The sequence below is a fragment of the Gadus morhua genome, chromosome 20 (assembly GCF_902167405.1).
Source record: "Gadus morhua chromosome 20, gadMor3.0, whole genome shotgun sequence".
Lineage (NCBI taxonomy): Eukaryota > Metazoa > Chordata > Actinopteri > Gadiformes > Gadidae > Gadus > Gadus morhua.
Window position 1 is genome coordinate 116,928 of NC_044067.1, and position 68,655 is coordinate 185,582.

At 46.1% G+C, this 68,655-nt stretch overlaps 6 protein-coding genes across 19 annotated transcripts in view; 3 read left to right on the forward strand and 3 right to left on the reverse strand.

Annotated features, from left to right (window-relative positions):
• Positions 1-2,687, forward strand: part of abcb11a (ATP-binding cassette, sub-family B (MDR/TAP), member 11a) — a 17,299-nt gene extending 14,612 nt beyond the window's left edge. For all 3 annotated transcript variants that reach the window (XM_030343674.1, XM_030343675.1, XM_030343677.1), the window contains exons 23-28: positions 128-369; positions 453-609; positions 704-901; positions 1,069-1,275; positions 1,415-1,561; positions 2,323-2,687. In XM_030343674.1, coding sequence (XP_030199534.1) covers positions 128-369; positions 453-609; positions 704-901; positions 1,069-1,275; positions 1,415-1,561; positions 2,323-2,523 — 1,152 coding nt within the window. In that variant the 3' untranslated portion in view covers positions 2,524-2,687. The remainder of the gene's footprint in view (positions 1-127; positions 370-452; positions 610-703; positions 902-1,068; positions 1,276-1,414; positions 1,562-2,322) is intronic.
• Positions 2,688-4,229: 1,542 nt separating this feature from the next.
• Positions 4,230-11,332, forward strand: spc25 (SPC25 component of NDC80 kinetochore complex). Of its 5 annotated transcripts, none has more exons than XM_030343636.1 (7): positions 4,230-4,335; positions 4,445-4,607; positions 5,395-5,457; positions 8,280-8,426; positions 8,512-8,616; positions 10,308-10,406; positions 10,897-11,063. In XM_030343636.1, exons 2-7 carry the CDS (start codon positions 4,448-4,450, stop codon positions 11,031-11,033), a joined length of 711 nt encoding a protein of 236 aa, XP_030199496.1. In that variant the 5' UTR covers positions 4,230-4,335; positions 4,445-4,447; the 3' UTR covers positions 11,034-11,063. The 5 variants fall into 5 exon arrangements, with proteins under 5 accessions (XP_030199496.1, XP_030199499.1, XP_030199497.1 ...); XM_030343639.1 differs by lacking the exon at positions 10,897-11,063 and adding an exon at positions 10,682-10,814; XM_030343638.1 differs by having other exon boundaries at positions 4,249-4,335; positions 4,470-4,607.
• Positions 11,333-11,341: 9 nt separating this feature from the next.
• On the reverse strand, positions 11,342-17,791 carry nostrin (nitric oxide synthase trafficking). 4 transcript variants are annotated; one of them, XM_030343632.1, is made up of 14 exons: positions 17,359-17,771; positions 17,165-17,250; positions 16,789-16,872; positions 16,146-16,208; positions 15,632-15,713; positions 15,451-15,513; positions 14,898-14,996; positions 13,994-14,119; positions 13,362-13,460; positions 13,138-13,263; positions 12,771-12,879; positions 12,522-12,610; positions 11,921-12,043; positions 11,342-11,839 (listed from the first exon to the last, which is right to left on the reverse strand). In XM_030343632.1, exons 1-14 carry the CDS (start codon positions 17,383-17,385, stop codon positions 11,696-11,698), a joined length of 1,320 nt encoding a protein of 439 aa, XP_030199492.1. In that variant the 5' UTR covers positions 17,386-17,771; the 3' UTR covers positions 11,342-11,695. The 4 variants fall into 4 exon arrangements, with proteins under 4 accessions (XP_030199492.1, XP_030199493.1, XP_030199494.1 ...); XM_030343633.1 differs by lacking the exon at positions 12,771-12,879 and having other exon boundaries at positions 12,522-12,698; positions 17,359-17,791; XM_030343634.1 differs by having other exon boundaries at positions 11,345-11,839; positions 17,154-17,361.
• Positions 17,792-22,312: 4,521 nt separating this feature from the next.
• cers6 (ceramide synthase 6) lies at positions 22,313-36,150 on the reverse strand. Of its 2 annotated transcripts, XM_030344005.1 has the most exons (11): positions 35,541-36,144; positions 34,661-34,766; positions 33,789-33,919; positions 31,298-31,355; positions 29,888-29,938; positions 29,390-29,482; positions 26,272-26,400; positions 25,132-25,238; positions 24,299-24,455; positions 23,182-23,205; positions 22,313-22,546 (listed from the first exon to the last, which is right to left on the reverse strand). In XM_030344005.1, exons 1-11 carry the CDS (start codon positions 35,708-35,710, stop codon positions 22,391-22,393), a joined length of 1,182 nt encoding a protein of 393 aa, XP_030199865.1. In that variant the 5' UTR covers positions 35,711-36,144; the 3' UTR covers positions 22,313-22,390. The 2 variants fall into 2 exon arrangements, with proteins under 2 accessions (XP_030199865.1, XP_030199867.1); XM_030344007.1 differs by lacking the exon at positions 23,182-23,205 and having other exon boundaries at positions 35,541-36,150.
• A 1,035-nt stretch (positions 36,151-37,185) lies between these two features.
• Positions 37,186-56,330, forward strand: stk39 (serine threonine kinase 39). Of its 4 annotated transcripts, none has more exons than XM_030344136.1 (18): positions 37,186-38,141; positions 40,024-40,136; positions 40,858-40,899; positions 40,989-41,097; positions 43,269-43,407; positions 43,723-43,778; positions 44,145-44,254; positions 47,851-47,952; positions 48,286-48,419; positions 48,517-48,565; positions 48,709-48,777; positions 52,877-52,990; positions 53,231-53,287; positions 53,930-53,991; positions 54,691-54,743; positions 55,151-55,219; positions 55,390-55,454; positions 56,044-56,330. In XM_030344136.1, the coding sequence occupies exons 2-18, from the start codon at positions 40,122-40,124 to the stop codon at positions 56,116-56,118; spliced, it is 1,320 nt and encodes a 439-aa protein (XP_030199996.1). In that variant the 5' UTR covers positions 37,186-38,141; positions 40,024-40,121; the 3' UTR covers positions 56,119-56,330. The 4 variants fall into 4 exon arrangements, with proteins under 4 accessions (XP_030199996.1, XP_030199994.1, XP_030199997.1 ...); XM_030344134.1 differs by having other exon boundaries at positions 37,186-38,096; XM_030344137.1 differs by lacking the exon at positions 40,858-40,899.
• A 6,226-nt stretch (positions 56,331-62,556) lies between these two features.
• The window catches only part of b3galt1b (UDP-Gal:betaGlcNAc beta 1,3-galactosyltransferase, polypeptide 1b), an 8,706-nt gene continuing 2,607 nt past the window's right edge, over positions 62,557-68,655 (reverse strand). The window contains exon 2 of the mRNA XM_030344193.1: positions 62,557-65,211. Coding sequence (XP_030200053.1) covers positions 63,986-64,972 — 987 coding nt within the window. The 5' untranslated portion in view covers positions 64,973-65,211 and the 3' untranslated portion in view covers positions 62,557-63,985. The remainder of the gene's footprint in view (positions 65,212-68,655) is intronic.

Here is a 68,655-nt window from a genome sequence, read left to right on the forward strand (position 1 = left end):
CTGTCGATACATATCATGATGTATGAATGTATATATCATGATATATGAGTGTATACATCACAATGTATGGGTGTGTACATGTAGGATATAGTTAATCAAGCAGCATATGAATAAAACGACAATGAAGGTTTCTGGAGAGGCGCTGTCCAACATCCGGACCATCGCAGGCTTGTCTCAGGAAAGCGCCTTTGTGGCGTCGTACGAGCAGCAGCTGGAGGCGCCGTACCACTCCGCCCTGAGGAAGGCCAATGTCTACGGCGTCTGCTTCGGCTTCGCCCAGTGTGTCATCTTCATGGCGTACGCTGCGTCCTTCAGATACGGGGGCTATCTGGTCACCGCTGAAGGCCTGCACTACATCGTGGTGTTCAGGTCTGTGTTGAAAGCATACATCGGTTTGTCGTTAAGCTGAACCAAACCAACGTCTAGCGCTCAGCCCTCTCCTCTCTGTGCAGGGTGATTTCAGCCGTGGTGATCAGCGGCACGGCTCTGGGAAAGGCTTCCTCCTTCACTCCAGATTACGCCAAAGCTAAGATCGCCGCTGGCCAGTTTTTCAAACTACTTGACCGGGTTCCCACCATAAGCACTGGCCCCTCCCATGGAGAGAAGTGGGTAGGTGACCCTAAACAATTAAACGCAAGTGACTTAAGCCTGTCAACATTGAAACGTCATTCGCTATTGGCTTACACCCGTCTCCCATATCTAGGACAACTTTAAAGGGGAGGTGGAGTTCCGAGACTGTAAATTCACCTATCCCACTCGGCCAGATGTCCAGGTCCTGAACGGACTGGTGGTGTCCGTTAAACCCGGTCAGACTCTGGCCTTTGTGGGCAGCAGTGGCTGTGGGAAAAGCACAAGCGTTCAGCTGCTGGAGAGGTTCTACGACCCAGACGAAGGCCAAGTGGTTTGTTGACTCGTACTTCAAGAACTATTTTTTATTGTGATTTTGATTGTGTTTAGCCTCAACCTCGCCTTGGATGAATGACAAAAAAGATGCTGAATTTGGTAAATGAGTAAACTCATAAACAAAAACTGATAATATTATAGCATGAATACTGATTTAATTTCCAGTTGATAGACGGCCGGCCCTCCTGGAGTGTCAATGTGGCGTTTCTCAGAGCCCAGATGGGCGTGGTGTCCCAGGAGCCCGTGTTGTTTGACTGCAGCATAGCAGAGAACATCCAGTATGGAGATAACCTGCGCAATGCTAGCATGGAAGAGATTGTCAACGCTTCAAAGAAAGCTTTTCTCCATGACTTTGTGATGACTCTTCCAGATGTAAGTTATCGATTTACAAACAACACACATATACATCCATCCCTATGACTTCCCGTCCTGTCAAGAGAATATACTCTCAGCCCAAACCGAGGTCTGCTGTTTCTAATGACATCTCAAATGGTCTCCCCTGAATGGGCAGAAATATGAGACTCAGGTGGGTGCGCAGGGATCCCAGCTTTCCAGAGGACAGAAGCAACGTATCGCCATCGCCAGAGCCATCCTCAGGAACCCAAAGATCCTCCTACTGGATGAGGCCACATCTGCTCTGGACACAGAGAGCGAGAAGGTACCCAGGCTCGCTTCACCTACCAGGTTAAGACGTTAAAGCTGCTGGAGGTTCACTTCTAGAGTTGTAAAAGAGAGAGCAGTAGAGACAGTATTTTAAGCTAAGCAAATAAAAGGCCCCTCCCTCCCTCTCTCTCCCCACCCTCCATTCATATCTCCGCTATTCATTCACATGTGATTGACGGGCAAGATGGATTACCTGAACAAATCAGAGAAGAGATGCCCTGATTGGTCAGAAATGACCCTGGGTGCGGTCTGAAATCGAAATGGTCTCATCCAGAGGCGGCGCAGCCCAGAGGCACCGGCCGTCCTCCCGTCTCCCTCACTGGTAGCGCATGGGTGGCTAGGCCATTGCTAACCAATTATAACCAAACTCTAGCTGTTCAATCTCACCTGCTCCTTTAATAATACTAGTGTGTGTGTGTACCTCTCTCTCTCTCTCTCTCTCTCTCTCTCTCTCTCTCTCTCTCTCTCTCTCTCTCTCTCTCTCTCTCTCTCTCTCTCTCTCTCTCTCTCTCTCTCTCTCTCTCTCTCTCTCTCTCTCTCTCTCTCTCTCTCTCTCTCTCTCTCTCTCTCTCTTTTAGATATAATAGCTCATACATCTTACCTACAGCCCCTTTCAAGCATTACTACAAGTAGCATGTGATGTCGTGGTATCCCTGTTGCTGCATTAAAGCATCATTACATCATGAAGTCTAGCTACCACATCAGGTTAGAGGTAGTGTGTGATACGATTAATAATAACAAGCTGGGATCTCTCAGACTGTGCAGGATGCTTTGGACCAGGCTAGGAGAGGCCGGACATGCCTGGTCATCGCCCACAGACTGTCCACCATCCAGTCTGCTGATATCATCGCCGTCATGGCCCAGGGCGTGATCATAGAGAAGGGCACCCATGATGAGCTCATGGCCAGGAAGGGGGCTTATTACAGTCTGGTCACCACCGGAGCTCCAATCAGCTAGTGGCTGTGGCTAACCCAGACCCACGTAGAGCGGTTATAGCCTCGTCACATTCTAACTTGAAATGTCATTGTTTACTATATGTGTCACAGATCTCACTTTTAATTTGTATTTACTGCTAATGAAGACATTTATATATAAAGTATAGAAACAAAATTATCAAAGAAGACTCTGTTTCAATACATCATTCTATTGTGTTTGAGTGCGTTAATGAACTGGTGTCCGCTGAGCCTGATTGGGTCTGGAGACAAACTGAGTGTAAACATGATTGATACAAGGCCTGCAGGTAGCCTAGCAACCCACACAAACCAGCATTTGGTCATTTGCATACATTGCACACACACACACACACACACACACATTGATAACACACACACATAAGATTGTGTTATGTGAAGTAACACAATCTACTGATGGTGTTGGAGAACCTGCTATATACACTCTATGTTCGACTGATGGTGTTGGAGAACCTGCTATATACATTCTATGTTCTACTGATGGTGTTGGAGAACCTGCTATATACACTCTATGTTCTACTGATGGTGTTGGAGAACCTGCTATATACACTCTATGTTCTACTGATGGTGTTGGAGAACCTGCTACTCTATGTTCTACTGATGGTGTTGGAGAACCTGCTATATACACTCTATGTTCTACTGATGGAGTTGGAGAACCTGCTATATACACCCTATGTTCTACTGATGGAGTTGGAGAACCTGCTATATACACTCTATGTTCTACTGATGGTGTTGGAGAACCTTCTATATACACTCTATGTTCTACTAATGGTGTTGGAGAACCTGCTATATACACTCTATGTTCTACTGATGGTGTTGGAGAACCTGCTGTATACACTCTATGTTCTACTGATGGTGTTGGAGAACCTTCTATATACACTCTGTTCTAACCCTTACTCCAGTTGAGGAGCCTTAGAAACCGGTTCTCCGTGGAGCTGGGCTGGTTACCCTGCTTACCCGGTAACCGTTTACCGGGTAACCTGGTGACTTGGTTACCCAGTAACCTGGTTTACCTGGTGACCTGGTTACCTGGTAACCTTAGTTACCTGGTTACCTGGTTACCCTGGTGACCTGGTTACCCTGGTGACCTGGTTACCCTGGTGACCTGGTTACCTGGTTACCCGCCCTTTCAGGCATCTTTGAAGCCTCTTTGATTTGCGAACCGATCCAAACAACAAAACCTGAACAACATCAACTTAAACAATATAGTTGGAGCCAGAAGGAACATCCAGAGTAATACTTTAACTGAAAGAAATCCAAAAATTGTAGGCAGCTTTCCAATAAATACCAGCCGTTTCATTTATGAACCCAACTGTAAATACCCAGCACCATAAAGAGTTCACAGTAAGATAGACATTAAGCATTCCACAGGCCATGATTTTCTTACTTACAAATGTGTCTTCAGATACCAGGAATAGTGTTCCCACATTAAAGCGAGTGATTTAAAATCTATTAATATCATAATTAGTGAATATAGCAACATGATTTCGCTATATTCCCACAAGGTGGCAGGCATTCCTAACAATGAAAAAAGCATTACATTTTTGTTACGTTGTGGGCATTGTATGGTGTTTGTTTCTATTTGTATACAACCAAAAATATAATACAATGCCGTTTATAATCTAAAAATACTTATTTTTCTTGTATTCTATTTATTTATTTAAGTATAAATGTATTTACGAAGCGTCGACATACACGTCATTTCCGGAACACAAATCCCTTAGTTTCCGGATGCGCGCGATTTTTTGAAAGCAACTCGCGGATTAACGGACAACAGAAAGTGTGTTTATACATTAAGGTTAGTAACTTTACACTTTATTAAATCCTACATTTTAATATTTTAAACACTAAGGTTAGTATGTTGTCTTTGTGAAAAGGTTTTAAACACTGACGTCCACTCATCACAGATTATGACCATGGCTTCTATCAAAGATCCCCATGTCGTCGACTCGTTCCGAGTGGCGATGGAGGAGGTCTACAGCCGGCTCCTGGTCCAGACCTCCGGGGAGATAAGCGAGGCTGCTGTGGAGTTGGGCCTGTCCCACAGACGGTCCATGAAGTCTGCTGCGGGTAGGCCTCCACGTCTCTTGGTTTAACTGTAACGTTGCCATCGTCTTTGTTGGAAGGAATTCCATTATCAAATGCCACTACAGATGTTGCACATCATGTAATCTAACCCTTACACGTTATAATGATATTACTTTCAAAAGCTAACAGTGTGTCACATTATAATGATATTACTTTCAAAAGCTAACAGTGTGTCACATTGACGAATGCGTGTAAGAAAGGCATTCTTACGTCAGGCATTTATCTATTAAAGAGTCAAAGCATTTTTCCAATATACAACATAAGGTAATTTGTTTAAAGTTGCAGTCTGTAGGATTTAGTAGCATCTAGCGATGAGTAGGCAGATTGACACCAACTGAATATCTCCCCTCCATTTACACCCTATGGCAGAGAAGGTCCCCTTAGGCTTAGATAGAGGACCCTGTCCCTTAAGGAGAGGCTCTGTCCCTTAAGGAGGGGACCTGTCCCTTAAGGAGGGGACCTGTCCCTTAAGGAGGGGACCTGTCCCTTAAGGAGAGGACCTGTCCCTTAAGGAGGGGACCTGTCCCCTTAAGGAGAGGCTCTGTCCCTTAAGGAGACCCTTTGTAGATATAAGGGCTCTTCTAAGGGTACCAAACACCATTCCTATGGGATTATATCCTCAATAAAATGTAATTATGAACACAATATTACATTTCTGCCGTCCGTTCTGTGAGCTGCACTACATTTGACACACTGCGCTTTGTTTTAAATTGGACCTAGCTTTGATGAATCTGCTGTAGTGAATTAATGAATCGATTGGTGTGTTTAGATACCTGCTCCAAGAAATGTGAGGACGACAAGCTGTTTGAAACCATTCAGACAAACAAACAGGGTGAGAACCTACTTTGTTCTACTGATGGAGTATGAGAACCCGCTATATACACACTCTGTTTTACTGATGGAGTTGGAGATCCTGCTTGATACACTCTGTTCTTCTGGGGCCGTATTCACAAAGCATTTTATCTTACCGCTAGGAGTGCTCCTAACTCGCGCTAAAACATTTTACGTAGGATTTTTTTCTTAAAAGTTATTCACAAAGCCGCTGAGACCTACTCTTACTAAGGATAAATCACAGAGTGAACTAAGAGTGACGCGCCGTTGCTATGGATTACGTCAATTCTCGTGCACGAGTTTAGAAACGGTCAGTTCGGTGATTGGTTGTTCAGACGAGCCCACTGAATCACCGAAAAACAAGGAAATAGCCTAGGCTAGAAATGAATTCCTATTAAGTAGTTATAGTGCAGTTAGCAGAATACACGCATGATGACAATTTTGTGCAGACCACGATAATGACGTTGTAGCCTGCACGTTCAAGAGAGAGAGAAAGCAAACAATAAAAATACGTAAAAAATAAAATAAAATAAATGTTACGAACTACCCAAGTGTTGACTGATTTTTGCCAAGGTGTTTACCTAAAATGTGTTTTCAAAGTGATCCCTAAATGCCTGTCCACTCGGTTCCACACGGCCAAATTCCTTGTAATGTTGATCGCCATCATCATCATCATCGTCTGGCTGTGGAATGTTCCTCCGCTTGCAACGGTTGTGTAGAATGGCACATACAGTGATTACTGTGCTTGCCCTCTCTGGGGTGAGGCGTATTTCGCCGTGGAGGACATGAAACCGACGTTTCATCTGCCCAATTCCTCTCTCCACAACATTTCGTGTATGTTTGTGTGCTCGCAAAGAGCCAATACGATGTGTTTTACGCATAGGACTAAGCGTAATCTGCGTAATCACTTACATGTTACACTTTAACTGTGCTCCCGGTTGTGGATTAAGGTAGGGTGTCTAGAGCCACGTCTTGCATGGATAGACACTGTCACCCAGCAAGTGACACCCAACTGGTACATCTCAAAAAGCTGCCTCAGACCGCTCACCATTAAAATGCGCGAATCATGGGTAGCTGAAGATCCAGGCCACTTTGCAACAACATCCAGTAGTTATGTTAAAATTTGCATCAAAAACAACCTGCGTGTTGATGGAATGCACTTTCTTCCTATTGACGAACACGTCCTCGTCTTTTGATGGCGCAATTATTTTTATTTTTTATAAGTTATATATATTTTTTTATAACTTATAATTTTTATAACATTTTATTTCGGGACTAATCAGATTATTCCTGATAGTCGGGGATGTTATTGCATCGCGCATTAACTCCACAATAAGTTGAATACCCTAACATTTCGTCTCACAGGCATTTTAAGATTCTTTGTGAATAGGTCTTACTGAGTTAGGAGTCCTCTTGAGGACTTTTAAGCTCTCCTAGACTTAGGTGCTACTTTTAGTCCTAAAATACTTTGTGAATTGCTCTTAGTGAAAAAAGTTAGGAGTCCTAAATTTAAGAGTGACACGCCCATTATTTTTAGGAGTTACTCCTAAATTCGCCAGTTAGGACCTACTTTTAGCCCTAAGATCCTTTGTGAATACGGCCCCTGATGGTGTTGGAGAACCTGCTATATACTCTGTTCTACATGGGTTAGAGTTAACTCACTCTTCCCTGTCTTGTACAGATAATCTTGAGGCTGACCCATTAATACACTTCTTTGCTTGTGAGATGACGAAATAACCCGACCATAACCAAACTAACTATAACATAAACTAGGCCACCATAACCATAGCCTGGCTCCGCAGGCCTAAGAACTTCCGCTCAATTAGAATTTCCCTTCAGTACTACGTCGGGTCTGCGGTATGTTAGTGGGTTTAGGGTACCCTAACCCTAAACCCACTAACATACCGCAAACCCGACGTAGTAATGAAGGGGAATTAGAGTTACGTAACTCTAATTCCCCTTCATTACTACATCGGGTTTGCGGTATGTTAGTGGGTTTAGGGGTTAGAGTAACCCTAATTCCCCTTCAGTACTACGTCGGGGTCTGCGGTATGTTAGTGGGTTTTCTCCGTCCAATCAGCGAACAGAGGGAGTGGCTGAGAACAATGACGTTAAAGTCAGCTCTCGTTCATGCACAGTGTTTGGATTGTTTACAGCCAAACAGTTTGATTCCTGGCCAAACGTTAGCGATTGGTTATGGCAGATCCAGAGTGGCACTGGGCAGATCCAATAGTTTTAAACTTCAACAGAGTGACACCCGCCTTCAAGTGAGTTAATGTTTGTCAATCGAGTAGGTCCAGACTCTCTGTGCAAAGGGAATGAAGCACGAGAGCCTGGTAGGACCGGGCTACCATAACCAGACTCTAACCCAAACATAACTTAACCTACCATAAACCAACTCTAACTTAACCCACCATAACCCAACTCTAATTCAACCCACCATAACCCAACTCTAACTTAACCCACCATAGCCTAACCAAACCATAACCCAACTCTAACATAACCCACCATAACCCAACTCTAACTTAACCCACCATAACCTAACCAAACAATAACCCAACTCTAACTTAACCCACCATAACCTAACCAAACCATAACCAAACTAACTTAACTTAACCCACCATAGCCTAACCATAACCGAACCAGGGTTTCCCGCAGCACTTTACAGCTTAGGCTAAGCAACGCACGCCTGCCGCCTAACTACCACGTCAAAAGAATGAAAACTGGTGCAGCGATATATAAATGTAGTGAATTATCATAATTTCGTCCTCCTTAATATATTTAGTAATACTTGAAGGTTGATGTGTTGGTTGTTGGAACCAGACCTGGCTAAGAAGACCCTGCTCATGAAGGAGAAGAGGGACGCCATTTCACGAAGCCTGGTGGAGATGGAGCAGAAACAGGGGCAGAAAGACGCCCTCCGGCTGCAGATGGAGACGCTGAGAGAGGAGCAGGCGGAGAGGAGGGGCTGTGAGTCACTGGCCTCCAGAGGTATCCATTGGTCCAGTGAGGTGTGTTGTCACCCCTCCCATGTGGCTCTTCTTGTGCTCCTCAGTGGTCGTATCTCAGAACAGAGCCAACAAGGACAGGCTGAAGAATCTGTTGAAGGCCAAGCAGGTGTTTCAGGAACGGCTGGGCCTGGAGATCAGAAGAATCCACGGTGCAGAACTCTGTCTGTCTGTCCGTCTACCTCAGGCCTACCCGTTAGGGTTAGGCTAACCCTAACATCAGGCCTACCCGTTAGGGTTAGGCTAACCCTAACGGGTAAGCCTACCTGTTTGGGTTAGGGTAAGGGTTAGGCTAACCCTAACCTCAGGCCTACCCGTTAGGATTAGCCTAACCCTAACGGGTAACCCTAACCCGTTAGGGTTAGGCTAACCCTAACGTTAGGGTTAGGCTAACCCTAACCTCAGGCCTACCCGTTTGGGTTAGGGTAAGGGTTAGGCTAACCCTAACCTCAGGCCTACCCGTTAGGGTTAGCCTAACCCTAACGGGTAGGCCTGGGGTTAGGGTTAGGCTAACCCTAACGGGTATGCCTGGGATAAGGGTTAGGCTAACCCTAACGGGTAGGCCTGAGGTTAGGGTTAGGCCATGGATTAAAGTTCTCCGTCGCTACGACGGATTTCCGTCATTTGGAGTTCACAGAGGCCACTTCACATCTCCGATAACGTCTGGACAAATTTACAAACAGGCGTCATTTGGATAAACTAATCGCATATTGAGGATCTAAATAGGTACTTTCTCGCATAAAAAAATATAAAAACTTAAGAAAGTGATGTATTAACAGCACTGAAGCGAGAATTAAAACAGCTTTTAGCAGCTTTACTGCTACCGCTGCCGCGAAATGCATTCTGGGAAACTTGCATACTGTATACTGCGGTGCAGTCGGTCTGCTGTATACTGCATACTGAATCCCACATTCAGTATGCAGTATACAGTACATACCGCGCAGTATGTAGTCGGCAGTACGGTAGTATGCAGTTTCGAACATGGACATAATACACGCGTGTATTATGTCGTCATACGTCAACGCCGGTAAAATTGTCAAATTATATAGTGAGTATTTAAAAGGTCTACCGTTAAAATTGACTGAAAACACAAGCATTTTAATGTACATCCCGATTATATATTAAATATATATTAAATATATTATATACAAATGTATATATATACACACCATTTTCGCGCCACATCTTACTTCTCTTTGTTGTGTTAGTGTTGAGTGTCAGAGCGAAAGTTAAGCTCCCTTATAATGATTGACGGCTCTGATGTATGGGATATTGATAAAACAAAAAAATAAATGGAGATGGGCATGGCTGACGGAAACAGGGAACGATGGCAAGCCTTTTTTAGAGAGTAAAATATGAGACAAGCTTTGCAAAAAAAAATCTTAGTCTAATTGAAAAGACAACAAAAAAATTGCAATAGATGCAAAAGAACAGCTGTTTAAAATCCTCCTCCTGTAAAACAGTATTGGTCAAGCATTTAAACGTGATGGCTGCATTTGGTGTTGACGTCTTATACATTTGTATTTCTTAAGCAGGTGTCAATTAACCTAACCTGGAACATGTTTCACACACTGCACGTGACTTGGCTGTAGCGCGAATAAAATTTCAGTCAGAAGATTTTTTTTCACTTTAATCCCTGGGTTAGGCTAACCCTAGGGTTAGCCTAACCCTAGTGTTAGCCTAACCCTAACCTCAGGCCTACCCATTACCTCATGCCTACCCATCAAATTTCTTGTTCAGAACAAACTTGTATAATTGAAATAATGTTTATGTACAATAATAATGCATTTATAATTATAGTTATTGCACTTACATTTTTTCTGTTTTTGTTTTTTTCTGAAAGGCCAAAAGCTGCAGTTTGTTTTCCAGAATGTTAACCCTGCAAGTCCTGAAAACGTATATACCTTCACCATGGGGATTAATGCAGACGGCTCCTATCAGAGTAGGTCTTCATCTCATCCTAACGTTATGGGCCTCTGATACATATATGCTCTCAGCTAGCTTGGCTTATTAACCAATGGAAAACACTCAAAAAGCACTTTGTCAGTCTCCAAAGGATTGTTCAAGTTCAAGCTTTGAATACTCAGTCATGTCATTTAGCTACCCGGTGCTAATGGTCTCTTATTCACTCAGTCATGTCTAGCGACCCGGTGCTAATGGTCTCTTATTCACTCAGTCATGTCTAGCGACCCGGTGCTAATGTTCTCTTATTCACTGTCATGTCTAGCGACCCAGTGCTAATGGTCTCTTTTTCACTCAGTCATGTCTAGCGACCCAGTGCTAATGGTCTCTTATTCACTCAGTCATGTCTAGCGACCCAGTGCTAATGGTCTCTTATTCACTCAGTCATGTCTAGCGACCCAGTGCTAATGGTCTCTTATTCACTCAGTCATGTCTAGCGACCCAGTGCTAATGGTCTCTTATTCACTCAGTCATGTCTAGCGACCCAGTGCTGGAGTCCCTGGGGGATCTGGACAAGCGGCTCAAACAGACCAATAACATCTCCGCCTTCTTGGCCAACATCAGGAAGGAGTTTGTTGCCCAGGCATGCTTCTCGACCGGCTCCTAGACCGGCTTCTAGGCTTCGAGATCGGAAAAAGACGAGTTGGTTCTAAGATGCAAGTCTGGAACTAAACACGTTTATGATCCAGTGAGTCTGGCACCCAGACAGAAGACCTTCTTCATCTTGTAAATGGTGATTTTTTAACTAGAAAACATCTGAACCATGGTGTGTGTATTGTATGTGTGCGTATCCTGTTTATTGTACTCTGCACCTTACCTTGGAACCCAATATATATGTTTTTGTTATTTTGTACAATATTTGTTTGTTCTTATAAATTTGGCTCCTTCTTGGAGCAAGACAAATGAGTCAGTGAATCAGTCTGAAGTCATTTTATCACACATTACATCAAATTTCTACCAAAACTAAGTGCACAGTCCGTACGACAGACAAAGTACAAAACACATGGACTGATCCCCACCTATATAATATATCCATATATCTAGATGTATGAGTATTATATCTGGATAGAGATTCTATATTAGCATAGCTGCAAGAGCAGGAGAGGAGGGTGACGTCCTGCCCCCTCTTCGTATTGAATAATGAATGAATGGCGTCCACGGGAGAGGCGCTTGGCTCGCTTCGCCGGCTGACGAGGGAGGGGGGACGGCTCCTCCAGTAGCTGGAGGGGGGCGGCTGCTCAACTCCTCCACTACATCTTACCCAGCGCCTCATGGGGGGCCTTGCTCAGGGTGAGGGGGCCCCTGGTCCGGGGGAGGGGCCCCCTTGTTGTACATGCTGGAGGACAGCCGAGTTCTGGAGGACCTCTTCATGAACACTGGACGGGTCAGTTGAATAACACTGTGCTCACAATCCTTTAGAAAGAAAACAGATTCAATAAATGACAGAGTAGGGGGTACAAGCTCAAACATAGAGGATATTATTTGCATTGAGACCTTGTCCTTCCATTTGGAGATGCTGTGGCTGAAGCGATGGATGGCCCTGCACTCCCCCAGCGCCACCAGCGACAGGGACACTTTATAATGAGTGGCTTCAAGGAGATCCTGCTTCAGGGTTGTCTACATGTCACAGCAAGAAATATATTGAATTATAGATATTTATTCAAGCTAGATCAACTCAGATCCAGCTGTCCTACTATGATTTTGCATAGTAGGACCTTTTTCCGTGAGTTAGGGTTAGGGTTAGGGTTTTTTGTTTTATTTGCTACCGAGATATTCTGCCCAAGAAAAGTCAACAGCACAAGTATATGAAGCTTTCAGAAGGGTTTTTAACTTGTATTTCTACATTTGAAACCTTTACCGAAAGCCATTACCGAAAGCCACAACTGATGACTGCTGTCCCAGAAGTCAGCTAAATTAGTTAATATGACACGCACTTTCCACCAGATCTGAGCTGCTCTTCCATCAGACTTTAGATATGAATCTGAAGTCCAGTTTGTGAGACTACCCTAAAACCAACCCTAACTCGAACCCCAATACCATATTTCTAACCCTAAAACTATGAAAAGACAATGTCAGAAAATACAAAGTGGGTCACCTCCTCGAGCAGCTGCCGGGTTTCCTTCATGTTCTTCTGGTTTGCAGAGGACGGATTATCAGAGTTGCTTTTCATCAGTTTCAGTAGTCCTATCATAAAAAAAACTAAACAATTTAACACAAAAATCGAATCATCTTGCCTTAGTATTCTTGGTACGTGAATTACCCACTCCATCTGCTGTTGACAAAAAGAGGGGATTAATTAATCCATGATTAAGGGTATCATCAACCAGCCATTTAAGAGATTCACCCTCGCAATCTTTCTTTGTCTTTGCAATGCTTTCTTCCAAACGTTGGAGTTTCACTTTGATGGCGTCTCTCCTTCTCTCCTTCCCCATCAGGGATTTGCTGTCTTCCTCCTAGTGCATAGTAATGAAAAGTGTGTGTTCAGTGTTCCTCATGTGGGGCCTAATGCCCGACTAAAGCTTCCTCTGTGTCCCACGTATCAGTGTATGGTAAATAGGGACAGCACCGCCTCTCGCTCTGTCTCTCAGAACTAAGAGAGGTGCTCTTTCTTGGGTAACGGGTACATTCCCATGGGTCCAACCAAAATGGGATTGATTTGATTAACTTTTGATTTGATCAATATAATGAACTGAGAGCCACAGCAGCCTTACAAAATAGTCAGCCATCAAAAAGTCTGCTTTGTTCTCCTGGGCTGTGGCACTGGTTTCCTCCACCAGCGCTTGGATGTCCTTCTGCAAGTCCACTCTCTGCATCGCGTGCTCAACCCCCCTCTGACCCTGGGGGAGGGAATACAGTGTATCCATCTGTATGCAGCCGAAGGTAAGAAGTCCACAACATGATCATGTGGAATGAAAGGGAAGGAGTAGAGTTGCACCTGCATGAGGCTCTGTCCAAAGCCTGAAATGTGGAGGCGGTATCTGTCCAGAGTGGTGCTCAAAATCTCCAGGCGCTGCTTCTCCAGCTCCTGGATTATCTGAGAGGTGGAAGGAGGTTAATACTTTGGGAAGTATATTCTATCATTTCCTGTCGGGGATTAATAAAGTACAACCTTATCGCGCAACGAAGCCAGTGGCCCCTGAGCAGCCCACCTGAACTCTGACCTCACGTCAGACGTGTACCAATACCAAAACTGGCTGCACAAAAAAACACATTTGATTGGCACTACGTTGACCCTACATTGATTTAGAGATGTGCAGGCCGTCTTTGACCCCTGACCCCTGAATCAAACCTCTCTACTCCCCACCCCAAACTTTACCTTGAAGCGAGGATCTATTAACAGAAGGAACGCCAACTGGATGGGTTCCAGTGAGAGCCAGAGCTGCTCAACTGTAGCTCATGTATACAAACATCTCACCTTGTTCCGCACATTCTCATCTCACCTTGTTCCACACGTTCTCATCTCACCTCGTTCCACACGTTCTCATCTCATCTTTTATTTTTCTAATTCTTCTTTAAATAACCCTGTATTTCTTCTTGCTGTCGTTGCTCTGTGAGCCGCCAACACACCTGGTAGCAGTTCTTCAACGTGTTCTCCCACTTCAGTCGGACCTGATGGCCCTCCATGTTCCTGCTAAAGTATTCCTCGTCCAGTTTGGCCTGGGTCTGTGCTGATTTGGTCAGTCGGTTGAGCATCTGTTGGTCCAGGTGCAACACGTACATACATCTAGCATGACCGTTGATCCATCAACACGTACATACATCTAGCATGACCCTTGGTGCAGCAAATATGTACAGTTCATTCAAGGAGCAGGTAGGGGTTAGACAGTACAGGTCATTAAGGAGCAGGAAGGGGTTAGACAGTACAGAGACAGGTCATTAAGCAGCAGGTAGGGGTTAGACAGTACAGAGACCGGTCATTAAGGAGCAGGTAGGGGTTAGACAGTACAGAGACCGGTCATTAAGGAGCAGCTAGGGGTTAGACAGTACAGGTACATGTCATTAAGGAGCAGGTAGGGGTTAGACAGTACAGAGACGGGTCACTAAGGAGCAGGTAGGGGTTGGACAGTACAGAGACCGGTCATTAAGGAGCAGGTAGGGGTTAGACAGTACAGGTACAGGTCATTAAGGAGCAGGTAGGGGTTAGACAGTACAGAGACAGGTCATTAAGGAGCAGGTAGGGGTTAGACAGCACAGGTACAGGTCATTAAGGAGCAGGTAGGGGTTAGACAGTACAGGTACAGGTCATTAAGGAGCAGGAAGGAGTTAGAGGTACAGGTCATTAAGGAGCAGGTAGGGGTTAGACAGTACAGGTACAGTTCATTAACCCTTGCTTCACATATCTGTGAAGCGAGGGGAACAGTCCGAGCACATCTGGTGGAGAACGGAAAGTCATCGGGGAATGACCATGACGGTTGAGAAGATTGGGGGTCATGTGATTTAAAGTTATTATGGAAAAGGCTTTTTCCTTTACCTTTTGTTTTTCCTTTTCAGTGCAGATGTGCTTATTGGTTTCAACAAAGTTGACGAGTGCCTCGTGCTCTCTGGTTATCCCAACCAGTTTCTTCTTCATCTGTTCAATGAGGAAGACAACTCACATTAAAACTGAATATATGTACTGTTAAAGTCAACTCAAGAGAAAACGATTATTCACCAAAAACTTGATAAGATGATCCCTGAAATGTTATATGTTATATGATTTGAAAAGTCCCTTCGTTGATTTTTGTATCTACTATATCATTCATTTGACAATTTTTACCAATCATTGATTAATAACTATGTGAAGATGTTTAGGTAAAATTTAATTTATCTGTAAATCCTTTTCTGACAACATTAAAGGCCAAGACTTTATGAGACTTTGGGTAAAAGCCTATTTTGACCACATCTAATCTCTACCCTTTTCCTGAGTTTCTTTTCGTTCAGTGGAAAACACATAACAATGTGATTCCAATGTAATAATAACTAAAATAAAAACTGGTTACATAATATAATAACAACTATAATAATAATATGAAACATTGGGAAACCTTCAGTTGCTCGTTCCAGTTGGCTGTCAACAGTTTTCCGGTTTTCTCGACATGATTGTCAAGCTTTGATGACATCATCATGAACACCACAACAGACAAAGGAATAGAGACATAAGGTATGGGATCAAATATATTTGATAAAGATCATGTGATAAACTTTACGAAGGCGTGAATCGCATACAGGCCTCTTCCTTTTACTGTGCTCGTCTAAAACTTGTCGTAATTCCAGGACGGCTTCTTGCTGGAAAGCATTTCCCAGAGTTCTGGAAGATGACATTGGTTTAGATCAGTTATGACAGGGTGAGGTTAGGAAGGGTGGAGTTAGGGTCTGGTTTAGGGTGGGTGGAGTTAGGGTCTGGTTTAGGGTGGGTGGAGTTAGGGTTGGGGTTAGGCTGGGTGGAGTTAGGGTTGGGGTTAGGCTGGGTGGAGTTAGGGTTGGGGTTAGGGTAGGTGAGGTTAGGGTTGGGGTTAGGTTGGTTGGATTAGGGTAGGTTGAGTTAGGGTGGGTGGGGTTAGGGTTGGGGTGTTTATGGTTTGGATTAGGGTGGGTGGGGTTAGGGTGGGTGGAGTTAGGGTTGGGGTTAGGTTGGTGGGATTAGGGTTGGGGTTAGGTTGGTTGAATTAGGGTAGGTTGAGTTAGGGTGGGTGGGGTTAGGATTAGGGTGGGGTTAGTAAGGGTGGTTGAGGGGGTGCACCTGTGTGTGTCTGCTGTAGAGTACATCTCGTCCGACACGTGGCACCAGGCGCTGTAGGTGGAACTTGGAGAGAAAGCAGAAGGACGGTCAAATGGACGCGTGGGATTAGGGAGCCTGTGATCCAGTCAGTGTTGCCAGAATGGACAGTGTGGTGGGTTGGTTTGTGGTTAATGGGACAGGTTGTGAAGTTAGTGTTGCCAGATCGGACAGTGTGGTGGGTTGGTTTGTGGTTAAAGGTACAGGTTGTGAAGTTAGTGTTGCCAGATCGGACAGTGTGGTGGGTTGGTTTGTGGTTAAAGGTACAGGTTGTGAAGTTAGTGTTGCCAGATCGGACAGTGTGGTGGGTTGGTTTGTGGTTAATGGTATATGTTGTGAAGTTAGTGTTGCCAGATTGGACAGTATGGTGGGTTGGTTTGTGGTTAATGGTATATGTTGTGAAGTTAGTGTTGCCAGATCGGACAGTGTGGTGGGTTGGTTTGTGGTTAATGGGACAGGTTGTGAAGTTAGTGTGGCCAGATCGGACAGTGTGGTGGGTTGGTTTGTGGTTAATGGTACAGGTTGTGAAGTTAGTGTTGCCAGATCGGACAGTGTGGTGGGTTGGTTTTCAGGCAATTATTTGCAATTCTTATTTATTGGTACTTACTTATTTGACATTCGTTTTGACGCCCTGAGAAGTCTACCGGCTAGTTTCTGGATTCCTTTGGCATAGTTGAGTTCCAGCTCAGCCCTGTTCCAGTTTAATATTTACAGAACATAACTACAAATGAGTGACAGAATGACCTGGTAGCTACGAGTAAAGCCTCACTCCTTCAGTACGTAGACATAAAGTAGTTCATGTCAAATTAAACTGTTATACCAGGCACAGGGTAGGTACCTGAAGAATATTGTGCATGATAAAGAAATTGCTATTAAAAGATTGACATGAAACACAACAAACTATTCCCCTTAACTCCCTTAACTCAGATAACACAGCGAAGGACAGAGGAAACCACTACAAAATGTTGGTACCTTGAACATACCTTTGCTGGAAAACTGCCATCAGTTCTTTGAAGAAGTATTCCCCGTGCTTTGAATATTGCTTCACATCTTGGTACAGGGAGTTGTACTGTAACAGTAAATGAGGTGACTTCAAACACCAAGAGGAACTGCCCACTCTCAACAACTCAAATTCTTTGACAAATATTCAAATAAGTTTCAAAACGTGAATTCTCACATAGCAGCTGCCCACGGGATCCCTCATCCTGCGTATCGCTCGTCGTCTGTGGACTTTGAACCTCCAGCCCAGACAAAATCACCCAGGCGGAAATCACCTGGGCTGGGATTAGTGTTTACTAAACACTGTTTAGTGTTCAGCTCTGAAGTGTGCCATGCTTAGTGTTTAGTACTAAAGTGGGCCATGATTAGTGATTAGTACTAAAGAGTGCTGTGATTAGTGTTTAGTACTAAAGTGGGCCGTGATTAGTGTTTAGTAGTGGGCCGTGATTAGTACTAAAGTGGGCCATGCTTAGTGTTTAGTACTAAAGTGGGCCATGATTAGTGATTAGTACTAAAGAGTGCTGTGATTAGTGTTCAGTACTAAAGTGTGCCGTGATTAGTGTTCAGTACTAATGTCGGCCGTGATTAGTGTTTAGTACTTAAGTGGGCAGTGATTAGTGTTTAGTACTAAAGTGGGCTGTGATTAGTGTTTAGTACTAAAGTGGGCCGTGATTAGTGTTTAGTACTAAAGTGGGCCATGATTAGTACTAAAGAGTGCTGTGATTAGTGTTCAGTACTAATGTCGGCCGTGATTAGTGTTCAGTACTAATGTCGGCCATGATTAGTGTTTAGTACTTAAGTGGGCCGTGATTAGTGTTTAGTACTAAAGTGGGCCGTGATTAGTGTTTAGTACTAAAGTGTGCCATGCTTAGTGTTTAGTACTAAAGTGGGCCATGATTAGTGATTAGTACTAAAGAGTGCTGTGATTAGTGTTCAGTACTAAAGTGGGCCGTGATTAGTGTTCAGTACTAATGTCGGCCGTGATTAGTGTTCAGTACTAATGTCGGCCGTGATTAGTGTTTAGTACTTAAGTGGGCCGTGATTAGTGTTTAGTACTAAAGTGGGCCGTGATTAGTGTTTAGTACTAAAGTGGGCCGTGATTAGTGTTTAGTACTTAAGTGGGCCGTGATTAGTGTTTAGTACTAAAGTGGGCCGTGATTAGTGTTTAGTACTAAAGTGGGCCGTGATTAGTGTTTAGTACTAAAGTGGGCCGTGATTAGTGTTTAATACTAAAGTGGGCCGTGATTAGTTTTTAGTACTAAAGTGGGCCGTGATTAGTGTTTAGTACTAATGTGTGCCGTGATTAGTTTTTAGTACTAAAGTGGGACGTGATTAGTGTTCAGTACTAAAATGTGCCGTGATTAGTGTTGAGTACTAATGTGGGCCGTGATTAGTGTTTAGTACTAAAGTTGGATGTGATTAATGATAAGTGTTTAGTACTAAAGTGTGCCGTGATTAGTGGTTAGTACTGAAGTGTGCCGTGATTAGTGTTCAGTACTAATGTGGGCCATGATTAGTGTTTAGTACTTAAGTGTGCCGTGATTAGTGTTTCGTACTAAAGTTGGCCGTGTTTAATACTAAAGTGGGCAGTGATTAGTGTTTAGTACTAAAGTGGGACGTGATAAGTGTTGCCTACTAAAGTGGGCCGTGATTAGTGTTTAGTACTAAAGTGGGCTGTGATTAGTGTTTAATACTAAAGTGGGCTGTGATTAGTGTTGCGTACTAAAGTGGGCCGTGATTAGTGTTTAGTACTAAAGTGGGCCGTGATTAGTGATTAGTACTAAAGAGTGCTGTGATTAGTGTTCAGTACTAAAGTGGGCCGTGATTAGTGTTCAGTACTAATGTCGGCCGTGATTAGTGTTCAGTACTAATGTCGGCCGTGATTAGTGTTTAGTACTTAAGTGGGCCGTGATTAGTGTTTAGTACTAAAGTGGGCCGTGATTAGTGTTTAGTACTAAAGTGGGCCGTGATTAGTGTTTAGTACTAAAGTGGGCTGTGATTAGTGTTGCGTACTATAGTGGGCCGTGATTAGTGATTAGTACTTAAGTGGGCCGTGATTAGTGTTTAGTACTAAAGTGGGCCGTGATTAGTGTTTAGTACTAAAGTGGGCCGTGATTAGTACTAAAGTGGGCTGTGATTAGTGTTGCGTACTAAAGTGGGCCGTGATAAGTGTTTAATACTAAAGTGGGCCGTGATAAGTGTTTAATACTAAAGTGGGCCGTGATTAGTGTTTAATACTAAAGTGGGCCGTGATTAGTGTTTAATACTAATGTGTGCCGTGATTAGTTTTTAGTACTAAAGTGGGACGTGATTAGTGTTCAGTACTAAAATGTGCCGTGATTAGTGTTTAGTACTAATGTGGGCCATGATTAGTGTTTAGTACTTAAGTGTGCCGTGATTAGTGTTTCGTACTAAAGTTGGCCGTGTTTAATACTAAAGTGGGCCGTGATTAGTGTTTAGTACTAAAGTGGGCCGTGATAAGTGTTGCGTACTAAAGTGGGCCGTGATTAGTGTTTAGTACTAAAGTGGGCTGTGATTAGTGTTTAATACTAAAGTGGGCTGTGATTAGTGTTTAATACTAAAGTGGGCTGTGATTAGTGTTGCGTACTAAAGTGGGCCGTGATTAGTGTTTAATACTAAAGTGGGCTGTGATTAGTGTTGCGTACTAAGGTGGGCTGTGATTAGTGTTTAATACTAAAGTGGGCTGTGATTAGTGTTGCGTACTAAAGTGGGCCGTGATAAGTGTTTAATACTAAAGTGGGCCGTGATAAGTGTTTAATACTAAAGTGGGCCGTGATTAGTGTTTAATACTAAAGTGGGCCGTGATTAGTGTTTAATACTAAAGTGGGCCGTGATTAGTGTTTAATACTAAAGTGGGCCGTGATTAGTGTTTAATACTAAAGTGGGCCGTGATTAGTGTTTAATACTAAAGTGGGCCGTGATTAGTGTTTAATACTAAAGTGGGCCGTGATTAGTGTTTAATACTAAAGTGGGCCGTGATTAGTGTTTCGTACTAAAGTGGGCCGTGATAAGTGTTGAGTACTAAAGTGGGCCGTGATAAGTGTTTAATACTAAAGTGGGCCATTATTAGTGTTTCGTACTAAAGTGGGCCGTGATAAGTGTTGCGTACTAAAGTGGGCCGTGATTAGTGTTTAGTACTAAAGTGGGCCGTGATAAGTGTTTAATACTAAAGTGGGCTGTGATTAGTGTTTAATACTAAAGTGGGCCGTGATTAGTGTTTAATACTAAAGTGGGCCGTGATAAGTGTTTAATACTAAAGTGGGCTGTGATTAGTGTTGCGTACTTAAGTGGGCTGTGATTAGTGTTTAATACTAAAGTGGGCCGTGATAAGTGTTTCGTACTAAAGTGGGCCGTGATAAGTGTTTAATACTAAAGTGGGCCGTGATAAGTGTTGAGTACTAAAGTGGGCTGTGATTAGTGTTTAATACTAAAGTGGGCCGTGTTTACTGTGCAACATGACTGAAACCAGTCATTGGACTGCATGAGGCTAGTCTAGGCTCCATCTTGCGCACGCACGCACACACACACACACACACACACACACGTTTGAACGGTCTGTTTATTGAATGTTTGAAACACCCGGTATCTGCCTTTCAGCTTGACATCATACCTGAATACTTTTAAACAAATCCCTTCATTACAGCATCTAGCTGCATGCACAGAATGCCTGTAGCACATAATACTGCCGTCCACATCCCATATGGAGCATGTCTCATTGAAATGAGAGGAAATAACACACATTACTATTTATTTAGTGTGTATGAATTCCAATTCAATCTTCGTTTTGGCATTGATTTCACAAATCCAACAAACCCAGTTGATAGTCATTGTGTCCAGTATAGCTACCCCCTACGTGGACTTTGGCCCCAAGCATGACCTGCAAACATAAAATAAATAAATAAGATTGACAAAACAATAACACATACAGAGAGAGAGGTACAGAGAGAGACCAGAGAGAGAGGGACAGAGAGAGACCAGAGAGAGAGGGACAGAGAGAGACCAGAGAGAGACGGACATAGAGAGACCAGAGAGTAGGACAGAGAGAGACCAGAGAGAGATACAGAATAAGAATGATGGCTGGAGGGAGATTAGGCCATAGTAGAGGTAGGGTTCTCAGGGGAACTCTACGCTTTATTGTGTTTAAGAACCAATTGGTTGATGTCGTTCTTGAATCCCACCATGAACTCGTTAACATGAGGGTAGGGGTAGGAGTTATGGGGGTTAGGAGAAGGGTGAGGGGTATAGGTAGGGTTAGCGGTATGGGTAGGGTATGGGGTAGGGTATGGTAGGGTTAGGGGTATGGGTAGGGTTAGGGTTAGGGGTATGGGTAGGGGTAGGGTTAGGGTTAGGGGTATGGTAGGGTTAGGGGTAGGAGTAGGGGTATGGTAGGGTTAGGGTTAGGAGTAGGGGTATGGTAGGGTTAGGGGTATGGTTAGGGGTAGGAGTAGGGGTATGGTAGGGTTAGGGTTAGGGGTAGGGTATGGTAGGGTTAGGGGTATGAGTAGGGTTAGGGTTAGGGGTATGGGTAGGGGTAGGGTTAGGGTTAGGAGTAGGGGTATGGTAGGGTTAGGGGTATGGTTAGGGGTAGGAGTAGGGGTATGGTAGGGTTAGGGGTATGGTTAGGGGTAGGAGTAGGGGTATGGTAGGGTTAGGGTTAGGAGTAGGGGTATGGTAGGGTTATGGTTAGGGGTAGGAGTAGGGGTATGGTAGGGTTAGGGTTAGGGGTATGGTTAGGGGTAGGAGTAGGGGTATGGTAGGGTTAGGGTTAGGGGTATGGTTAGGGGTAGGAGTAGGGGTATGGTAGGGGTATGGTTAGGGGTAGGAGTAGGGCTATGGTAGGGTTAGGGGTATGGGTAGGGGTAGGGTTAGGAGTAGGGGTATGGTAGGGTTAGGGTTAGGGGTAGGGTATGGTAGGGTTAGGGGTATGAGTAGGGTTAGGGTTAGGGGTATGGGTAGGGTTAGGAGTAGGGGTATGGTAGGGTTAGGGGTATGGGTAGGGTTAGGGTTAGGGGTATGGGTAGGGGTAGGGTTAGGGTTAGGAGTAGGGGTATGGTAGGGTTAGGGTTAGGGGTATGGTTAGGGGTAGGAGTAGGGGTATGGTAGGGTTAGGGTTAGGGGTATGGTTAGGGGTAGGAGTAGGGGTATGGTAGGGTTAGGGTTAGGGGTATGGTTAGGGTTGTGAGGGGTGGTCAGTGGTGTTCCTCAGGGCATGGCCCGTAGCCGTTGGCCTCATGTGTTTTGTTGTTAGTGCCGTTGGTGGCGCTGCTGTGGGGCTTCTGATTGGCCATCGGACCGTCCTCCTCGTCTGAGCTTGTCTCCATGTCGCTGCGGTCGTCTTTAGACACCTGAAGTCCAAACAGGGAGGACCAATCAAGCTCAGATTCAATCGGATCCTGACTGTTCTGTTGATTCAGACCGGGTTCATGCGTAACCCTGACCTGGTTAACTAGTTAGGGTTAAAGTGTCTGAACAGGAGGAACCTGTGTCTCTCTGACAGTTGATATACAACTGTATATTTATTAGTGCTGTCAGTTAGACACGTTATTAACTGCGCTAACGCAAACCAATTTTAACGGCGTTAATTTTTTTATCGTGCGATTAATGCAATTTATTTTCTTTTTAATTTTTACTTTTTTTAAATTTTTTTGGGCTCAAAACAAAGAAGCAGTAGCCTGACTGCTATGTTCAAGGCAGTATGTTTGTTTGTTCATCGTTTAATTGAACTATAGCCTTTTTATTGCATCGTCCTGTTTTGATCAGTATATGCCAATGTTGTTATCAATAAAAAAACATTTGCACAAGGCAAGCCGATGCACTTCTCCATGTTGAGAAGAGCATTAAAATGAGAAGAATTAATGGGACAAAGAAATCAAGGGATATATGACATTAATAGGATAAATCGCGATTAAATATTGTAATCGCTTGACAGCACTAATATTTATATATTTAAACCGTTTAATATATGAAGGACAGATCTTACATTTAAAGGGTTCCATTTTCCCGCCTTGCAAATGTCGTTGGTAGTATAGGGGATAAGAAAATAGAAAAGTTCAAAGGTGATTATTGTATTTGCATCATATCAAATAGACTGTGACCATGTCAATATAATAGTTTGCTATAGTTCTCATTTATTTGTAACTATCATATTTAGACTGTATTTATCTACAAGTTATGTGTAACCTGCTATATGGTTATGAATAACCCTAACCCACATCCCTAAACATTAGGCATTAGTCACCACCACAACTCCAAATGGGTCGTCCTCTGATATTATAGAGTTAGCCCTAACCCTATAATATTAGGGTTAGGGTTAGCCCTAACCCTAACCCTAATATTATAGGGTTAGCCCTAACCCTAACCCTAATATTATAGGGTTAGCCCTAACCCTAATATTATAGGGTTAGCCCTAACCCTAACCCATCATGTAGATCACCCTGCCCCCCACCGTCTCTCCCCCTGAGCCCCCCCCCGTCTCTCCCCCTGAGCCCCCCCCCCGTCTCTCCCCCTGAGCCCCCCCCCCCCCCCCCCGTCTCTCCCCCTGAGCCCCCCACCGTCTCCCCCTGAGCCCCCCACTGTGTCTCCCCCTGAGCCCCCCACCGTGTCTCCCCCTGAGCCCCCCACCGTCTCCCCCTGAGCCCCCCACCGTCTCTCCCCCTGAGCCCCCCACTGTGTCTCCCCCTGAGCCCCCCACCGTGTCTCCCCCTGAGCCCCCCACCGTGTCTCCCCCTGAGCCCCCCACCGTCTCCCCCTGAGCCCCCCACCGTCTCTCCCCCTGAGCCCCCCCCTGAGCCCCCCACTGTGTCTCCCCCTGAGCCCCCCACCGTCTCCCCCTGAGCCCCCCACCGTCTCTCCCCCTGAGCCCCCCACCGTGTCTCCCCCTGAGCCCCCCACCGTGTCTCCCCCTGAGCCCCCCACCGTCTCTCCCCCTGAGCCCCCCACCGTGTCTCCCCCTGAGCCCCCCACCGTCTCTCCCCCTGAGTCTCCCCTTGAGCCCCCCACCGTCTCCCCCTGAGCCCCCCACCGTCTCCCCCTGAGCCCCCCCCGTCTCTCCCCCTGAGCCCCCCACCGTCTCCCCCTGAGCCCCCCACGTGTCTCACCCTGCCCCTGCAGACCGCCCGGCAGGCGGTCTTTACGATGAGGTAGGACCAGTAGGAGTGCAGCGCCTGCAGGAGGAGCAGCAGCAGGTTGAAGAGCCACCACGAGGGGTAGGGACCCACCATCTCCCAGCTCTCAAATAGAGTGGTGTTTAATATCCTGAGAGAGAGAGAGAGAGAGAGAGGGAGAGGGAGAGACAGAGAGACAGAGAGACAGAGAGAGAGAGAGAGAGAGAGAGAGAGAGAGAGAGAGAGAGAGAGAGAGAGAGAGAGCAGTTAGTTAGGGTTCTGAACAGTGAGTTAGGGTTCTGAACAGTGAGTTAGGGTTCTGAACAGTGAGTTAGGGTTCTGAACAGTGAGTTAGGGTTCTCAACAGTGAGTTAGGGTTATGAATAGTGAGTTAGGGTTATGAACAGTGAGTTAGGGTTATGAACAGTGAGTTAGGGTTATGAACAGTGAGTTAGGGTTATGAACAGTGAGTTAGGGTTATGAACAGTGAGTTAGGGTTATGAACAGTGAGTTAGGGTTATGAACAGTGAGTTAGGGTTATGAACAGTGAGTTAGGGTTATGAACAGTGAGTTAGGGTTATGAACAGTGAGTTAGGGTTATGAACAGTGAGTTAGGGTTCTGAACAGTGAGTTAGGGTTATGAACAGTGAGTTAGGGTTATGAACAGTGAGTTAGGGTTATGAACAGTGAGTTAGGGTTATGAACAGTGAGTTAGGGTTATGAACAGTGAGTTAGGGTTATGAACAGTGAGTTAGGGTTATGAACAGTGAGTTAGGGTTATGAACAGTGAGTTAGGGTTATGAACAGTGAGTTAGGGTTAGGGTTACCAGATGGGAAGGACCCCCAGCCTGGAGCTGATGAAGAACATTGAGAACATGGCGAACAGGAAGTTGCAGAGCGTCTGGCATCTGGCGTAGTTGGCCATCTTGGCGGCCTGAGAGAAAATGTGAACAGATAGAAACACTTCATAAAGCAACGTGAGAGTTAACCCTCTTAAGTATGCATTGAGGGGACAGTCATTATTGACTGTATCAACATCGTCTACATAGCATTGTGCTACGTTACCCAGACTCCGTTACCCAGACTCCGTTACCCAGACTACCTTACCCAGACTACCTTACCCAGAGGACGTTACCCAGACTACGTTACCCAGACTACCTTACCCAGACTACCTTACCCAGAGGACGTTACCCAGACTCCGTTACCCAGACTACCTTACCCAGACTACCTTACCCAGACTACCTTACCCAGACTACCTTACCCAGACTACCTTACCCAGAGGACGTTACCCAGACTACGTTACCCAGACTACCTTACCCAGACTACCTTACCCAGACTACCTTACCCAGAGGACGTTACCCAGACTACGTTACCCAGACTACCTTACCCAGACTACCTTACCCAGACTACCTTACCCAGACTACCTTACCCAGAGGACGTTACCCAGAGGACGTTACCCAGACTACCTTACCCAGACTACCTTACCCAGACTACCTTACCCAGACTACCTTACCCAGACTACGTTACCCAGACTACGTTACCCAGACTACCTTACCCAGACTACCTTACCCAGAGGACGTTACCCAGACTACCTTACCCAGAGGACGTTACCCAGACTACCTTACACAGACTACCTTACCCAGACTACCTTACCCAGAGGACGTTACCCAGACTACCTTACCCAGAGGACGTTACCCAGACTACCTTACCCAGACTACGTTACCCAGACTACCTTACCCAGACTACCTTACCCAGAGGACGTTACCCAGAGGACGTTACCCAGACTACGTTACCCAGACTACCTTACCCAGACTACCTTACCCAGACTACGTTACCCAGACTACCTTACCCAGACTACCTTACCCAGACTACCTTACCCAGACTACCTTACCCAGACTACGTTACCCAGAGGACGTTACCCAGAGGACGTTACCCAGAGGACGTAAACCACGCCACTGCCCCCATACCTCCATCAGTACATCGACTGCGTCGTGGAGACACATGAGCAGGGTGCCCACCCGCACCATGTTGTTGACGTAGGAGAAGGAGATGAGGGAGATGGTGGCGAGGTGGTGCAGGAGCATGAGCAGGAAGTCCTGAGGAACAGTTTGACGGTCACAACTAGTCCCCACCACAGCTTTGTGTTAGATACCTAACAAGGAACGACCTGAAGAGCTTAGGCGAGGTTTTCGATAAGGTGAGAGTACATATGTAGTGTTTGTATGCGTGACTGTATCATAACTCAACCATCACTGGACGCACTTCGAGAAATACAATTCCAATTGATTAAGGATGCACACTAAACTAAGCATGATAAACTGAGTCTCTTATGTATCAGTTTTTTTATAAGTTGAATGCAGAAGCGAACAGTTGAGCAGTCAGTTCTACATCACTGGCAGAGAACGGCCTGAACAGCGGCTGAGCGGTGAGGGTGAGGGTCCAGGGAGTCTGTTAGCATCTGCTAGCGTAGCTATGGATACTATTGATAAGAATGGCAGCCGTCGAGCAGAGGGTTTGATCTCATAGAAACGTCAAGGAAGGACAGATGAGAAGAGGATAGGAGGAATGAAGCAGTGAACACAGTTAGCACTGGAACTGAGAGACAATGAAGCAGTGCACACAGTTAGCACTGGAACTGAGAGACAATGAAGCAGTGAACACAGTTAGCACTGGAACTGAAAGACAATGAAGCAGTGAACACAGTTAGCACTGGAACTGAGAGACAATGAAGCAGTGAACACAGTTAGCACTGGAACTGAGAGACAATGAAGCAGTGAACACAGTTAGCACTGGAACTGAGAGACAATGAAGCAGTGAACACAGTTAGCACTGGAACTGAGAGACAATGAAGCAGTGAACACAGTTAGCACTGGAACTGAGAGACAATGAAGCAGTGAACACAGTTAGCACTGGAACTGAGAGACAATGAAGCAGTGAACACAATGGACCAGAGAGAAAGCCGTGACACAAAAAAATTCACTGAAGAAGTATGATCTGAGCATCCTAATAACTATTTCATACATGAAATGTACTGTAAATTACGACTAAACCATCATTATACTATATAATCACTACTACAGGTTTAATATTATATTTACTATATGTTAGTAATAAACCATCATTATATACTTCTAATAGATGCACATACATACATACATACATAGAACACAGCATGACGACTGGTTGGTTACTGGGACAGGGGCCTGGGGCTGTCTGAACATACCGATTATCAATATTCTCTTACTTACAACGATGTGTTTCCAAGCTGACTTAACCAGCTGAAATTAATATATTCTTCCACGGTGCTTTGAGTATATTGTTGTTGCGCTAATCCCCATATTATTGGGTCAGGTTAACATCTAGGTGGTAGTTCTGTCTGAGCATGCTGGTTGACTCAAACACTGAAGGGCTGAGGGTGTGTCATCCCCATGGTTATGACCCATCCCAACGCTGGGATACTTTAGTAGCACGTCGTTGAGTAGGAGTGTTGTAATGAGGGATGCTGTGTGTGAAATGTACCACTCAGTGTGGTGTTAAACTAAATGAGCCCGGTCTCAGAGACACTGTCTCAGATGGGCCGTCCACATCAACACACTGTTCTATACTCTGAATACACTGTTTCACACCTTGAATACACTGTTCTACTGTTCTATACTCTGAGTACACTGTTCTATACTCTGAATACACTGTTCTATACTCTGAATACACTGTTCTATACTCTGAATACACTGTTCTATACTCTGAATACACTGTTTCACACTTTGAATACACTGTTCTATACTCTGAATACACTGTTCTATACTCTGAATACACTGTTCTATACTCTCAATACACTGTTCTATACTCTGAACAACACTGTTTCACACTTTGAATACACTGTTCTATACTCTGAATACACTGTTCTATACTCTGAATACACTGTTTCACACTTTGAATACACTGTTCTATACTCTGAATACACTGTTCTATACTCTCAATACACTGTTCTATACTCTCAATACACTGTTCTATACTCTCAATACACTGTTCTATACTTTGAATACACTGTTTCACACTTTGAATACACTGTTCTATACTCTGAATACACTGTTCTATACTCTGAATACACTGTTCTATACTCTGAGTACACTGTTCTATACTCTGAATACACTGTTCTATACTCTGAATACACTGTTCTATACTCTGAATACACTGTTCTATACTCTGAATACACTGTTCTATACTCTGAATACACTGTTCTATACTCTGAATACACTGTTTCACACTTTGAATACACTGTTCTATACTCTGAATACACTGTTCTATACTCTGAATACACTGTTCTATACTCTGAATACACTGTTCTATACTCTGAATACACTGTTTTATACTCTCAATACACTGTTCTATACTCTGAATACACTGTTTCACACTTTGAATACACTGTTCTATACTCTGAGTACACTGTTCTATACTCTGAATACACTGTTCTATACTCTGAATACACTGTTCTATACTCTGAATACACTGTTCTATACTCTGAGTACACTGTTCTATACTCTGAATACACTGTTCTATACTCTGAATACACTGTTCTATACTCTGAATACACTGTTCTATACTCTGAGTACACTGTTCTATACTTTGAATACAATGTTCTATACTCTGAATACACTGTTCTATACTCTGAATACACTGTTTACATTCTATCTATATAGCTATAGCGTGTCAAGTCATGGAAAGAAGAAAGGAAACGTTATAGTCTCGTGAGACATAGCGCCTCAGAGAGGCCTTTATAACATACATGTGTCTACTGCTCGATTCTAGTATGATGAAGCTATGATCATAACATGTTCATGTACTGCTAGAGTCCAGTATGATGAGGCTATGATCATAACATGTTCATGTACTGCTAGAGTCCAGTATGATGAGGCTATGATCATAACATGTTCATGTACTGCTAGAGTCTAGTATGATGAGGCTATGATCATAACATGTTCATGTACTGCTAGAGTCTAGTATGATGAGGCTATGATCATAACATGTTCATGTACTGCTAGAGTCTAGTATGATGAGGCTATGATCATAACATGTTCATGTTCCTACCTTCCTCCTCATGTCTGTGAACTGAGATAAGAGGAGGGACAGGTAGAAGGACAGCTCCACGATGTAGTAGTACTGGAGGTCCGCTGTGAGCGGCTGTAATCACACACACACACACCACAGTTCAAAATACAGCCTATTTTCCATTACCGCCAAAAAAATATTCAAGTGGAAATATCATTTTTATTATAATAGATGTTGTCATGCAGTCAAACTGTAAATTAAATTTTGATAATGTTGGGTTTCTCCTTTTCGTGATAATTACATCAACTGGTTTGGATGGTAACGTAAGTGTGTATGCAAGTATGGAATGAGTAGCATAAATGAAACGTCATTTGGGTAGCTATGCATTGAATTAAATGCTTACCTGGTTCAGGTAGTTATTTATTGAGTATTAAGTTAAGTATTGAGTACGTATTAAGTATTGAAACATTAGAAAAAAGCTAACCTGGTTTGGGTGGTTATGTATTGAAGATTTGAATGATTAGCATAAATGCTAACCTGGTTTGGGTAGTTGACCCAGCACTCTTTGGTGTTCCACAGCCACGGAGTCTAGGGATCAGAGAACCAGCACATTCAATAAAGCTGAACCCAGCCTGTTCAGTTCAGCTTTGGTATATTTGATTACATTAAGAGCCCTGTGAACAAAACCCCAAATAATTGATGGGAGTAAAACTGAAATAATTATTAAATATAACATAGTATTTCGTTTTTAGTAGAATCTTACCATCGACGAGTCTAAACCCCTCCCCCTCACGCCCCCCAACCAGGAGCTATGCTAGGCCACGCCCACGGATAGCGAGCTACGCTAGGCCACAACCCCCAAACAGCGAGCTACTCTAGGCCGCGCCCCCCAGCCAGCGAGCTACTCTAGGCCACGCCCCCCAGCCAGCGAGCTACGCTAGGCCACGCCCCCCAGCCAGAGGAGCTACGCTAGGTGACAGTCAGAATAGACAGAACTCAGTTATTGCAAATTAAAAAAAAAAAGAAAGTGTCCTGCACTTGGAAGGGCTCAATCTTACACGTCAATATAAGTTAAGAGTTAACAGACATTTATCTCCGAATGAGGGAACACGATGGTGATTGAGCCGACGGCCCTCTGATCAAAGCCCTTTAATTTGCAGTATTAAAGGGTTGATATCATACGCTTCCCTTTGCTTTAGACTGTTCTACGACGTAATGTATACATCTTTTACATCTGCTAATATAGAACAATGTAAGTCCGAGCCAGGGGGAGTATTCGCACCCAGGAGAAAGCCCCTCAATAAGGGTGTTTAACGCCCCGTTTGACTTTCCTTCATCACAGTGAGAGGTCGTTCGGGGCAATGCGCGGTGCTGAAGTGCAGAGGTCGCTCCTTCCGGCTACCCGCAATGTTTGCAACTTCTCGGTGGGGTTAATCTGACTATGCGCAACAGAGTGGGCGGGCGGACCAATCACAGCAGACTGAGCTACTCGGGAGGCGGGCCTTAATGCGACGATGATCCAAAACAGGACGTTTCTGAAAGACGCTGAAATTGGTTATGCAGAAATGAACAATGTGATAATAATAAGGGGTATTTCTAAATAACAGGCATTTAACCCTATTCTCGTTGTACCCCCAAATGCAACTATTAACTATCAACCCTAAAAAAGCATGATCTTTAAGAAGGCCACTAACGAGTGACGTTGACAAGATTCCTGCCGTGCTTCTTTCGCCATCAGTGATCTTTGAGATGGTCTCTTTCAAATGCAACAAATATGATGAGGTTTTACGCCCACTTACTGACCGTGTTGTTGGTTTTTCAATGCTATATTGGAGCTACTGCTGCCCCCTAGTGACTGATATTCACGGTGGAAGATGCATTCTACAGCCTGGCCTCCAAGGACAGTTTAAAGCATGTTAAAAACAAAACAGAGACACGCTAACTTACTTTTTTTAAGAATCGGAGGCCGTAGGTAAAAATGTACAGGTAGAACGTAAACCTCCACCTAGGGAAACAAGCAGAACAGGACGTGGTAGGTTAGTTAGGATGTTGGTTTTTCTTCAGATGTCCAGATGAACAAGTTCAGGTCTGGAAACATTCTGCCCACAGCATCAAACACACTAGTCTAGAGTTAGGGTTAGGTTAGTCTAGACTAGGGCCCGACCGATTTATCGGCCTGCCGATTTAATCGGCCGATTATAGCCTTTTTGAAAATAATCGGCATCGGCCAAAAAGACGCAGATTACAACTGATTTTTTTTTTTTTTAAATGTTATTGCGCTTAGTATCCTGCAGATTGCGCTTCTACTCGCCTTGCTAACTAACAACTTTAGCTGGAGTAAAAAAGAGGAGATTGAATTTTACCGTACAACATGAAAGCACGCTCGCTCAGGCAGCTGCGTGCTCACCTCACCACTGTACACAAGACGCGTTGTTTGGGCATGTTGTGCCTGTTTTTCTTTAGGTCCCAGGCCATGTTAATTTGTTATACTGTAGACTCTAACGGTGAGACCATACTGCTCAGCACGCACGTGTTAGTCACTGCTCACGAGCGCAGCACATTGGGAGTTAGTTATTTATTTTACATTTTACATTACACTAATTTTTTACTGTAAATGTATTCTAAAACACTCAAAGGTTCTGCATTCAATTCACATATTCGTCAAAAGTGTTTAAAGTATATTTAAGGTATCAAAGACTACGTTTTATATGCTTTTTTTTTTTTTTTTTTATATAATCGGCCGATTAAATCGTAATCGTAATTTCTCTCTGAAAATAATCGGCATCGGCATCGGCACTCAAAAATCAATATCGGTCGGGCCCTAGTCTAGACTGGAGACCACCAACGGGGAGTTTAGTCTAGACTGGAGACCACCACCGGGGAGTTTAGTCTAGACTAAACACCACCAGGGAGTTAAGTCTAGGCTGGAGACCACCAGGGAGTTTAGTCTAGGCTGGAGACCACCGGGAGTTTAGTCTAGGCTGGAGACCACCGGGAGTTGAGTCTAGGCTGGAGACCACCAGGGAGTTTAGTCTAGGCTGGAGACCACCGGGAGTTTAGTCTAGGCTGGAGACCACCGGGGAGTTAAGTCTAGGCTGGGCACCTCCTTGCCACATTTAGGAAGATGTTTCACACCTTTACCTTTATCATCTTTCCTTGATCATATAAATACTTGTTTGTGTTTACCATACTTTAACCTTCCCCACTCTGCTAGACATTTAGGTATTATTATATACATTTAGGGGCCTAATAATTATTATTATTATATTAACGGGCTACTATTAGCTGGTACTGCTCCATATTGGCTACTGTTAGCTGGTACTGCTACATAATGGGCTACTGTTAGCTGGTAATGCTATGTAACGGCTACTGTTAGCTGGTACGGCTACATAACAGCTACTGTTAGCTGGTATTGCTCCTTAACAGCTACTGTTAGCTTTTGATGCTACGTAACGGCTACTATTAGCTGGTACTGCTACATAACGGGCTACTATTAGCTGGTACCGCTCCATAACGGCTACTGTTAGCTGGTACTGCTACATAATGGGCTACTGTTAGCTGGTAATGCTATGTAACGGCTACTGTTAGCTGGTACGGCTACATAACAGCTACTGTTAGCTGGTATTGCTCCTTAACAGCTACTGTTGGATTTGGATGCTATGTAACGGCTACTATTAGCTGGTACTGCTACATAACGGGCTACTATTAGCTGGTACTGCTCCATAACGGCTACTGTTATCTGGTACTGCTACATAATGGGCTACTGTTAGCTGGTAATGCTATGTAACGGCTACTGTTAGCTGGTAATGCTACATAACGGCTAGCTGGTACTGCTACATAACAGGTACTGTTAGCTGGTACTGCTGCATAAAGGCTACTGGCCGGGGGCCACAGAGGACCGGCCCTGAGACCGGCCCTCAGACCAGGACCCTCAGACCGGGGGCCACAGACCGGGGGCCACAGACCGGCCCTCAGACCGGGGGCCTCAGAGGACCGGCCCTCAGACCGGCCCTCAGACCGGGGGCTTCAGAGGACCGGCCCTCAGACCGGGGGCCTCAGAGGTCCGGCCCTCAGACCGGGGGCCTCAGAGGACCGCCCTCAGACCGGCCCTCAGACCGGGGGCCTAAGAGGAACGGCCCTCAGACCGGGGGCCTCAGAGGACCGCCCTCAGACCGGGGGCCTCAGACCGGGGGCCTCAGACCAGGGGCCTCAGACCGGGGCCCTCAGACCGGGGGCCACAGAGGACCGCCCTCAGACCGGGGGCCTCAGAGGACCGCCCTCAGACCGGGGCCCTCAGAGGACCGGCCCTCAGACCGGGGGCCTCAGACCGGGGGCCACAGAGGACCGCCCTCAGACCGGGGTTCTCAGACCGGGGGCCACAGAGGACCGCCCTCAGACCGGGGCCCTCAGACCGGGGCCCTCAGACCGGGGGACTCACATGCTCTCGCAGAAGCGTGTCAGAGTGCTGGGCTTCTCCTGGTTGCGTCTCTGTCTGAACCAGCGTTGGATGCTGCGGACGTCCCAGTCGAGTTGCTTGGACAGACCCTCCAGCCGCTTCTCATCTGGGTGCTGGAAACACCCAACACAACAACAACAACAACAACAACATGTGTCAAAAGCAGCAGCTGCTGATATCCATCAGCTAACCCAGCAGCTGAAAAGTGCTGGGATACATAATCAATGTCCCTAACTCACCTTCTCCTTAGTGACCCGTATCTATACTGTCTAAGCCCTACCTGCTCCTTAACGACCTGTCTCTGTACTGTCTAACCCCTACCTGCTCCTTAATGACCTGTATGTGTACTGTCTAACCCCTACCTGCTCCTTAACGACCTGTCTCTGTACTGTCTAACCCCTACCTGCTCCTTAACGACCTGTATCTGTACTGTCTAACCCCTACCTGCTCCTTAATGACCTGTCTCTGTACTGTCTAACCCCTACCTGCTCCTTAACGACCTGTCTCTGTACTGTCTAACCCCTACCTGCTCCTTAATGACCTGTCAATGTACTGTCTAACCCCTACCTGCTCCTTAATGACCTGTCTCTGTACTGTCTAACCCCTGCCTGATCCTTAGTGACCTGTCTCTGTACTGTCTAACCCCTACCTGCTCCTTAATGACCCGTCTCTGTACTGTCTAACCCCTACCTGCTCCCTAATGACCTGTCTCTGTACTGTCTAACCCCTACCTGCTCCTTAATGACCCGTCTCTGTACTGTCTAACCCCTACCTGCTCCTTAACGACCTGTCTCTGTACTGTCTAACCCCTACCTGCTCCTTAACGACCTGTCTCTGTACTGTCTAACCCCTACCTTGGTGATGGCGGTGAACACCTTCTCCAGGATGGCGTTGGGCGTGGCTCTCTGAGGCCCGCTGCTCTGGATCCTCAGCCCCACAGCACACGGCCGCGCGATGAACCTGGAAACAACACAAGGGAAACATTGGACTTAGGGTTAGGGTTAAGGGGTTAGTATTAAGGGGTTAGGGGTTAGGGTTAAGGTTAGAGGTGTCTACGTGGAAACACTCATCTAACCATCAGGGTATGAACCCTGATGGTTAGCGATAATAGAGCACATCTCGTTGACAAAGCTTAGACCTATAGTTAGGCAAGGTTAGATCTATTGGTAAACATTGACCTATTATAGGTAAGCATAGATCTATTGGTAAACATTGACCTATAGGTAAGCATAGATCTATTGGTAAACATTGACCTATAGGTAAACATAGATTTATTGGTAAACATAGATCTTTAGGTAAACACACTATGCAGCTCAATCTGTGAAAACTCTTCTGTGATAAAATGGATTGTAATAACGTTGTGACATGCTTGAATCTTAAAGTGGAGATAGAAGATGGTTGGATGATCTCAACGTCTGCGATGGTGAGAACACCAAACAACAACAACAACAGAAGACCGACTCCAGAACTCCACCTGAACGGAAACCTAAAGCTCAGCGATCAGTAAGATCACTCTTTAGTGATGTACTTTCTCCACGTCAGGGCCCCGCTGACCTGACCTGGAGGGCTGTGAAGCTCAGAATATTCATCATCTGAAGTATGACTCTGTTCCAGCCACTTCCGGCATAAATATGCAGACGTAGAACATTCCGAAACCGTAATATATAAAAGGTAAAGGCCTGAGACACACACACACATTCACACACCGAGCACACACGCACAATAAGCGCCCACCTCTCGAAGAGCATTCGGAGCAGGAAGAGGCAGAAGGCAAGGGGAGCCGCCAGCAGGAGGTCCTCCGCCTGCGGGAACGAAGCCTCCTCGGTGCTCTTCAGGTCCGCCCAGGTGACGTTGTGCGGGAGCCAGAACCGCTCGTTCCAGAACCAGGCCAGGACCCCGGCCATGAGACACTCTGATGGCTACAGCTCAGACCTTCTGGTGCCAGAGGGCTTCTCAAGCGACCTGCAGGCTTTGGTGATGCGATCTGGGACAGATCAGATCTCTCTGTAGGGAAGTACCTCGTTCCAAGCGTTCTCATCTCACGACGAAACGTCTGAATCGGGATGCTCCAGATGAACGTTATTGGCAAGAGAGAGGGCGGGACTTTCAGTTACATCGGTTTAGAGACGAGGGAGAAACTTTGGATACAGTGATCGTTTGTTATATGTTTCGGATATTGTTTCGTCAATTCTACTTCTCAAAACGACGTATTTATTCTCTTTGTCGTTGTTGATCTTCTTTTTGTCATGTTCTTAATTTTCTCGCTCCGGGGACACTAATCTGACGTACTCAACTCGTAGGGAATAAGAGACCGGAAATTACGTTGCCGTCGACCGGGATAACGCTAGAACTCAGGGTCCGTTTTCAGGGAAGCAGGGAAGTCTACCAGCGTCTCCGCCGATGATTGGTGCGCGGAGATGATGCAGTCACTACGTTACATTTGGTGTGGATATATAAATATAGAGATAGATATATAGATTAAAATAAATATCTATATTTATATATTATAAAATTATAAATACATATCTATGTATATTAATTAAATATATTTAGATATAGATAGATATCTATATATATTATTAATATTATATATATATATATATATATATAGATATAGATATAGATTGATATATATATATATATATATATATATTTAGATGTATAGATAGATATAGATTGATAGATATATGTAGATATAGTAGTTAGGGTGAGGGTTATAAAGTAACACACTAACCTATTTGTGAAGAATAATTATAATTACAATTAAATTGAGTAGGCCTACTTCATTAATCATAATTCTCACTGATAAATCTGAAAAAGGAGAAAACGATGTTTAAATTATCATTTAAATCAAAATTAAAATAGAAATTCTTTAAAATAATCACTAAAAAACAGGCAAACATTCCCAGTTCGAAAGGACCATTATGCCGCTTTTCCACTGCATGGTACCAGCTCGACTCGACTCGCATTTTTTGCGTTTCCACCGCGAAAACATGGTATCTGGTACCTGAAGTGGCTGCTTTTTTTAGTACCGCCTCGCTCTAGGTTCCAAGCGAGCTGAGCCGATGCTAAAAGGTGACGTCGGCAGACGGCCGGCCACTGATTGGCCAGAGAGTGTGACGAAGTCACGAGAGCAACATGGCAACCATGCTGGTAACAGCCATAGCAGCGCCGCAGCCAACATGTTCCACTTCTTCAACTTCGTCAACATGCCAGCTAATAATAGTAATGTTATCGATGTCCTCCATTGTTGTTATGTGGGTTCTGTCCATGTGTGGGTTGCGTAGGTGTTGTTTGCGTCGCGTACAAAAATACGTCACGGCCCTTTCGCGCAGCCGACCCCGCCCACGTCCAGGAGGTACTATTTGCGGTGGAAAACGACCCGTGCTGCTACCGTGTCGAGTCGTGTCGAGTCGAGTCGAGTCGAGTCGTGTCGAGTCGAGTCGAGTCGAGTCGAGTCGAGCTACATGTGCGATGGAAAAGCGGCATGTTAGTTCGATATTTGAAAAGTCTGTTGGTTGTTAGTTAGTTAGTTAGTAAGGGCTTGTCTCCTGATATTGTCTCTATTGAACCTCTCACTAGATTCTCTCTGAGGCTTAAGGCTTTTCGATCGTTTCTTCAAATAGTAATGTTAATGTCTGTCTGTCTGTCTGCCGCCTGTCTGCCTGTCGGCCTGCCTGTCTGTGTGTCTGCTAAGAGAACTGCAGGACTGTGTTTTGGCGCCATCTGCTGACAGATTTTAAGCACTCAGCAATGAGGTAGCATGGAGTATAAGTAGTTAACAAGTTTATGCTTAGTTAGTAGTAGTAGTTGGTAAAGTAGAAAAATATTTGACTTTTTGAATGGTGTTTTTTGAATTTGAAATTTGACTTTTATCCGATAATGCCCGCTTTTTGTTCAGCTCTTCTTTGTGTTGTGTGTTTATTAATCATACAAATGTAAAAAGTGTTCACAAGGGTAACAGGGTAAATGGAGACACCTTAGCAATACCAAGTGACATACGTTATAAATGTGTATTGTGTGTGTGTGTGTGTGTGTGTGTGTGTGTGTGTGTGTGTGTGTGTGTGTGTGTGTGTGTGTGTGTGTGTGTGTGTGTGTGTGTGTGTGTGTGTGTGTGCATGCGTCGTGCGTGCGCGAGCACGCGTCCTTTTGCGTGTGCGTGTGCGTGTGTGTGTGTGTGAGGCGGCCGCTGGTGTCCCGGGTCAGACTGGTGTTCTTCATCTCTCATCATGGCGGAGAAGCCGAGCTGGCCGATCACGAGGGACTCCTACGAGCTGGAGACAGTCATCGGTCAGTATCTGATCAACTAGAACCAGAAGAGGGAGCGACTCTGAGGTATTACCGGAGGCTGATGCCGACCGGCTTATTACGGCTAGCGGTGCTTTGCAATGAGGAGGTTACCTTCATATTGTCATTTTGCTTCACCGTTAACTTCATATTGTCATATTGCTTCACCGTTAACTTCATATTATCATATTGTTACACCGTTACATTCATATTGTTATATTGTTGCGGTTGGACATTTATATTGGTATATTGTTGCTGTTTAAATTTAAGTTGATATATATTCATATTGTTGCATTGTTATATATTCATATTGTTGCATTGTAACATTCTTGTTGTATCCAAATACCGGTAATTATATGTAATTCTATTATTGCATTCATATTTGATTCATAATCACATGCCCTATATGCTTAAGAACAGGATGCAACGCCATGTGATAGCCTACTGAGGATTAGTTGTTTATTGCTCTTGTTTATTTACATGTTTAGTGGTTTATTGAAAAAAATACCCCTACTAATAAGTACTAATTACTGATTAGCATACAACAACAGTCTAAGCTGAACTAGTTTCTCTTTGGAGCTATTCCAATCTTATATGATGCAATCTATGTTACTTTGATTAAAAGAACAGCCTCCCCCCCCCCCCCCCCCCCTTCATAATGGGAGGGGCGGGGGGGAGCATTTACTCCCACGTATAGACATGATTCATCAAAGTGACACAATAAATTGTGTCACTTTGATGAATGAATGAATGATGTCAAATATGGCCTGAGATGAGTCATGAAGCACTACCACGCTGTATATGTGCAGGGGTTAGGTAGTGACTTAACCCTGGGCTTGTAAGTCATGCATATGTGCTGTTAGAGCTATAACTCTGGGCTTGTATTAGCCCTGGAGGCTGACTACTGTTTCTCAGCGTGTGATGTAGCACTAGGAGCTAGTTTGTGATGTAGCACTGGGAGGTAGGGTTAGCGTGTGATGTAGCACTAGGAGCTAGCGTTAGCGTGTGATGTAGCACTAGGAGCTAGGGTTAGCATTTGATGTAGCACTAGAAGCTAGGGATAGCGTGTGATGTAGCACTAGGAGCTAGGGTTAGCGTGTGATATAGCACTAGGAGCTAGGGTTAGCATGTGATGTAGCACTAGAAACTAGGGTTAGCGTGTGATGTAGCACTAGGAGCTATGGTTAGCGTGTGATGTAGCACTAGGAGCTAGGGTCAGCGTGTGATGAAGCACTGGGCTGGGAGGTAGGGTTAGCATGTGATTTAGCACTAGGAGCTAGGGTTAGCGTGTTATGTAGCACTAGGAGCTAGGGTTAGCGTGTTATGTAGCACTAGGAGCTAGGGTTAGTGTGTGATGTAGCACTGGGAGCTACGGTTAGCATGTGATGTAGCACTAGGAGCTAAGGTTAGCGTGTGATGTAGCAATAGGAGCTAGGGTTAGCGTGTGATGTAGACCTAGGAGCTAGGGTTAGCATGTGATGTAGCACTAGAAGCTAGGGTTAGCGTGTGACATAGCACTAGGAGCTATGGTTAGCGTGTGATGTAGCACTAGGAGCTAGGGTTAGCGTGTGATGAAGCACTGGGCTGGGAGGTAGGGTTAGCATGTGATTTAGCACTAGGAGCTAGGGTTAGCGTGTTATGTAGCACTAGGAGCTAGGGTTAGCGTGTGATGTAGCACTGGGAGCTACGGTTAGCGTGTGATGTAGCACTAGGAGCTAAGGTTAGCGTGTGATGTAGCACTAGGAGCTAGGGTTAGCGAGTGGATGGAGCAGGTCCTCTGGTCCACTGTCCCCCAGCTGTGGGTGTTGGTCACCCTCCGCTGTGTGTCGGTGTGACTCTCTTTGTGTGTCTCTGTGTGTCTCTGTGTGTGTGTCTGTGTTGTTGACCCTCTGTGTGTGTCTCTGTGTGTGTCTGTATTCTCTCCCCCCAGGCCGGGGGGCCACGGCCGTGGTCCAGGCCGCTCTCTGCTCCCCCAGACGGGAACGCGTCGCCATCAAGAGGATCAACTTGGAGAAATGTCAGACCAGCATGGAGGAGCTGCTGGTGAGAGGAGTGGCTTAGGGCTAGGGTTAAGGGTTAAGGGTTAGGGTTAGGGTGCGTTCACACTAAAAGACACGTTTGTCGCCCGTTCGTGTTGTCGCCCAAGTTTTGTCGCGCGACTGTCGCTGTGCAAGTTTTGTCAGGCCAATTTGCTGCGGTTCATCCCGGACTGCACTGCAGGGAACGGTTGGCTGGTTGAACGCTGATGGCTGTTACGTTACACATGTCACTCAGCGGCCACGCTGTTGAATGCTGATGGCTGTTACGTTACACATGTCACTCAGCGGCCACACGGTTGAACGCTGATTGGCTGTCATCACACGAATGTAAGCAAAGGCAAAGCTGTAAATCCTCGTGAACGCGCTCGCCTGTGCAGGACGAAAGTGTCGTGCGACAAATCAAAATTTGTCGCAGGTTTTCAAATTCGCCCTATTTGCGTCTCTACGTTGACTTTGTATGGAGTCGTGTCGCCCCTTCGCGTTTGGTGTGAACGTGACCTCTAACCCTAAACCCCTTTAGGGTTAGAGGTAAGGGTTAGGGTCAGGGGTTAGGGTTAGGGTTAGGGTTAAGTGTTTTGGTTAGGGTTATGCTAAGTGGTTTGGGGTAGGGTTGGGGGTTAAGGGTCAGAGGCATCTCGCTGCAGAACTTGGTGAACCCTTGGCCATGGACTCCAACATGACCACCATGATATACCATCTAACTCCAGGTCCATCTGTCGCTCTAGAAGGAGATCCAGGCCTGGAGTAGCTGCAGCAATCCCAACGTGGTGAGCTTCTTCACCTCCTTAGGGTTAGGGTTAACCCCTAACCCTAACCCTAACCCTAACCCTAACTCCATGTCCATCTGTCTCTCTAGAAGGAGATCCAGGCCTTGAGTGGCTGCAGCCATCCCAATGTGGTGAGCTACTTCACCTCCTTCGTGGTGAGAGACGAGCTGTGGCTGGTCATGAGGCTGCTGGGAGGCGGTGAGGAACGGCTCTGGTTAGGCTCCCTAGTGTCTGGTACTAGTATCACTAGAAGAATCCATTCAGATTAGGATCACTAGTGTCTGGTACTAGTATCACTAGAAGTATCCATTAAGATTAGTATTACTTTTTTAGTATCTGACACTAATATCAGTAGAAGTATCCATTCAGATTAGTATCACTAGTATCTGATTCTAATATTAGTAGAAGTATATATTCAGATTAGTATCACTAGTATCTGATTCTAATATTGGTAGAAATATCTATTCAGATTAGTATCACTAGTATCTGATTCTAATATTAGTAGAAGTATCTATTCAGAATAGTATCACTAGTATCTGATTCTAATATTAGTAGAAATATCTATTCAGATTAGTATCACTAGTATCTGATTCTAATATTAGTAGAAATATCTATTCAGATTAGTATCACTAGTATCTGATTCTAATATTAGTAGAAATATCTATTCAGATTAGTGTCACTAGTATCTGATTCTAATATTAGTATAAATATCTATTCAGATTAGTGTCACTAGTATCTGATTCTAATATTAGTATAAATATCTATTCAGATTAGTATCACTAGTATCTGATTCTAATATTAGTAGAAATATCTATTCAGATTAGTATCACTAGTAATTATGGTGTGATTTGCTTTCCAATTATTGGAGTTTGTCAAAGTTATTATAAAATAGTTTTTCATTTAAGACACAGTTCTCTTTTCTACTCTGTGATTTTATATGGGAGTGAACCATTACACTTTGGTTGGTCATCTTAACTAATAGGGTGGGTCATCTTAACTAATAGTGTTGGTAATCTTAACTAATAGGGTTGGTCATCGTAACTAATAGGGTTGGTCATCATAATTAATAGGGTTGGTCATTTTAACTAATAGGGTGGGTCATCTTAACTAATAGTGTTGGTTATCTTAATTAATAGGGTTGGTCATATTAACAAATAGGGTTGGTCATCTTAACTAATAGGGTTTTTCATCTTAACTAATAGGGTTGGTCATATTAATTAATAGGGTTGGTCATCTTAATTAATAGGATTGGTCATCTTAACTAATAGGGTTGGTCATCTTAACTAATAGGTTTGGTCATATTAACTAATAGTGTTGGTCATCTTAACAAATGGTGATGATCATATTAACTAATAGGGTGGGTCAACTTAACTAATAGGGTTGGTCATATTAACTAATAGTGTTGGTCATCTTAACTAATAGGGTTGGTCATCTTAACTAATAGGGTTGGTCATCTTAAATAATAGTGTTGGTCATCTTAACTAATGGTGATGGTCATATTAACTAATAGGTTTGGCCATCTTAACTAATAGGGTTAGTCAAATTAACTAATAGTGTTGGTCATCTTAACTAATGGTGATGGTCATATTAACTAATAGGTTTGGTCATCTTAACTAATATGGTTAGTCAAATTAACTAATAGTGTTGGTCATCTTAACTAATGGTGATGGTCATATTAACTAATAGGTTTGGTCATCTTAACTAATAGGGTTAGTCAAATTAACTAATAGTGTTGGTCATCTTAACTAATGGTGATGGTCATATTAACTAATAGGTTTGGTCATCTTAACTAATAGGGTTAGTCAAATTAACTAATAGTGTTGGTCATCTTAACTAATGGTGATGGTCATATTAACTAATAGGTTTGGTCATCTTAACTAATAGGGTTAGTCAAATTAACTAATAGTGTTGGTCATCTTAACTAATGGTGATGGTCATATTAACTAATAGGGTTGGTCATCTTAACTAATAAAGATGTAAATAATAAACTGAATAACAATGATGTTGCGTGTTATGTTTTTGTGTTACCATTTTGTGTAGTTATGTCTGGTCATGATAAGTGTTGTTTGTGTTACCCTGATGCCTGTTGTGTTTTTGTTTTGCCATGTTGTAACATTTGGTATGCATGTTGTTTGTGTGTTGTATGTGTGTTGTGTGTGTGTTGTGTGCGTGTTGTGTGTGTGTTGTGTGCGTGTTGTGTGTTGTATGCGTGTTGTGTGCGTTTTTTGTGTTGTATGTGTGTTGTTTGTTGTATGTATGTTGTGTGTTGTATGCGGGTTGTGTGTTGTATGCGTGTTGTGTGTTGTATGCGTTTTTTGTGTTGTATGTGTGTTGTTTGTTATATGCGGGTTGTGTGTTGTGTGTTTCAGGGTCAATGCTGGATATCATCAAAGGCGCCAGCAAGGAGGAGCAGAGAAGCGGAGGGCTGGATGAGCCGATCATTGCCACCATATTAAAAGAAGTCTTAGAAGGCCTGGACTACCTGCACAGACATGGACAGATACACAGGTACACACCGGGTGGACAGATACACAGGTACACACCGGGTGGACAGATTCACTGGTACCCACAGGCGGGAAACCATGATGGTAAGATAATTATTTGCTTTCTAATAAATATATTGAAGCAATCCAAGCCCATTCGTCCTGCGTTCTGAGTTCCATCCTTTTTTCGGTGCCAATCCATTTGTGTTGAGTTCACTTCCTGGATGTCAAGGTCGTTAATCGTGTGTCGCCTGGGGGGTGGAGCTAGCGGAGGTTCATCGACCTGGGATCCATACTGGCCCACATACTGACTGCTGTCTCTCTGTCTGCTCGTCCGCAGGGACGTGAAGGCAGGAAACATCTTGCTGGGAGATGACGGTTCTGTTCAGATTGCAGGTGTGTGCGCTCCAAATGAATCTCTCCCTCTCCATGTTTCAAAAGAATTGAAAAGATAGTTATGGGATAGTGATTTAAAATGAATATCTATTTTCATTCCAACAGTGTCCTATAGCAGGATTTATTTCACCATTCTACTTTTTTTTAAGTAGAACATTAGGTCTCTTATTGACCATTTAGATATGAAAGCTAGAATAAAACAAAATACAATTTAAGAAATATCTGTCTTTTTTTAATACACAATTTATGGATCTTTGCGTGAATTGCACTAAAACAATTATGTCTTTACAATGTAGAATTGTCTACATTAATCACCAAACTTAATACAATCCTTGAACCATATGCATTTGTTTGTTTTTTGTAAAGATTTCGGAGTAAGTTCGTTTCTAGCCACAGGGGGCGACATCTCCAGGAACAAAGTCCGGAAGACCTTCGTCGGAACGCCATGCTGGATGGCCCCCGAGGTCATGGAGCAGGTGAACCTTTGCTTAGCATTAGCACACTGTAGTAATGCTATAGCATTAGCATTAGCACGCTGTAATAGGGCTATAGCATTAGCACGCTGTAGTGGGGCTATCGCATTAGCACTAGCACGCTGTAGTGGGGCTATAGCACTAGCACGCTGTAGTGGGGCTATAGCATTAGCACGCTGTAGTGGGGCTATAGCACTAGCACGCTGTAGTGGGGCTATAGCACTAGCATTAGCACGCTGTATTAGTGCTATAGCATTAGCATTAACACACTGTAGTAGTGCTATAGCATTAGCCTTAGCACGCTGTAGTAGTTCTATATCATTAGCATTAACACGCTGTAGTAGTGCTATAGCATTAGCACTAGGACACTGTAGTAGGGCTATAGCATTAGCATTAGCACGCTGTAGTAGTGCTATAGCATTAGCATTAGCACGCTGTAGTAGGGCTATAACATTAGCACACTGTAGTTGGGCTGTAGCATTAGCACTAGCACTCTGTAGTGGGGCTATAGCACTAACATTAGCACGCTGTAGTAGTGCTATAGCATTAGCATTAGCACGCTGTAGTAGTGCTATAGCATTAGTATTAGCACGCTGAAGTAGTGCTATAGCATTAGCATTAACACGCTGTAGTAGTGCTATAGCATTAGCAGTAGGACGCTGTAGTAGGTCTATAACATTAGCACACTAGTGAGGCTGTAGCATTAGCACTAGCACGCTGTAGTGGGGCTATAGCACTAGCACTCTGTAGTGGGGCTATAGCACTAGCATTAGCACGCTGTAGTAGTGCTATAGCATTAGCATTAGCACGCTGTAGTAGTGCTATAGCATTAGTATTAGCACGCTGAAGTAGTGCTATAGCATTAGCATTAACACGCTGTAGTAGTGCTATAGCATTAGCAGTAGGACCCTGTAGTAGGTCTACAGCATTAGCACGCTGTAGTAGTGCTATAGCATTAGCACGCTGTAGTAGTGCTATAGCATTAGCAGTAGCACGCTGCAGTAGTGCTATAGCATTAGCATTAACACGCGGTAGTAGTGCTATAGCATTAGCACTAGCACGCTTTAGTAGTGCTATAGCATTAGCACTAGCACGCTGTAGTAGGGCTATAGCATTAGTACGCTGTAATAGTGCTAAAGCATTAGCATTAGCACGCTGTAGTAGGGCTGTAGCATTAGCATTAGCACGCTGTAGTAGTTCTATAGCATTAGCATTAGTACGCTGTAGTAGTGCTATAGCATTAGTATTAACATGCTGTAGTAGTTCTTTAGCATTAGCATTATCACGCTGTAGTAGGGCTATAGCATTAGCATTATCACGCTGTAGTAGGGCTATAGCCTTAGCACGCTGTAGTGGGGCTATAGCATTAGCACTAGCACGCTGTAGTAGGGCTATAGCACTAGCACGCTGTAGTGGGGCTATAGCACTAGCACGCTGTAGTGGGGCTATAGCACTAGCATTAGCACGCTGTATTAGTGCTATAGCATTAGCATTAACACGCTGTAGTAGTGCTATAACATTAGCACGCTGTAGTAGTTCTATAGCACTAGCATTAACACGCTGTAGTTGGGCTATAGCATTAGCACTAGCACGCTGTAGTGGGGCTATAGCATTAGCACGCTGTAGTGGGGCTATAGCATTAGCACTAGCACGCTGTAGTGGGGCTATAGCACTAGCACGCTGTAGTGGGGCTATAGCACTAGCATTAGCACGCTGTAGTAGTGCTATAGCATTAGCATTAGCACGCTGTAGTAGTGCTATAGCATTAGCATTAACACGCTGTAGTAGTGCTATAGCATTAGCACTAGGACGCTGTGGTAGGTCTATAGCATTAGCACGCTGTAGTAGTGCTATAACATTAGCACGCTGTAGTAGTGCTATAGCATTAGCAGTAGCACGCTGTAGTAGTGCTATAGCATTAGCATTAACACGCGGTAGTAGTGCTATAGCATTAGCACTAGGACACTGTAGTAGGGCTATAGCATTAGCACGCTGTAGTAGGGCTAAAGCATTAGCACGCTGTGGTAATTCTATAGCATTAGCATTAGCACGCTGTAGTAGTTCTATAGCATTAGCACTAGCACACTTTAGTAGTGCTATAGCATTAGCACTAGCACACTGTAGTGGGGCTATAGCATTAGCACGCTGTATTAGTGCTATAGCATTAGCATTAACACGCTGTAGTAGTGCTATAACATTAGCATTAGCACGCTGTAGTAGTTCTATAGCATTAGCATTAACATGCTGTAGAAGTGCTATAGCATTAGCATTATCACGCTGTAGTAGGGCTATAGCATTAGCATTATCACGCTGTAGTAGGGCTATAGCATTAGCGTGCTGTAGGAGGTGCTAGTCCTGCTGAACATATCATTATACTTCTGTTCCCTTAAATAAAATTAAAAATTAAAAAAAAACTTTATTTGTCCCCAGGGGGCAATTGAGGGCACATAGCAGCAGCATTACAAAGGACAGGGCCATGTCCAAACAGAAAACTAACAAAAATACAGCATTGCTACCTGGCAGACAATACACACAAGCACAGGTGTCTACAAATACACACATTTAAATAAATATGTATAAAATATGCAAAGAGCATGTTTATAAATGGAGAACTGACTCTTAAAAGTGTGCAATGTGTCAAACATGACATAAATATAAAGTGAAATAGAAATTAGAAATAGCAATTACCCTTTGTAATAATAAATATAGCCGTACACTTATCTTAAATAAAGCATTAATTCTATACTTCTCTTTGGTTAAATATAACATTTTAACTCAAGTTCTAATGTGATGTTTAACATGACAAACCTCCTATGCTAAACATAGCAGTAGAATTCAGTTTTTTCTCTATTGTAATAACAGAAAAATAAAGGTGGTGCGGTTGGTAGCAGCAACAGCCCCGGGCTATTGTCAAGTAGGAGACTTAACCCTAACCCTACAGCCTACTTCTGTTATGTTAACAGTGTTACAGCCTCCTTCTGTTATGTCAACAGTGTTACAGCCTACTTCTGTTATGTTGCGTTACAGCCTACTTCTGTTATGTTAACCGTGTTACAGCCTACTTCTGTTATGTTAACAGTGTTACAGCCTACTTCTGTTATGTTGACAGTGTTACAGCCTACTTCTGTTATGTTAACAGCGTTATAGCCTACTTCTGTTATGTTGTGTTACAGCCTACTTCTGTTATGTTGTGTTACAGCCTACTTCTGTTATGTTAACAGTGTTACAGCCTACTTCTGTTATGTTGACAGTGTTACAGCCTACTTCTGTTATGTTAACAGCGTTACATTCTACTTCTGTTATGTTGTGTTACAGCCTACTTCTGTTATGTTGTGTTACAGCCTACTTCTGTTATGTTAACAGTGTTACAGCCTACTTCTGTTATGTTAACAGTGTTACAGCCTACTTTTGTAATGTTGTGTGAGAGCCTACTTCTGTTATGTTAGCAGCACATTGTTGTACTATGTTTACGATGTTACTATGTTGTACTATGTTTACTATGTTACTATGTTGTACTATGTTGGTCCAACACCGGTCACAATGCGTCAGGGTAGGAAGGCTCGAAGCGTCTTACGAAGCAACCCTCTTCATGTCTCCAGGTACGAGGCTACGACTTCAAGGCTGACATCTGGAGCTTCGGGATCACAGCTATCGAGCTGGCCACAGGCTGTGCTCCTTACCATCAGTATCCACCCATGAAGGTCAGGGGAACCATTGGCTCACTCCTGCTTCTTGTCTCTCAGCAAACCTCAGCCTTCTCTATTTTCTTCAATGCCGTTGTCCATTCCTGTGTTCTGGTCTAAAGGAGCCCATCCCTAACCCTCAAATTAAACGCTAACTCGTAGAATATAACACCCCTCCTACCGTTGTACTGTGTCTCCAGAACCATTCAAATCACGTTCTAGGGTTAGGGATCAGTTATGCCTCATCATATTTTATGTTTTAAGGAATTGATACATCTTCGGCCTCATTTATTTCTTATCTTAACAATGCGATGTGGGAAGGATGCTTCACGTTGATCTTGTATCGTCCAGGTCCTAATGCTGACCCTGCAGAACGACCCTCCAAGCTTAGAGACCGGTGTCGAGGACAAGGAGCTGCTTAAGAAATATGGAAAATCATTTAGAAAGCTAATAACTATGTGCCTTCAAAAGGACCCCACCAAAAGGTAAACTTCTGATAACAGTCATTGATATGCATCATTAAATCATCTGCCTGCACGCAATCTATTTTTAATCTACGTTGTTTTTATATGCGCATCACAGGCCCACAGCAGCAGAACTTTTGAAGTGTAAATTCTTTCAAAAAGCAAAGGTATAATTTCTTATTATATTTATATATTTGGGCTCATCTCCATATTTTTCCTGTTAAGTCCTTTCTAAGTTCTGTACAATTATTGTTTGCTACTGAAACTCGAACTCATTTATTATTTTCATAATTGTGATTTTGCATTACAGAACAGAGAGTATCTGGTGGAGACACTCATGAGTCAGGCCCCAAAGATACAGAAACAGCGAGCCAAGAAGGTACTAAGATAAAAAAAATTTCCTTGAAATGTGCTCCCTTATTGAATAAATAGCAACATCTACTGTACAACAGTAGATGTTGACAATGATAGATGTTACTGCCACGTCTACTCCACAATGAGAGATGTTACTGCCACGTCTACCCCACAATGAGAGATGTTGTGACTGCCACGTCTACTCCACAATGATAGATGTTACTGCCACGTCTACTCCACAATGAGAGATGTTACTGCCAGGTCTACTCCACAATGAGAGATGTTACTGCCAGGTCTACTCCACAATGAGAGATGTTACTGCCAGGTCTACTCCACAATGATAGATGTTGTGACTGCCACGTCTACTCCACAATGATAGATGTTGTGACTGCCACGTCTACTGTACAGCGACTATTGCTGGACTGACACCAATTCAATTTCATTGTATACTTATTGTCAATTGACAACCAGCATTATGTTGCTTAATCCATACCATCGACTGCGTTTGTTCCGAAGTCTACGGGCCAAAAATAAGTAAATAAATACTACAATTATAAAGAATATTAAACTCACTAGACATACAAAACTAAACCAAACCGATATTCACATTTTGTGCATACAATACTAACATGCAACAATTGGACAACACAACAATTCTTATTTTTATTTGTCTACTTTGAAGGTATTTTAGTTTTTGTTGTTCAAGAGTATTTTAGGATCAGCTCAAGGAGGCAGAGTAGCGGTTGAGCAGGTAGGGTCATGGTAGGAGGGGTGGAGCAGGTAGGGTCATGGTAGGAGGGGTGGAGCAGGTAGGGTCATGGTAGGAGGGGTGGAGCAGGTAGGGTCATGGTAGGAGCGGTGGAGCAGGTAGGGTCATGGTAGGAGGGGTGGAGCAGGTAGGGTCATGGTAGGAGGGGTGGAGCAGGTAGGGTCATGGTAGGAGCGGTGGAGCAGGTAGGGTCATGGTAGGAGGGGTGGAGCAGGTAGGGTCATGGTAGGAGGGGTGGAGCAGGTAGGGTCATGGTAGGAGGGGTGGAGCAGGTAGGGTCATGGTAGGAGGGGTGGAGCAGGTAGGGTCATGGAGCAGGTAGGGTCATGGTAGGAGGGGGGGAGCTGGTAGGGTCATGGTAGGAGGGGTGGGGTAGGTAGGGTCAGTAGGGGGGGTGGTAGGTAGGGTCAGTAGGAGGGGTGGGGTAGGTAGGGTCAGTAGGGGGTGGGGTAGGTAGGGGGTGGGGTAGGTAGGGTCAGTAGGGGGTGGGGGTAGGTAGGGTCAGTAGGGGGTGGGGTAGGTAGGGTCAGTGGGGGGTGGGGTAGGTAGGGTCAGTAGGGGGTGAGGTAGGTAGGGTCAGTAGGGGGTGGGGGTAGGTAGGGTCAGTAGGGGGTGGGGTAGGTAGGGTCAGTAGGGGGTGGGGTAGGTAGGGTCAGTAGGGGGTGGGGTAGGTAGGGTCAGTAGGGTCATTAGGGGGTGGGGTAAGTAGGGTCAGTAGGGGGTGGGGTAGGCAGGGTCAGTAGGGTCAGTAGGGTCAGTAGGGGGTGGGGGTAGGTAGGGTCAGTAGGGGGGGGGTAGGTAGGGTCAGTAGGGGGTGGGGGTAGGTAGGGTCAGTAGGGGGTGGAGTTGGTAGGGTCAGTAGGGGGTGGGGTAGGTAGGGTCAGTAGGGGGTGGGGTAGGTAGGGTCAGTAGGGGGTGGGGTAGGTAGGGTCAGTAGGGGGTGGGGTAGGTAGGGTCAGTAGGGGGTGGGGTAGGTAGGGTCAGTAGGGGGTGGGGTAGGTAGGGTCAGTAGGGTCAGTAGGGGGTGGGGTTGGTAGGGTCAGTAGGGGGTGGGGTAGGTAGGGTCAGTAGGGGGCGGGGTAGGTAGGGTCAGTAGGAGGGGTGGGGTAGGTAGGGTCAGTAGGGTCAGTAGGGGGTGGGGTTGGTAGGGTCAGTAGGGGGTGGGGTAGGTAGGGTCAGTAGGGGGCGGGGTAGGTAGGGTCAGTAGGAGGGGTGGGGTAGGTAGGGTCAGTAGGGGGTGGGGTAGGTAGGGTCAGTAGGGTCAGTAGGGGGTGGGGTTGGTAGGGTCAGTAGGGGGTGGGGTAGGTAGGGTCAGTAGGGGGTGGGGTAGGTAGGGTCAGTAGGGGGTGGGGTAGGTAGGGTCAGTAGGGTCATTAGGGGGTGGGGTAAGTAGGGTCAGTAGGGGGTGGGGTAGGCAGGGTCAGTAGGGTCAGTAGGGTCAGTAGGGGGTGGGGGTAGGTAGGGTCAGTAGGGGGGGGGTAGGTAGGGTCAGTAGGGGGTGGGGGTAGGTAGGGTCAGTAGGGGGTGGAGTTGGTAGGGTCAGTAGGGGGTGGGGTAGGTAGGGTCAGTAGGGGGTGGGGTAGGTAGGGTCAGTAGGGGGTGGGGTAGGTAGGGTCAGTAGGGGGTGGGGTAGGTAGGGTCAGTAGGGGGTGGGGTAGGTAGGGTCAGTAGGGGGTGGGGTAGGTAGGGTCAGTAGGGTCAGTAGGGGGTGGGGTTGGTAGGGTCAGTAGGGGGTGGGGTAGGTAGGGTCAGTAGGGGGCGGGGTAGGTAGGGTCAGTAGGAGGGGTGGGGTAGGTAGGGTCAGTAGGGGGTGGGGTAGGTAGGGGGTGGGGTAGGTAGGGTCAGTAGGGGGTGGGGGTAGGTAGGGTCAGTAGGGGGTGGGGTAGGTAGGGTCAGTAGGGGGTGGGGTAGGTAGGGTCAGTAGGGGGTGAGGTAGGTAGGGTCAGTAGGGGGTGGGGGTAGGTAGGGTCAGTAGGGGGTGGGGTAGGTAGGGTCAGTAGGGGGTGGGGTAGGTAGGGTCAGTAGGGGGTGGGGTAGGTAGGGTCAGTAGGGGGTGGGGTAGGTAGGGTCAGTAGGGGGTGAGGTAGGTAGGGTCAGTAGGGGGTGGGGGTAGGTAGGGTCAGTAGGGGGTGGGGTAGGTAGGGTCAGTAGGGGGTGGGGTAGGTAGGGTCAGTAGGGGGTGGGGTAGGTAGGGTCAGTAGGGTCATTAGGGGGTGGGGTAAGTAGGGTCAGTAGGGGGTGGGGTAGGCAGGGTCAGTAGGGTCAGTAGGGTCAGTAGGGGGTGGGGGTAGGTAGGGTCAGTAGGGGGGGGGTAGGTAGGGTCAGTAGGGGGTGGGGGTAGGTAGGGTCAGTAGGGGGTGGAGTTGGTAGGGTCAGTAGGGGGTGGGGTAGGTAGGGTCAGTAGGGGGTGGGGTAGGTAGGGTCAGTAGGGGGTGGGGTAGGTAGGGTCAGTAGGGGGTGGGGTAGGTAGGGTCAGTAGGGGGTGGGGTAGGTAGGGTCAGTAGGGGGTGGGGTAGGTAGGGTCAGTAGGGTCAGTAGGGGGTGGGGTTGGTAGGGTCAGTAGGGGGTGGGGTAGGTAGGGTCAGTAGGGGGCGGGGTAGGTAGGGTCAGTAGGAGGGGTGGGGTAGGTAGGGTCAGTAGGGTCAGTAGGGGGTGGGGTTGGTAGGGTCAGTAGGGGGTGGGGTAGGTAGGGTCAGTAGGGGGCGGGGTAGGTAGGGTCAGTAGGAGGGGTGGGGTAGGTAGGGTCAGTAGGGGGTGGGGTAGGTAGGGTCAGTAGGGTCAGTAGGGGGTGGGGTTGGTAGGGTCAGTAGGGGGTGGGGTAGGTAGGGTCAGTAGGGGGCGGGGTAGGTAGGGTCAGTAGGGGGTGGGGGTTGGTAGGGTCAGTAGGGGGTGGGGTAGGTAGGGTCAGTAGGGGGTGGGGGAAGGTAGGGTCAGTAGGGGGTGGGGTAGGTAGGGTCAGTAGGGGGTGGGGTAGGTAGGGTCAGTAGGGTCAGTAGGGGGTGGGGTTGGTAGGGTCAGTAGGGGGTGGGGTAGGTAGGGTCAGTAGGGGGTGGGGTAGGTAGGGTCAGTAGGGGGTGGGGTAGGTAGGGTCAGTAGGGGGTGGGGGTAGGTAGGGTCAGTAGGGGGTGGGGTAGGTAGGGTCAGTAGGGGGTGGGGTAGGTAGGGTCAGTAGATGCGTGCCTCAGCCTTGCCCTTTCACTGCTGGCTTTCTGTTCAGTCCCAGGAGGGAAAGCTCGCTTCTGCAGCTTCGTCTTGTACGACGACGGAGCCCCTCTCACCCCCCTCCCTCCCTCCCTCACCCCCTTCCTCCCTCCATCACCCCCTTCCTCCCTCACCCTCTCAACCCTCCCCCCAGGTGAGGAGGCCCTCAGGCTCCAGCGGCCGTCTGCAGAAGATGGCGGACGGGGCCTGGGAGTGGAGCGAAGAGCAGCCGGACACGGGCCCCCGGGAGGCGGGGGCGGGGGGCCTGGTGAGTGGGGGGGAGGGCCAGGGGATGGGAGGGGGGTGAGGGGAGTGAGAGGGTGAGGAGGTGAGGGAGGGTGAGGGGGTGGGGTGGGGTTACGGTCACTAACTACCTATTCTCAACTAGCCCTCACTAACTAATTCTAAGCCTGTCCATCAATTCTAATCCATCCTTAACTATCTATCCTTCTAACCCAACCCTACCGAGGACATAAGAGCAAAATGATGAATCTCATTTTATTCCCAGAATGACAGGAAAGCCAACATGGTCCCAATGGTCACGCGGACTCTTCAGCACCCCCAGGTGGGTGGCAGCTGCACTACACCAACACACGGCCGCACTGTGCGTGTTTGTGTGTGTGTGTGTGTGTGTGTGTGTGTGTGTGTGTGTGTGTGTGTGTGTGTGTGTGTGTGTGTGTGTGTGTGTGTGTGTGTGTGTGTGTGTGTCACCTTTAGGGCCCCCTAGTAGGAGGCCAGAGTGAAAACTGCACTCCATCAGAGTACTATCCTCCCTGTGCAGTACATTATGGAGTACTTTCCTCTCAGTGCAGTACATTACAGAGTACTTTCCTCCCTGTGCAGTACATTACAGGGTACTTTCCTCCTTGTGCAGTACATTACAGAGTACTTTCCTCCCTGTGCAGTACATTACAGAGTACTTTCCTCACTGTGCAGTACATTACAGAGTATTTCCCCCCCTGTGCAGTACATTACAGAGTACTTTCCTCCTTGTGCAGTACATTACAGAGTACTTTCCTCACTGTGCAGTACATTACAGAGCATTTCCCCCCCTGTGCAGTACATTACAGAGTACTTTCCCCCCTGTGCAGTACCTTACAGAGTACTTTCCCCCCTGTGCAGTACATTACAGAATACTTTCCCCCCTGTGCAGTACATGAGAGTACATTCTTCCCCTGGTTGATGTAGCTCTCTGTCCCTCCTGCAGGTGGAGCCCTTCCAGAACGACGCCTTCATGGACGGTGTGGTTAACCTGGTCCTACGGCTGAGGTCAGCATCCTCACCCTTAGCGTCCTCACACTAACCCATAGTGTCCTCAACCTTAGTGTCCTCACATTAACCCTTAGTGTCCTCACCCTTAGTGTCCTCATGCTAACCCGTAGTGTCCTCATATTGACCCTGTGTCCTCACCCTTAGTGTCCTAATACTAACCCTTAGTGTCCTCACCCTTAGTGTCCTCACACTAACCCTTAGTTTCCTCACACTAACCCTTAATGTCCTTACGCTAACCCTTAGTGACCTAACACGAACCCTCAGTATCCTCAACCTTAGTGTCCACACACTAACCCTTGGTGTCCTCAACCTTAGTGTCCTTACACTAACCCTTAGTGTCCACACACTAACCCTTAGTGTCCTCACAGTAACCCTTAGTGACCTCAACCTAAGTGTCCTTACACTAACCCTTAGTGTCCTTACACTAGCCCTCAGTGACCTAACACTAACCTTGAGTGTCCACACACTAACCCTAACCCTAACCCTGGGCTAAGATGACTACTAGATAGTGTTAGCTAACTCTAACCCTGTGCTAAGATGACTACTATTTAATAATGGTGATTATTCTAGGTTCTACCAGAAATCTTTTTTTCTAAAACTTTGTTCTTCAAGTTGTGCCCTAACCCTTGACCCTTGACCCTTAACCCTAAAAATAAACACCTGCCTCCTGGTTTTAATGTGTGCTTCTCCTTTCAGGAACGGCAGGAAGGAGTTGAACGACATCCGTTTTGAATTCAGCCCGGGCCGAGGTGAGGAGAGGGAGGCCATCAGCATCCTGATATTCCCTGGTTATGGTTCTCTAGCTTTCTATGGCTTAATTATAATATACATCAATAATATTTTATGTCACTCACTCTATTTATTATATCTTATCATTATTTAGCCAATTTGAATAACCCTATCATGCCTTTGTAGGGGTTGTATTAATGTAAGTTATTATAATATATTATTATCAAATAGTATATATTATTCTATAGAATATTGATTATATATTACATTGTTTTAATGTCTTTGTAGGTCTTATGTTATTATATAGTATGTATTATACATTATATATTTTCATAATGTATTATCATAAATGTAACGTATGATAATCCTAATAATCATTAATAGAACTTAAGATAATAGGCCTGATGTTTGCTTTGTCTGCTGACAGACACCTCGGAGGGCGTGTCCCAGGAGCTGTACTCCGCCGGATTGGTCCACGGACATGATGTCATGATCGGTATGAGTCCGCCAGTCTGGTCGAAGGGTTAGTCAGTACAGTCTGGTCTAAGGGTTAGTCAGTACAGTCTGAGTCTGAGGTAGACTTGGCCGCTTTGGAAAGGGTAAACTAAATAATTGTGGAGTAAATAGTTCTGGACTAAATAGTTCTGAACTGTTTCTGTTCCTCAGTGGCTGCTAACCTTCAGCGGATGGTTGATGACCCAAACACCTACAAAGTACTCACTTTTAAACTCGTAAGTTTTACACACAGTTCATTGTACTGTTGTACGTCATAAAACAGGATGTTAACTGCTTATTGATATCAGGACTGTTGGGTTCAACAGTAACTAGTGTGGAACCATTTAACACGTAAATGGTTCCACACTAATTGCACTTAGTTGAGTCTACTGAGAATCGGAATGTGTACGTTTTTCAGGCCAGGAGTAAATGGCTGAACACCATGTAGTGTATCAATCAATGTTGTGATTCCCCATGTCAGCAATGTGAATACATAATGCTAACAATGTACCATACTATTATACTGAACACAGTATTCTACTGCTAGTATGCTGAACATGCAGCAATCAGGACCGAAAACGGGTGGACAGTCCTTGGACAGGTTAACATGTAGCTTCTAGAGCTAAATCAGGTTAGCTACTAGAGCTACATCAGGTTATCTACTAGAGCTACATCAGGTTATCGACTAGAGCTACATCAGGTTAGTTACTAGAGCTACACACTGCACTAACATCTTCCTGTTGACCCACATGCACACTTTCTTAACTTGGTTAAGGCAAAAATGGAGGTATAACTGTCCTGACCCACCCCCCCCCCCCCCCCCAGGCCTCCAGCTGCGACGACTCAGAGACCCTGGATGAGGTGAAGCTGACCGGCTTCGCCCAGCTGAGTGTCATCTGACCACCGAACCCTCCCTTGGAACCCTAAGGGAGGGGGTCAGGGTTAGGAACGCACTGCCTCCCCTAATCCTGACCCCTACCCTAACCATAGCCCAGCCTAACCCTAACCAAGCCTTACAGAGACCAGGAGGGACCAGGAGGGACAGAGACCAGTAAGGACAGGGACCAGGAGGGACAGAGACCAGGTGGGACCAGGAGACAGAGACCAGGAGGGACAGGGACCAGGAGGGACAGGGACCAGGAGGGACAGAGACCAGGAGGGACCAGGAGGGACAGAGACCAGGAGGGACCAGGAGACAGAGACCAGGAGGGACAGGGACCAGGAGGGACAGAGACCAGGATGGACCAGGAGGGACCAGGAGGGACAGAGACCAGGAGGGACAGAGACCAGGAGGGACAAGGACCAGGAGGGACCAGGAGGGACAGAGACCAGGAGGGACCAGGAGGGACAGGGACCAGGAGGGACAGAGACCAGGAGGGACAGGGACCAGGAGGGACAGGGACCAGGAGGGACAGGAACCAGGAGGGACAGAGACCAGGAGGGACCAGGAGGGACAGAGACCAGGAGGGACAGGGACCAGGAGGGACAGGGACCAGGAGGGACAGAGACCAGGAGGGACAGGGACCAGGAGGGACAGGGACCAGGAGGGACAGAGACCAGGAGGGACCAGGAGGGACAGGGACCAGGAGGGACAGAGACCAGGAGGGACCAGGATGGACAGAGACCAGGAGGGACAGGGACCAGGAGGGACAGAGACCAGGAGGGACAGAGACCAGGAGGGACAGGGACCAGGAGGGACAGGGACCAGGAGGGACAGAGACCAGGAGGGACCAGGAGGGACCAGGAGGGACAGAGACCAGGAGGGACAGAGACCAGGAGGGACAGGGACCAGGAGGGACAGAGACCAGGAGGGACAGAGACCAGGAGGGACAGGGACCAGGAGGGACAGGGACCAGGAGGGATCAGGAGGGACAGAGACCAGGAGGGACAGGGACCAGGAGGGACAGGGACCAGGAGGGACCAGGAGGAACAGAGACCAGGAGGGACAGGGACCAGGAGGGACAGAGACCAGGAGGGACCAGGAGGGACAGGGACCAGGAGGGACAGAGACCAGGAGGGACCAGGATGGACAGGGACCAGGAGGGACAGGGACCAGGAGGGACAGAGACCAGGAGGGACAGAGACCAGGAGGGACAGGGACCAGGAGGGACCAGGATGGACAGAGACCATGAGGGACAGGGACCAGGAGGGACAGAGACCAGGAGGGACAGGGACCAGGAGGGGCAGAGACCAGGATGGACAGAGACCAGGAGGGACCAGGATGGACAGAGACCAGGAGGGACAGGGACCAGGAGGGACAGAGACCAGGAGGGACCAGGAGGGACAGAGACCAGGAGGGACCAGGAGGGACCAGGAGGGACAGAGACCAGGAGGGACAGAGACCAGGAGGGACAGGGACCAGTAGAACCTCCACTCTGACTACACTACAGTAGAACCTCCTCTCTGAGACTACAGTAGAACCTCCTCTCTGACTGCACTACAGTAGAACCTCCTCTCTGAGACTACAGTAGAACCTCCTCTCTGAGACTACAGTAGAACCTCCACTCTGAGACTACAGCAGAACCTCCTATCTGAGACTACAGTAGAACCTCCACTCTGACTACAGTAGAACCTCCTCTCTGACTGCACTACAGTAGAACCTCCTCTCTGAGACTACAGTAGAACCTCCTCTCTGACTACAGTAGAACCTCCTCTCTGACTGCACTACAGTAGAACCTCCACTCTGAATACAGTAGAACCTCCTCTCTGAGACTACAGTAGAACCTCCACTCTGAGACTACAGTAGAACCTCCACTCTGACTACAGTAGAACCTCCACTCTGAGACTACAGTAGAACATCCACTCTGAGACTACAATAGAACCTCCACTCTGACTACAGTAGAACCTCCACTCTGAGACTACAGTAGAACCTCCACTCTGAGACTACAGTAGAACCTCCACTCTGACTACAGTAGAACCTCCACTCTGAGACTACAGTAGAACCTCCACTCTGACTACAGTAGAACCTCCACTCTGAGACTACAGTAGAACCTCCACTCTGACTACAGTAGAACCTCCACTCTGAGACTACAGTAGAACCTCCACTCTGACTATAATACAGTAGATCCTCCACAGTAGAACCACAACGTACTAGCCATAGCTTGTCCAAATACATCTGTAACCTTTAAATTAATTAAGTTATAATGTATATTGAATATTAGCTTCCATAATGTGTCTTTGATTTTATTTATGAGGTACTTTTATTTGAATAGTATGTTGCCTTTATCCCCGTTTCCTCTGTGATCAGCTGGTTTTAAACATTTATTTTCCTCAATAAATATATTCGACGACATACCTACCTCGCTGCCTGCGGCTCCTGTCTCATACTGGTAGAGTACAGCCATACTGAAGAAGAAAAATATCCTCTTTTTTCACAGATTGTCATTTTGTTCCATTAATAAAATAGCAACTTGATGAACCAAGAGAGCCATCATTAATTAATCAAGAATATGACATCATGGGGTAGATTAGCAGAAAACTATAGCAAATGGCAGCAGTTTGGCACTTGGTTGACATTAAGAACACACCCACACCTGATGGCATGACATGAGCCCTTTACGGGCAGGTCGACTGGCTAAGGGCAAGGTCGACTGGTTAAGGGCAGGTCGACTGCTTAAGGGCCAGGTCAGCTGGTTAAGAGCAGGTCGGCTGGTTAAGGGCAAGGTTGACTGGTTAAGGGCTAGTCGACTGCTTGAGGGCTAGTCGACTGGTTACGGGCAGGTCAACTGGTTATGGGTCAGGTCGGCTGGTTAAGGGCAGGTCGACTGGGTAAGGGCCAGGTCAGCTTGTTAAGAGCAGGTCGACTGGATAAGGGCAGGTCGACTGGTTAAGGGCAGGTCGACTGGTTAAGGGCAGCTCTACTGGTTACGGGCAGGTCCACTGGTTAAGGGCAGCTCGACTGGTTAAGGGCAAGGTCGACTGGTTAAGGGCAAGGTCGACTGGTTAAGGGCAGGTCGACTGGTTAAGGGCTAGTCGACTGGTCAAGGGCAGGTCGACTGGTTAAGGGCAGGCCGACTGGTTAAGGGCCAGGTCAGCTGGTTAAGAGCAGGTCGACTGGATAAGGGCAGGTCGACTGGTTAAGGGCTAGTTGACTGGTTAAGGGCCAGGTCGACTGGTTAAGGGCAGGTCGACTGGTTATGGGTCAGGTCGGCTGGTTAAGGGCAGGTCGACTGGTTAAGGGCCAGGTCAGCTGGTTAAGAGCAAGTCGACTGGATAAGGGCAGGTCGACTGGTTAAGGGCTAGTCGACTGGTCAAGGGCCAGGTCGACTGGTTAAGGGCAAGGTCGACTGGTTAAGGGCAGCTCTACTGGTTAAGGGCAAGGTCGACTGGTTAAGGGAAGGTCGACTGGTTAATGGCAGGTCGACTGGTTAAAGGCTGGTCGACTGGTTAAGGGCAGGTCGGCTGGTTAAGGGCAGGTCGACTGGTTAAGGGTCAGGTCGGCTGGTTAAGGGCTGGTCGACTGGTTAAAGGCCAGGTCAGCTGGTTAAGGGCAAGGTCGACTGGTTAAGGGCAGCTCTACTGTCTAAGGGCAAGGTCGACTGGTTAAGGGCAGGTCGACTCGTTAAGTGCAGGACGACTGGTTAAGGGCAGGTTGACTGGTTAAGGGCCAGGTCGCTGGTTAAGGGCAAGGTCCACTGGTTACGGGCAGGTCCACTGGTTAAGGGCAGGTCGACTGGTTAAGGGCTAGTCGACTGGTCAAGGGCAGGTCGACTGGTTAAGGGCAGGTCGACTGGTTAAGGGCTGGTCGACTGGTTAAGGGCAGGTCGACTGGTTAAAGGCAGGTCGACTGGTTAAGGGCTGGTCGGCTGGTTAAGGGGAAGGTCGACTGGCTAAGGGCAGGTCGACTGGTTAAGGGCAGGTCGACTGCTTAAGGGCCAGGTCAGCTGGTTAAGAGCAGGTCGACTGGTTAAGGGCAAGGTTGACTGGTTAGGGGCTAGTCGACTGCTTAAGGGCTAGTCGACTGGTTAAGGGCAGGTCGACTGCTTAAGGGCCAGGTCAGCTGGTTAAGAGCAGGTCGACTGGTTAAGGGCAAGGTTGACTGGTTAAGGGCTAGTCGACTGCTTAAGGGCTAGTCGACTGGTTACGGGCAGGTCGACTGGTTAAGGGCAGGTCGACTGGTTAGGGGCTAGTCGACTGCTTAAGGGCTAGTCGACTGGTTACGGGCAGGTCGACTGGTTAAGGGCAGGTCGACTGGTAAATTGCAGGTCGACTGGTTAAAGGCTGGTCGACTGGTTAAGGGCAGGTCGACTGGTTAAGGGCTGGTCGACTGGTTAAGGGCAGGTCGACTGGTTAAGGGCAGGTCGACTGGTTAAGGGCTGGTCGGCTGGTTAAGGGGAAAGTCGACTGGCTAAGGGCAGGTCGACTGGTTAATGGCAGGTCGACTGCTTAAGGGCCAGGTCAGCTGGTTAAGAGCAGGTCGACTGGCTAAGGGCAAGGTTGACTGGTTAAGGGCTAGTCGACTGCTTAAGGGCTAGTCGACTGGTTACGGGCAGGTCAACTGGTTAAGGGCAGGTTGACTGGTTATGGGCTAGGTCGGCTGGTTAAGGGCAGGTCGACTGGTTAAGGGTCAGGTCGGATGGTTAAGGGCTGGTCAACTGGTTAAAGGCCAGGTCAGCTGGTTAAGGGCAAGGTCCACTGGTTACGGGCAGGTCCACTGGTTAAGGGCAGGTCGACTGGTTAAGGGCTAGTCGACTGGTCAAGGGCAGGTCGACTGATTAAGGGCAGGTCGACTGGTTAAGGGCCAGGTCAGCTGGTTAAGAGCAGGTCGACTGGATAAGGGCAGGTCGACTGGTTAAGGGCTAGTCGACTGGTTAAGGGCCAGGTCGACTGGTTAAGGGCAGGCCGACTGGTTAAGGGCTGGTCGACTGGTTAAGGGCAGGTCGACTGGTTAAAGGCAGGTTGACTGGTTAAGGGCTGGTCGGCTGGTTAAGGGGAAGGTCGACTGGCTAAGGGCAGGTCGACTGGTTAAGGGCAGGTCGACTGCTTAAGGGCCAGGTCAGCTGGTTAAGAGCAGGTCGACTGGTTAAGGGCAAGGTTGACTGGTTAGGGGCTAGTCGACTGCTTAAGGGCTAGTCGACTGGTTAAGGGCAGGTCGACTGCTTAAGGGCCAGGTCAGCTGGTTAAGAGCAGGTCGACTGGTTAAGGGCAAGGTTGACTGGTTAAGGGCTAGTCGACTGCTTAAAGGCTAGTCGACTGGTTACGGGCAGGTCGACTGGTTAAGGGCAGGTCGACTGGTTAGGGGCTAGTCGACTGCTTAAGGGCTAGTCGACTGGTTACGGGCAGGTCGACTGGTTAAGGGCAGGTCGACTGGTAAATGGCAGGTCGACTGGTTAAAGGCTGGTCGACTGGTTAAGGGCAGGTCGACTGGTTAAGGGCTGGTCGACTGGTTAAGGGCAGGTCGACTGGTTAAGGGCAGGTCGACTGGTTAAGGGCTGGTCGGCTGGTTAAGGGGAAGGTCGACTGGCTAAGGGCAGGTCGACTGGTTAACGGCAGGTCGACTGCTTAAGGGCCAGGTCAGCTGGTTAAGAGCAGGTCGACTGGCTAAGGGCAAGGTTGACTGGTTAAGGGCTAGTCGACTGCTTATGGGCTAGTCGACTGGTTACGGGCAGGTCAACTGGTTAAGGGCAGGTCGACTGATTATGGGTTAGGTCGGCTGGTTAAGGGCAGGTCGACTGGTTAAGGGTCAGGTCGGATGGTTAAGGGCTGGTCGACTGGTTAAAGGCCAGGTCAGCTGGTTAAGGGCAAGGTTGACTGGTTAAGGGCAAGGTCGACTGGTTAAGGGCAAGGTCGACTGGTTAAGGGCAGCTCTACTGGTTAAGGGCAAGGTCGACTGGTTAAGGGCAGGTCGACTGGTTGAAGGCTGGTCGACTGGTTAAGGGCAGGTCGACTGGCTAAGGGCTGGTCGACTGGTTAAGGGCAGGTCGACTGGTTAAAGGAAAGGTCGGCTGGTTAAGGGTCAGGTCGACTGGTTAAGGGCAGGTCGACTGGTTAAGGGCAAGGTCAACTGGTTAAGGGCAGGTTGACTGGTTAAGGGCAGGTCAACTGGTTAAGGGCTGGTCGGCTGGTTAAGGGCAAGGTCGACTGGCTACGGGCAGGTCGACTGGTTAAGGGTAGGTCGACTGGTTAAGGGTCAGGTTGGCTGGTTAATGGCTGGTCGACTGGTTAAGGGCAGGTCGACTGGTTAAGGGCAGGTCGACTGGTTAAGGGCCGGTCGACTGGTTAAGGCAGCACTGCAGTGTTATTTGAGTCAGACAGAATGGGCAGGCAATATAATAATAATAATTATAATAATAATAATAATTATAATAATAATAATATAATACCCCTGAGCAGACAGGATAAAAGAAAGTGTTTTTTAATATAAAAAACATACAATCTACAACAGCGGACCTTTGCAAAGGATTCTGCTTCACAGTAAAAGAGCTTTGAAGACTTTGAAGAGGAACTTAAAAAAGAAAATTTGGAAGTCAAAGCCAGTTTTGTTGTTAGAAAAGTGTCCATTATTTCAATAGTGCTTCCGATGAGTGTCACACCGGATATACAGTCTGGGATGAGAAGAATAGTTCCTCAATCTTAAGCAGTAGAAGAATGATCTGGTACCATTCTAATGTACTTACCACGATATGATGCAGTGTTTGTACTTTTATATGAGGCTGAAGATTACCAACTGTATGTTTATCAACCAGTAGCTTGCCCATTATACAGACATAACATAACATACTATTGTGCCCATAAAATAAATGCATGTAGAAACTGAGAAGTAATGAACAGCGACTCCTTAAACAAGGGCAGCATGTTAACAGAGAACAGCGACTCCCTTAAGGGCAGCATGTTAACAGAGAACAGCGACTCCCTTAAGGGCAGCATGTTACCAGAGAACAGCGACTCCCTTAAGGGCAGCATGTTACCAGAGAACAGCGACTCCCTTAAGGGCAGCATGCATGAGGATTCAGCAACCACTGATGGAAAGGGTTCACTTCATCCCTGCTGGAGACTTTCCATCTCACGTATCAAACAGAATAAATGAATGACATCAGCACATCACAGAGCCCTCTTACAGCTGTGGTCTAATGAATGACATCAGTAAATCACAGAGCCCCCCTAACCTCTAATGAATGAGGCAGATAAGGTAGCACATTATGTCGTCCTTCCCGAAGTTATATTTAGTGTATGGAAAATGTTTGTTCTTCTCAGTCTTGAATGAATAAATTAAAACAGCTGTTATTTTTGTGAATGTTACAATGTATGTCATCAGCATAATCAAGTTAAACAAGATAAATTGGCCTCAACCCATTTGAATAAAGTAAAGGCTGCACCAATTACAAAGGACTAGCAATAAGACATTTCAATGCATGAGCACGTGTGTGACAAGGCGAATGTCTTTAAGGACCGTTGGGTACAATCATTCGACAGACGCTCAGATCGACGCAGATACAAACCGGTTGACATACGTAGGAGCCTGGAGTAGCTCCACGTTATCTCCTGTTCCACCACATTGAGCAGAACCAGACACATTCAAACTGAAGAGAACAAAGGCAAGAAGGAAAAAATGGTATAGGGCCTTCCGTTTTCCCCCTGGAAATCATTTACCCAGGCGCCCTTTGGAGCTAATGCCAACATCTCAGGTGCTCCTTTGAGCTAATGCTAACATCTCAGGCGCTCCTTGGAGCTAATGCTAACATCTCAGGCGCTCCTTTGAGCTAATGCCAACATCTCAGGCACTCCTTTGAGCTAATGCTAACTTCTCAGGAGCTCCTTGGAGATAAGCCTAACATCGCAGGTGCTTCTTGCTTGACATGTCATTCCAGATGCGGTGCATCTCCTCCGGGGAGATCTGGTGGACGGTGAAGACGCGGCGGTACCGGCACAGACTGTACGCCATCTTCCAGTGGTTGAAGCCACTGTTCTGGTACGGATGGACGCCCAGCTTGCGCAGACACAGGCCAACGTACACGTCCTCCAGGTGGATCAGCCTGGTGTGCAGCGAAGTCTTGAAGATAAGTTCGGCCACGTCCGCCGAGAACACGTAGCCCGTGCCCGAGCAGAAGGGCGGGTACTTGCTGTCCGGGTACAGGTCCCTGGGCATGTACCACTTACTGCGCATGTCCCGGATCGGACCCCCGTTGATGACGTAGCCTGTGAAGTACCTCCGCCGGGGCTTGGTGGTGGGCTTGAGGAGCTTGTAGATAAGGTTGTCCATGTTGACGAAGATGTCGCTGTCTGTCTTCAGGATGTACTGGGCCTTGGGGCAGTAGGTGGACACCCAGCGCATGCCCATCATGGTCTTCAGCGTCAGGTTGTGGTACGAGTCCACGAAGTCCTCCACCACGATGTCGTGGAAGATCTGGCTCTCCTGCTCCACCATCTGGTTCAGGATAGCGTCAGTGTTCCTGCCCAGCAGGAAGAGCGTGACGATGCGGACGTCGCCGAAGGAGCCCTCGTCGCCCCAGGTCTCCCGGATGGCCTGCCGGGCGTCAAACTCCTTGTGGGTGGTGCTGATGAGGATCACCAGGAAGGGGGGAACCTCCTCGCACTTCTTTGGCTCGTTGATGACGAAGCGGAAGGCGTGGGGGTTGAGGGGCCGCGTGTGGATGTTGCTGAAGGTCTCGTTCCTGGGCGGCTTCGGGGCCTTGCGGATTGGGATGTGCATCTGGCCCACGTAGGTGGAGGACGGGCGCGAGATGCTCAGATACCACAGAGCACTCGCCCAGCAGACCACCGTCAGAAGGTACAAACACGAGACCTTGGAAGGCATTATGCAGCATCTAGATGGGCTTTGAGTGCATTTGATGTTTACTAGGAAGGTTGTTTTCTATTGTAGCTCCATGGCTGGGAGAGGCCGCCCTCTGCTGCTCCAGGGCCGCTGGACACTCATCCTCAGAGATGGATTACTCTCGGGAGAAGCGATAAGGTTTTGCTTTTTAACGCAAAGCCATTTAAAGTTGTATAGACGTCCAGTTCCTTCATGTGACACCCCTGAACCTCCATTTATATCTGGAAAGAAAGAAGGAGGGACAGATTACTGTGTCAATATTTTAGAAATGAATTTGCTAAAAGTTATGAATAAGTTAGAAAAAAGTACTGCTACAGTTTGAACACAACAGATAAAACAATATAATGTTGCTGTAACCCTAACTTTAACTTAAGGCTATTGTAACAAAATGATGTAAAATAGACTTAATGAAACTTAACCATATTGTACCTTTATGACATGGTATGCTTTACCTTTGTCCTGACTGTAATCCAATTATGAAATTATGCCTTTAACTTTATGAAATGGTATCTAGTAATGTTACTATGTTGGATTATGCAAACCTGAAATGTGCTAGGGTGAGTGCCACTACCACAGTTAAGGTTAAGGTTAATTCAGAAGCTACCTCAAATATACATTTAAAAAGCATTCATTTTGTATTAAGTAATCCCCTTTGAAGGGTGGAGGACCACTAATGTATTCTAATGTAGTTTGGTTTACCTTAAGATAACTAATGTAGACCTAATGTAGTTTTTTTTACCTTAAGTTAACTAATGTAGACCTAATGTAGTTTTGTTTACCTTAAGATAACTAATGTAGACCTAATGTAGTCTGGTTTACCTTAAGATAACTAATGTAGACCGAATATAGTCTGGTTTACCTTAAGAGAACTAATGTAGACCTAATGTAGTCTGGTTTACCTTAAGATAACTAATGTAGACCTAATGTAGTCTGGTTTACCTTAAGATAACTAATGTAGACCGAATATAGTCTGGTTTACCTTAAGAGAACTAATGTATTCTAATAGACTGGGTAGCCCTGGCCATTCTGCCGGCGATTTAAGTTCGCCCTGCAGAAGGCTCTGGAGAAGAGCAATACATTTCTTTCTGCTACCCATACGTTTTTGCGGGAGCCTATCACCAAGCTGGATTTTCCCCCTGCCGCGCTGTTGGCTGGTTTAAAATAATAGCGACAGGAAATCGACGGCAAGCAGCCAATTCCGTACAGAGTCATTTGAACTAGGCCCATTGATGACGCCTCTTGTGCTGAAGAAAATGACAGCAGCTTCCAAAGACCAACGTGCAAACTACGATTGAGATTGGTCTGGCAATAGCTAGGCTAGTATTCTAATGTAATCTAGTTTACCTTAAGATAACTAATGTACACCTAATGTAGTCTGGGTTACCTTAAGATAACTAATGTATATCTAATGTAGTCTGGGTTACCTTAAATGAACTAATGTGTTCCTTATTTATCGGTATGATAACTAATGTTTTACCTTTAGGGCATTTAGCTGACGTTTTTATCCAAAGCGATTTACAACGGTTAGGAAACACATTGTCACACCGACGGCATAGTCAACCATGCAAGGCGACAGCCAGCTCGTCGGGAGCAGTCAGGGTGAGGTGTCTTGCTCAGGGACACTTCAACACTCAAACTAGCAACCTTCCGATTACCAGTCAACCTGTTCTACCTCATGAGCTAAGCCGATCCTTTACCAGTCTTGTTTATTTGTAAGTAATGTTTTGTACATGTAATTCGGAATACACGTTGATACAGGACAATCTGAGGCCTCTGCAACAAAAGCTAACTATTAAAATATTAAATAATTCAACAAATACTCAATAGAGCAGTGGATTTAACCCTCCAGGTTGTAGCAAAGGGTTCTGCCGGCCCCATGACAGGAAACAGAGCGCTACAGCGGGCACTGGACAGGGTAGCATGCCCGGGGGTAAACAGAGCTAATGCTACAAGGTGAGAGTCTCCTCCGCTGTATGGGGGCGACTCACTGCCAATGGAGCAACAATACAATGCAGTGGGGATGGTTGGCTGATCCAAAGGACGGGCGTGATAAGCCCTCCTTTCAGAGCAGTGCTACGAGGCCCGAGGTCCGAGGCAGCCTGAGGGGCAGCTGGCAGAGCCGCTTGGCTGCTGACTCCTTCTTCACACTAGTCTTGGGTAAGGGCTAGGGTTAACCCTAACCACACTAGTCTAGGGTAAGGGCTAGGGTTAACCCTAACCGCACTAGTCTAGGGTAAGGGCTAGGGTTAACCCTAACCGCACTAGTCTAGGGTAAGGGCTAGGGTTAACCCTAACCGCACTAGTCTAGGCTAAGGGCTAGGGTTAACCCTAACCACACTAGTCTTTAGCGGACGTCCTCTGAATAAAGCAGAGAAACATCAAGCCTCTCACATCTCTAGTCTTTAAGTTATCAGATTAATTTAACAGCCGTGCTAAGTAAGTATATGTAGCTTACACATGAGGAGCAGTTGGCATGGAAAGTGATTTCCTGAATATGTCTGATGTTATAGTATGTTATAGTATGGTATATAGTATGTTATAGTATGGTATATAGTATGTTATAGTATGGTATATAGTATGTTATAGTATGGTATATAGTATGTTATAGTATGGTATATAGTATGTTATAGTATGGTATATAGTATGTTATAGTATGGTATATAGTATGTTATAGTATGGTATATAGTATGTTATAGTATGGTATATAGTATGTTATAGTATGGTATATAGTATGTTATAGTATGGTATATAGTATGGTATAGTATGGTATATAGTATGTTATAGTATGGTATATAGTATGTTATAGTATGGTATATAGTATGTTATAGTATGGTATATAGTATGTTATAGTATGGTATATAGTATGGTATAGTATGGTATATAGTATGGTGTCTACTATAACAGCAGACACCAGCTGGCCAGCGTTAAAAGGGTCACCAGTGGAACTCCGTCTGATAGTCCCTTGTTCTGCTGCGTTTTCCAGAGGTTCTCCAAAGGTTGGCCAAACTATCAGCACCTGGAGAGCCTCAGAACTCAGAAGGAAACACCCTGTTCAGGTTAACCCATCAGCAGAGAATGATATATGCAACAAGACACATTTTTGGTTTCTGTCTTTTCAATCGACACATCCGTTTTATGCCCCAGGAGCCTGTGTGACTGCAGCGAACACGCCATTCGTTGAGACTTCGTTGAGACCATGCTCACTACTGCAATCCATCCTGGCAACCATCTTAAAGGGCTTCATTATCAGCTGGTTTCACGTTGTGTTCCCAGAGGGTCTTCATTCAGTACAAACTGAAGGACAGGAGCTTGTTTCCTTCTTGCAAAAATCTCATAGGAATTGAAAAGGCACGCTTAATACGTGGTGAATCAAAAGAGGCCCACCCTAAACTTAACCTACTACCATTACCTTATCTCAGGCTTAACCCTAACCCTCCCAGTGTTTCCCCTAGAATTTTTTTTAGGCCCGGTGGTAAGAGCTGATAGTGTGATTTGTTATACATTTTTCACAGGATGCTAGAGTATTTGTTGGTTATTTCCATGTAAAACACTTGCTTAGCCATCACAAGTTGATAATGATTCAATAAACACGTTATTAACAATAAACTCATTTTATTTACAATACAATTTTTGGTGGTGCTGTCACACTAAATTTGTACCGGCTG

Bases quoted from the DNA above. Each gene is read 5' to 3' on its own strand.
- spc25 (XM_030343636.1), top strand. From the start codon at position 4,448: ATGACCATGGCTTCTATCAAAGATCCCCATGTCGTCGACTCGTTCCGA. The intron at 4,608-5,394 runs GTAGGCCTCCAC...TGGTGTGTTTAG, and splicing joins GTCCATGAAGTCTGCTGCGG to ATACCTGCTCCAAGAAATGT. The intron at 8,427-8,511 runs GTGAGTCACTGG...TGTGCTCCTCAG, and splicing joins GCAGGCGGAGAGGAGGGGCT to TGGTCGTATCTCAGAACAGA.
- nostrin (XM_030343632.1), bottom strand. From the start codon at position 17,385: ATGAGGGATCCCGTGGGCAGCTGCTAT. The intron at 16,209-16,788 runs GTAAGTACCAAT...TTTCTCTCCAAG, and splicing joins TCAAAACGAATGTCAAATAA to TTCCACCTACAGCGCCTGGT. The intron at 14,120-14,897 runs GTAAAGGAAAAA...CTGGACCAACAG, and splicing joins CTGAAAAGGAAAAACAAAAG to ATGCTCAACCGACTGACCAA.
- stk39 (XM_030344134.1), top strand. From the start codon at position 38,036: ATGGCGGAGAAGCCGAGCTGGCCGATCACGAGGGACTCCTACGAGCTG. The intron at 47,953-48,285 runs GTCAGGGGAACC...TGTATCGTCCAG, and splicing joins ATCAGTATCCACCCATGAAG to GTCCTAATGCTGACCCTGCA. The intron at 48,778-52,876 runs GTACTAAGATAA...CCCTCCCCCCAG, and splicing joins AGAAACAGCGAGCCAAGAAG to GTGAGGAGGCCCTCAGGCTC.
- cers6 (XM_030344005.1), bottom strand. From the start codon at position 35,710: ATGGCCGGGGTCCTGGCCTGGTTCTGGAACGAGCGGTTCTGGCTCCCG. The intron at 31,356-33,788 runs GTGAGTCCCCCG...TTGTTTCCCTAG, and splicing joins ACACGCTTCTGCGAGAGCAT to GTGGAGGTTTACGTTCTACC. The intron at 25,239-26,271 runs GTATGGGGGCAG...ATTTTCTCTCAG, and splicing joins CAGTCGATGTACTGATGGAG to GCCGCCAAGATGGCCAACTA.